This window comes from Xenopus tropicalis, chromosome 8, assembly GCF_000004195.4.
Source record: "Xenopus tropicalis strain Nigerian chromosome 8, UCB_Xtro_10.0, whole genome shotgun sequence".
In the NCBI taxonomy this organism is placed as follows: Eukaryota; Metazoa; Chordata; class Amphibia; order Anura; family Pipidae; genus Xenopus; species Xenopus tropicalis.
The window spans coordinates 134101579-134167159 of record NC_030684.2 but is presented as its reverse complement, the minus strand read 5'-3'; the positions used below and the strand labels follow the sequence as shown (position 1 = coordinate 134167159).

Here is a 65581-nt window from a genome sequence, read left to right as displayed (position 1 = left end):
AACAAAGCTTTTCATATATGGCAACAAATACTGAAGGCCTCAGTGAAACCTGCTGTTGAAATGTTGCAGATGATAAAAGTGTAACGTGTAGCTCGTCTGAGTACATAGTAGAGGGAGGGTGATTATGTGTTTGGTGGGCCCCTGGGGTGAGGTTCTCTGGTGGGCCCCAGGTACCCCAGTCTGACACTGCCTATGTTGTGCTGCATTAATGCCCAGCTCTGAACCTTGTGCTTATTGGGTCCCCCCAGTTTGTGTGTCTGAATGACGCCTGCTGAACGCTGGTAGCACTGTATTCATGGGCAAAGCACGTCTTTACTTTCATAAACACTTTTAGTGTGGGAAAGGGCACAAAGTGCAAAAAACATGGTGGTCTGTGCACATTATTTCTTACACTGTGCATCCTGCACTTGGTAAATAAGCCCTATATAATGAAATATGTTTTCATCAGATCTCTCTTTCTAAGAAATATACTTCCTGTTTCTTCTCATGGAACAATGACTGATGGGGGTTCTGTTTTCTCATTGGAGAGATCATTTTACCCTGCCTGATCAGTGGAACTCGCAGAACTGAAACTAACATTATATCATGTGATGTATAACGGGATCATGGCATGTATCTTCCCACTGGGGTTTCTGATCTTCAGCCTGGGAATAACAACAACAAAATGACACATAATCGTACACAAATACAAGCACATAAATATAAAGGCAGAGAGGTGCAAGGCTTATAAATAAGAAACGAAGAATACAAAATATCCCTATTCGCTGATGATCTTTTATTACACGTAACGAAACCTCTCACTTTACTACCTAACTTGATAAATATATAAAAGCAGACTTTGCGAAAGTCTCTGGACTGACAATTAACCCAGACAAATCTGAAATGCTTCCCCTGTAATGTACCTAAGCATATTGTGAAACTTCTAGAACTGAACTTTGGCTTCAAGATGCAAACTGAATCTCTGCAATATTTAGGAGTGAAACTCACTCCGTATATAGCTGCACTATGTGAGGCCAATTTCCCCCCTCTGATCATATGCTGGAATGGGACAAACATAATATTTCCTGGATCGGAAGAATGCACTGTGTTGAAATGGCATTATTACCAAAGAATCTCTATTTATTCAGAACTTTGCCAATAAAGGTAGCTACACAAGACCTACATAAGCTCCAGAATAAAGTTAACACCTTCATATGGAAAAATAAACACCCAAGAATTTTTTCCACACTGTGTACTATGTATCTACACAAAACAAATGGAGACTTATCAACCCCAAATCTGTACTACTGGGCAGCCAGAATCGCACAGATTGTGCCTACTCATACGGGTACCTATACACCATTATGGGTACAAATAGAGGATGACCTGATATACCCATACTCCCTATAACATATACTATGGCTAAAATAAATTCCCCACAACGGCCTGAATACCATTTTTCCAATCACAACAGAAATGCTACAATGTGGTTCTCAACCTTCCTAATGCCGTGACCCTTTAATACAGTTCCTCATGTTGTGGTGACCCCCAACCATAAAATTATTCCTAAGACCATCGGAAATATGTGTTTTCCAATGGTCTTAGGCGACTCCTGTGAAAGGATCGTTCGACCCCCAAAGAGGTCCCGACCCACAGGTTGAGAACCGCTGTTCTAAACCATCTCCACTAATGCCTCTGACAAACAACCAGGACTTCCCACCCGGACTATCCAAGTGAACATTTGCATGGTGGACCAGCAAAGAAGAAATCCATACTCTTTAACTAAATATAGCAAACCACTAACCTTTCTGCAAATAATGGATAAATTCCAACCCCCTCCAGAAGAAAAGTACAGCGCAACACAACTGGATCACTATATACAACACCAAGCTAAACAAGGTGAACACAACATCCTAAGCTCAACAAGTCTGGAAGCAATATGCCACCAATCTCCGTTGCAACCGGGAACCCTTAGCTTGGTATATTAACTACTTAACCAACCTTCTTCAAATAACAAAAAGCTTAACTATATGCTGAAATGGGAGAGAGACCTCAATACCTTGCTCTCAACACAACCATGGTCCCAATGCAGTATAATGAATAACAAAGGAAGCACCTGCGTAACAGAGAAAACTCTATCAAAATTCTCCACAGAACGTACCTGGTTCCATTCAGACTGAACAAATGTTACCCAACATGTAACCCACAATGTTACAGAGGCTGTGTAGAAATGGGAACCATGTTACATATATGGTGGGACCAGGGCCGCCATCAGAAATCACGGGGCCCCTCACAACAAAATTTTCTGGGCCCCCCTCCCACCAGTACAAAGGACTCACAGACATGAGACATTGGTAGCCAGCAGGGCCCCCCCCTAGTTCATTGGTAGCCAGCCGTGCCCCCCCTTTGTACACTGGTAGCCAGCAGGGTCCCCCTTGTACATTGGTAGCCAGCAGTGCCCCCCCTAGTTCATTGGTAGCCAGCAGTGCCCCCCCCTTGTACATTGGTAGCCAGCAGGGCCCCCCCTAGTTCATTGGTAGCCAGCAATGCCCCCCTAGTTCATTGGTAGCCAGTAGTGCCCCCCCCCTTGTAAATTGGTAGCCAGCAGGGCCCCCCCTAGTACATTGGTAGCCAGCAGTGCCCCCCCTAGTTCATTGGTAGCCAGCAATGCCCCCCTAGTTCATTGGTAGCCAGCAGTGCCCCCCCCTTGTACATTAGTAGCCAGCAGTGCCCCCCCTTGTACATTGGTAGCCAGCAATGCCCCCCTAGTTCATTGGTAGCCAGCAGGGCCCCCCCTTGTACATTGGTAGCCAGTAGGGCCCCCCTAGTACATTGGTAGCCAGCAGTGCCCCCCTAGTACATTGGTAGCCAGCAGTGCCCCCCTAGTACATTGGTAGCCAGCAGGCCCCCCCCTTGTACATTGGTAGCCAGTAGGGCCCCCCTTGTACATTGGTAGCCAGCAGTGCCCCCCTAGTACATTGGTAGCCAGCAGGCCCCCCCCTTGTACATTGGTAGCCAGTAGGGCCCCCCTAGTACATTGGTAGCCAGCAGGGCCCCCCCTTGTACATTGGTAGCCAGCACAGCACAGCATAGCATAGCCCAGCCCAGCCCAGCCCCCCTTGGCTTGTTCGGCTCCTCTGGCGGCGGCGGCGGCTTCAGCAGCAAGGTACCTCGTTGATGACTCCTCTGCACTTCTGAGTGCCGAAAGACGCCAGCCCTTTTATAAGGTTGCGCCCCGTGCGTACTGACGTGATGTACGCACGGGGCACGACCAATAGGATCACCCGCTGACCACCAATGACAGGGCCCGGAATTGATTTAAGGGGGCCCGAGCTACAAAGAAAACTGTAGCAGAGCCGGGCCCCCTTTTAAAGTTAAAATCGTCCGGGCCCGGGACAACTGTACCCCCTGTGCCCCCCTGATGGCGGCCCTGGGTGGGACTGAAAGGTTGTCTCAGAATTCTGGAATTCGTTTAAGGTGGCCATACATGGGCCAATTGTAGCTGCCGATATCGGTCCCTTAGACAGATTTGGCAGCTTATCGGCCTTATATGGGCACTACCGACGGGACTGCCCGACCGACATCTGGCCTGAAATCGCCCAGATCTCCATCGGGCAGGTTAAAGAATTCAGTCAGATCAGGGACTGAATTGGCTCGTTGATGTGGTCCCTGAACTGACTGCGCCTATTACAGTCGTTATAATTTGATCGTTTGGCCCCAGGGCCAAACAACCGAATTAGCCCGATATCACCCACCCGTTGGTGGCGACCTCACCAGGCGAGCGGATCTTTAAATGTATGGCCACCTTTACTCACCTCTTATCAAGGATCTTTTATACAAAATTTCCCAAAGACACTTTAAAGGTGGCCACACACGTGGGGATTTTGGATCTTTCGTGTGACCATTGGTCACACAAAAGATGGTACAATCGGCCACTAACCGTTCAGGGCTGAAACAGCAGATAAGGAGGTAGAAACAATAGGATTTATACCTCCTTCTGCTGATTCAGCCCTGACGGCAGATTTTGCTCAGACGCCTTCTATGGCACCCGATCAAAATCTTTAAACCCGCCCGATCGGCGAGTCGACTTGCCATACACGCACCGAATATCGTACAATATTATCAGTGCGTGTATGGCCAGCTTTACTCTACTATTAGGAAAGAAGCCCCCAAGTATACAAATTCGGCCCACAGGTTGAGCCAACGTATATTAATGGCTGCTGGATTAATCATCGCCAGCAATTGTAAAAAAAACAGGACTTCCATTAAACTCTCTAAAAGCAAAAATAATCAGCATAGCCTCTAATGCAAAACTCTCATATATATTGAAAAATGACACGGAGGCATATGATAAAATCTGGCTACCCTGGCTATCCCATGTAAATGATTCACAGTTATTCATGGCTATACGTGCTTGGCCTACTTAGCGTGCCTGTAATTACAAAAACCCACAGGATATACAAGGAGTACATACCCCCCCCACTCCACCAGAATTTAGGTCCCAGCTGCTAAAACTGTGTTTTCCGTTGTAACTTGTAACTGTTTTTTATTTTTATTTTTTTTACTTCCTTATTTCCTATCTATACATTTTCATTTATAATCTCACTAACAGCCGTTTTGTTGAAGCAGAAAAGATGCCATGTAAAATGATGAACAAAATCAATAAAAATTGTCAGTTTTAAAGGAGAAGGAAAGGTAAAAACTCAGTAAGCTTTATCAGAAAGGTCTGTGTAAATACAGCCATAAGCACTCACAGAAACGCTGCACTGAGTCCTCTGTCAAAAGATTAGTTGTGTCTGTAATTCCTGTGCCAGAGACACGCAGCTCTCTGCTCTCTCCTGCTCCCCCCTCCCTCAAGAATGCTAAGAACTCACTCCCCCCCTTAGGAATGTGGATCTGAGCCAATCAGCAGGAGGCTTCCTCATAGTCTTACTAACTGAGCATGTTCACTTGGTCTGGGTCTTGGTGCAGGAGTGAGGCATTATGGGAACTTTCTTTATACAGCTCAGCGTTTTTTTTCCCTATGAGGCTTCTGATCATCTGAACGGGAGAAATATGGGGAGACTTAAGGGCACTATTAAGACAACTGAAGGTATGCCTGCAGCTTGAGATTAACTCTTTATTAGCCTTTCCTTCTCCTTTAAAAAAAAGAAAAAAAATCTTTGCTGGAAGATTGCAGTCAGTATGTATGAAATGCACAGTCAGTAAAAATACAGGATTTGGCGCCGGATATGACGTTTTTGTTGGAATGCAGGATTTTATATCACTGATACCGTCAATTTGCAGATCTAGTTTCATCAATTCGCAAGTCAGAAGCAGGCGAAATAGACGAAAAGCTGAATGAAGAGAAGATTCCGCCCTTTAGATTACTGAATTTTCACTTATTCGCCTGGGTGAAAATTTGACGGGCGAAAAGATGCAAAAATCCTCTAGCGAAAAGTCGCCTTCGCCCTTTGGCAAATCAGCAAATGTAAAGTGAATCGTCATTTTTTTGCGAATTTTCGCTTGAAAAAGACGATACGCACTTTAGTAAATGTGCCCCAGTGACTTATAACATCCTTATATTTTCCAATAGGGGGTACATTATTCACTATATAATATACAAGAGCCACAAATTACCTTTATATGGCCATGGAACTCCTCTGTGACTTATAATATCCCTATATGTTACAATAGGGGGTACTTTATTACTATATAATATACAAGAGCCACAAATAACCTTTATATGGCCATGGAACTCCTCTGTGACTTATAATATCCCTATATTTTACAATAGGGGGTACATTATTCACTATATAATATACAAGAGCCACAAATAACCATTATATGGCCATGGAACTCCTCTGTGACTTATAATATCCCTATATGTTACAATAGGGGGTACTTTATTCACTATATAATATACAAGAGCCACAAATACCCTTTATATGGCCATGGAACTCCTCTGTGACTTATAACATCCCTATATGTTACAATAGGGGGTACTTTATTCACTATATAATATACAAGAGCCACAAATAACCTTTATATGGCCATGGAACCCCTCTGTGACTTATAATATCCCTATATGTTACAATAGGGGGTACTTTATTCACTATATAATATACAAGAGCCACAAATAACCTTTATATGGCCATGGAACTCCTCTGTGACTTATAATATCCTTATATTTTACAATAGGGGGTACTTTATTCACTATATAATATACAAGAGTCACAAATAACCATTATATGGCCATGGAACCCCTCTGTGACTTATAATATCCCTATATGGTGCAATAGGGGGTACTTTATTCACTATATAATATACAGGAGCCACAAATAACCTTTATATGGCCATGGAACCCCTCTGTGACTTATAATATCCCTATATGTTACAATAGGGGGTACTTTATTCACTATATAATATACAAGAGCCACAAATAACCTTTATATGGACACGGGACTCCTCAGTGACTTATAATATCCCTATATGTTACAATAGGGGGTACTTTATTACTATATAATATACAAGAGCCACAAATAACCTTTATATGGCCATGGAACCCCTCTGTGACTTATAATATCCCTATATGTTACAATAGGGGGTACTTTATTACTATATAATATACAAGAGCCACAAATAACCTTTATATGGCCATGGAACTCCTCTGTGACTTATAATATCCCTATATTTTACAATAGGGGGTACATTATTCACTATATAATATACAAGAGCCACAAATAACCTTTATATGGCCATGGAACTCCTCTGTGACTTATAATATCCCTATATGTTACAATAGGGGGTACTTTATTCACTATATAATATACAAGAGCCACAAATACCCTTTATATGGCCATGGAACTCCTCTGTGACTTATAACATCCCTATATGTTACAATAGGGGGTACTTTATTCACTATATAATATACAAGAGCCACAAATAACCTTTATATGGCCATGGAACCCCTCTGTGACTTATAATATCCCTATATGTTACAATAGGGGGTACTTTATTCACTATATAATATACAAGAGCCACAAATAACCTTTATATGGCCATGGAACTCCTCTGTGACTTATAATATCCTTATATTTTACAATAGGGGGTACTTTATTCACTATATAATATACAAGAGTCACAAATAACCATTATATGGCCATGGAACCCCTCTGTGACTTATAATATCCCTATATGGTGCAATAGGGGGTACTTTATTCACTATATAATATACAGGAGCCACAAATAACCTTTATATGGCCATGGAACCCCTCTGTGACTTATAATATCCCTATATGTTACAATAGGGGGTACTTTATTCACTATATAATATACAAGAGCCACAAATAACCTTTATATGGACACGGGACTCCTCAGTGACTTATAATATCCCTATATGTGCTGGATGAGAGCGGACTCAGTGGAGAGTGGGGAGTTGGGAAAGGGAGGACTCAGTGGGCAGCGGAAGGAGCTGGGAGAGGGAGGAATCAGCTGGCAGCGGGAGAAGCTGGGAGAGGGAGGACAGATGGAGCGGGAGTGGGGGTGCTGGAAGAAAGCGGACTCAGTGGAGAGTGGGGAACTGGGAGAGGGAGGACGGATGGAGCGGGGGAGTTGGAAGAGAGAGGGCACAGCAGGTAGTGGGAGGGGGGAACTGGAAGAGGGAGAATGCAGGAGTGGGCCATAGTTTCCCGGGGGGGGAAGGTCCGGCCCTCCAACAGGTTGAGGAACCATGAACTGGCCCCTTGCTTAAGAAGTTTGAGGACCCCTGTGTTAGATATTAGCCTGGAGCATATGTCATAGATAATGAGATGCTTAACTGGTGGCTGCATCTTCATAATAAAAAAAAAAATTGTAGATTAAAGAGACCTGCACAGCGAAAGATTTTCAACTTCCATATTTACTTGACAAAAAGGTCACATGTTTTTAAGAATTCAGATTTAGTATGGCCAGAAGCATGGATTTGGTGGGATCCCCCATCCCCTGTAGGCACACCCTATTCAGGAACTGGAACAAAAGTTGTAACTTTATTACCCTGCTGCTCTCATGAAAATGCACCAATAAACTTTACAACATTCTTTGCTTTAAAAGAACTTTTTTTTATAAGAAAAGGGGGGCCAGACTGTGCCTCAAAGTAGGGGTTTGAACTGAATCTGACATTTTAGTTGGGGTAAATGCATTGTTTGTATTTATTTATCTATTTTGCCTGTTGAATCCAATTCATTTGCCAACACAGAGTTTTCTGCAGATTGGATGAATTTTTCAGGAAAGCAAAATGGGGTAGTTTCATTAAGCATTAGGGGCTCATTTATCAAAGTATGATCGCTTCTGAATACGTTTTTGTACTGTGCATATTTTCAACAATTTTTTCACTAATTTTCACAACTTTTTCATACTGTCCATCAGAATTTAGGCAACAAAATCGTATCTGTCGCAGGAAAATTTTGGATTCATTCAAGCTTCAGTATGGTGACTTTCCTTGGGCCGGGTTGGAGTTGCAGAGTGCCATTGAGCCCTATGGGAGACTTTCCTTGGGCCAGGTTGGAGCTGCAGAGTGCCATTGAGCCCTATGAGAGACTTTCCTTGGGCCGGGTTGGAGCTGCAGAGTGCCATTGAGCCCTATGGGAGGCTTTCCTTGGGCCGGGTTGGAGCTGCAGAGTGCCATTGAGCCCTATGGGAGACTTTCCTTGGGCCGGGTTGGAGCTGCAGAGTGCCATTGAGCCCTATGGGAGACTTTCCTTGGGCCGGGTTGGAGCTGCAGAGTGCCATTGAGCCCTATGGGAGACTTTCCTTGGGCCGGGTTGGAGTTGCAGAGTGCCATTGAGCCCTATGGGAGACTTTCCTTGGGCCGGGTTGGAGCTGCAGAGTGCCATTGAGCCCTATGGGAGACTTTCCTTGGGCCGGGTTGGAGTTGCAGAGTGCCATTGAGCCCTATGGGAGACTTTCCTTGGGCCGGGTTGGAGTTGCAGAGTGCCATTGAGCCCTATGGGAGACTTTCCTTGGGCCAGGTTGGAGCTGCAGAGTGCCATTGAGCCCTATGGGAGACTTTCCTTGGGCCGGGTTGGAGCTGCAGAGTGCCATTGAGCCCTATGGGAGGCTTTCCTTGGGCCAGGTTGGAGCTGCAGAGTGCCATTGAGCCCTATGGGAGACTTTCCTTGGGCCGGGTTGGAGCTGCAGAGTGCCATTGAGCCCTATGGGAGACTTTCCTTGGGCCGGGTTGGAGCTGCAGAGTGCCATTGAGCCCTATGGGAGACTTTCCTTGGGCCAGGTTGGAGCTGCAGAGTGCCATTGAGCCCTATGGGAGGCTTTCCTTGGGCCGGGTTGGAGCTGCAGAGTGCCATTGAGCCCTATGGGAGGCTTTCCTTGGGCCGGGTTGGAGCTGCAGAGTGCCATTGAGCCCTATGGGAGGCTTCCAGAATCATACATTGAAGGTTCAAAGTCAGAAAGGTTTTCCCGCCGTTTACGATCCTTCGGATACAAAAATTTTGTGACTTTCGGATCGCCGATACGATATTATCATGACTAATACAATTTTTTCGTAAGCATTTTCAGGACATTTCCGATCATCAGAAATGATATCCAATCCGAATTTTACCCATTTTGGGATTCGAACTTGTACTTTAATGAGTCTGCCCCTTAGTGTTGGATTGGGGCAATGTAGAAGCAGCTGCAGTATTAATGCCACACTTATCAGATTCCCCGCTGGTGTTATTCCCTCAGTGCCCTTGACTGTACAACCTTGGTGCCCATTGGTGCCCCCTAGTTTGCACTTGGCCCTCATGAATACAGTGCTACCAAACACAAACAGTGCCACATTTATAGAGGAAATGCAGTGCTCAAAGCGCTCCACAACGTCAGCATCAACTAAAATGCAAGCACAAGTCTTGGCATATTACGTTCCCATTGGCACATATTGGGATCTTTTTACCAGGTGAAATATATATAAAGTATAATTCTTTTTTTTTTTTAAATTCAAGTCTTTTTATTGATTTTTGCATTAACAAGAGGTCCATCTATACACGTGGTTAGCACAAGTAAATAACTGATATTTCGGAAGCATGTCGAAATTGATGTTATAGATAGGATATCATAATCCTATAAGACGTAGTGTAGTGTAGTCCTCTACTTGATGTCTGATCATGGAGCGTCTGGTTGCCGTGTGGTAGTGGGCCTTCTTTCAAGTAAAATATTCAATAATAACAGGAAATAAGGACAGATAGAAGGAGGAAAGATAGGAGGGGTGAGGGAGGAAGTGTTTATGCATATAGAACTGAGTAGGGAGGGGGGGTATGTGGAAGGGGGGGAAAGGAGCCTGTCAGGGCGGTTATAGAGTTGAAGAAGAAGCGATGTTCACATTCTTATATTTAGGCATAGGAGTAAACCCTAGTCTGCTTCTGTAGTTTAGCGGAATGGGTTATTTAGAGTACAGAGAGCGGTAAAACTACGTACCTGGGGTCAGAGGTCCACCCGGGGCCCACGCCTAGTTCAGGAATGGATGTATTTTTGGGCTGTATGGCGTGATGGATTATTTGATAAGAATATAATTGCCTGTAGGAATCTGAATTTGTAAATTCCCTCCAATGGAACCATTTAATGGGCTGCAGAATTAAGTTTCAGCTCCTCAAATCTGTGAATCTCAGCCGCCTTATGCAGCCATTCTCTGACTGAGGGGCTAGCAGTAGTTCTCCACTTAGTTGGTATAGTGACTTTAGCCATATCTAGCAGTATCGGGACTAAAGAGTTTCAATGCTTTAATTGAGGTGGGAGTGTCGTGAAGGAGGATTGATAGAGGTGCATCCGTGACTTCAATGTCCGTGATTGCTTTGATGGTGTCTCGTATTGTGGACCAGTATGGAGTAAGAACTGGGCAGCTCCAAAATATGTGTATGAGAGTGCCTGGGTGGTTTCCGCATCTCCAACAGTTTGGGTTTATGGCACTATATATTTTGTTCAGTTTTGTGGGATATCTGTACCATTTGGTGAGTATTTTGTAATTAAGTTCTTGTATCTTTGTACATTGGGAGGATGTGTGGGCTGAACGTATGATTCTGAGCCATTGGGTTTCATCTATGTTGCTATTGAGGTCCTTTTCCCATTTTTCTTTGAAGTGTGTTGCTGCGTATGGTCTTAGGCCAAGGATCTGTTTGTATAAGAGAGAAGTTGCTCTTTTGGGGGCCTTGTCACTGGACCAAATTCGTTCTATTTCCGTTAGTTCTGGTTTTGGTTTATGCAGAGGGAAAATTGAGTGTATGAAGTGTCTAACCAGCGATATTTAAATCTATCTAAGTCAGAGGGAATGGAGTCACCTAATAGATCTTCTATGGTTTTTAATTGGGCTTGTTTATAGGAAAAACGTGTACCTCAGTGTAGTTCTAGCTTCCATCTCTTGTAATTATCTAGGTCTAGACCCAGAGTGAATGCGGGGTTTCCGAAGATGGGAAGGAGTAGTGTGGGTGTATTGCTCCATTTCCCTGTCTTAGTGCATTCCAGGTGTCTAAAGGGTATTTGAATTTAGTGTCTGTCTTATCTCTGTATATCCTGTGGGTGGGGGATATCCATAGGGCTGCCCATAGTGGGGTAACAGATGACTCCTGTTCTATTCGAGTCCATAGTTTAGAGGATCTGTGAAAGGACCAATCTAGGCACCTGTTTATGAAACTACAAATATTCTGCAATTTATCAAGAGACTTTATTTTTGCCAATGGAAATGTTGCCAGGTTGAAGCCGGAGAACTAACAGTGTAAGTTGGCAGGGACTTTTGCCTTTCATTCTTAACTACAGTTAAGGCAAAAATACACTGGTGAGAATTTGTATAGTCAATATACATTCCTTCCTGCACAGGGTAAACAAGTATGTAAATATATTTTTCCTTTACTGCCCAGGAACTGTGCCTGAGAAGGCTTCTGCTTTCCCATTGGAGAGATCACGTAACCCTGCCCAATCAGGGGAAATATTTGTCTCACAAAAGGGAAACTAACATTCCATTGTGTGAATATAACAGGAACATGGCTGGTATCCTCCCTCTGGTGTTTCTGATCTTTAGCCTGGGGACTTCTGTTGTGTATTCTGGTGAGTAATAATAATATTATCAAGGATAATACGGTAACTAAGAAAATAATGATAATAATTAAGAAGCTAATTAATATCATGTTAGTATATTGTTATATCTACAAGTAGAAACAGTCTGGAACAGCACCACTTATATTCTTATTTAAAATGCCTTTATTGCACACATCTTAGGGCATTACAGCAATGTTTCAGGCCATGTGTGGCCTCTTATCAAGCTGATAAAAGGCCACAAGATGTGTGCAATAAAGGAGAAAATGGTTTCATACTTACCGTAATTTTCCTTTCCTGGTCATCCCCATGGCAGCATGTAAATACATATGGGTAAATACGACAGCAATAAACAAGGGAGGGAGACAAGACCTTGATGTGTTACATTTATTTTTTGAGTGCGGACAAGACTGAACGCAAAACTGGGCTTCAGCCGAAAAAAATAAATCTAGCTTATAATGCTTAATAAATGTATGACCAGTGCCGGACTGGGACCCCAGGGGCCCCCCAAAAAACCTTAGACCATGGGCCCACTCTCCAACCATTTTTAATCCTTTCCTTACTCAACCACTTTATTCTCCTAGTCTCTTTTACATGATAGCATCTATCCACATGTATCCTCTTTCTTCCCATTCATAAATAGGGAATGACCATGTAGTAGGCCAAATGGTCAGGAGCAGGAGGGCCCACTGACACCTGGGCCCACCAGGAGTTTTCCTGGTATCCTGGTGGGCCAGTCCTACACTGATTATGACAGCGTGACTATTGGATACGATATTCTGACCACTACACTGTTGTGTGACTTATTTTGTTGTTTCACTAATTTGCACAATTTTTGTGGTTTTATTGCATTTTTATCCCTGTATTTTTATCCCTGTATTAGTGATCTGTTTCTAGCGTAGCTTTGCCATTTGGTACTTTGGTGTAGAACAGTGCTGTCCAACTGGTGGCCCCCGGCCCGCAACCCCCCTCTGTGTGGCCCCCCCCACCTGTCTGGCTGCTTTTATGGCTTACCTTGAGTAGTCTCTAAATGGTATCAGTACTGACATTAACTGGCCCCCTGCATAGTTCTCATGTATTCATGTATCATGTATCTCATGTATTGTTCTAATGTATTGTTTAAACATGTAATCCCCTGTGTTGTTCACACCTTTTAATTCCTGCATTGTTCCCCCTGCAGTGTTCACATCTCAGGCTCAGACTGTAATCACCCACATTGTTTAGCTGTTCACACCTCAGACATTGTATGTACTGCCTGACCTATGCTGCCTGTGTGTATGGCACACAGAGGCAGCATAGGGTAGGCAGAGTATGGCACATAGGCAGCATAGGGCAGGCAGAGTATGACACACACAGGCAGCATAGGGCAGGTAGAGTATGACACACACAGGCAGCATAGGGCAGGCAGGGTATGGCACACAGAGGCAGGATATGGCAGGCAGAGTATGGCACACACAGGCAGAGTATGGCACACACAGGCAGCAAAGGGTAGGCAGAGTATGGCACATAGTCAGCATAGGGCAGGGAGGGGAGGGTATGGCACACATAGGCAGGGTAGGGCAGGCAGAGCATGGCACACACAGGCAGCATAGGGCAGGCAGAGTATGACACACACAGGCAATATAAGGCAGGCAGAGTATGGCACACACAGGCAGCATAGGGCAGGCAGAGTATGACACACACAGGCAGCATAGGGCAGGTAGAGTATGGCACACACAGGCAGCATAGGGCAGGCAGGGTATGGCACACAGAGGCAGGATATGGCAGACAGAGTATGGCACACACAGGAAGAGTATGGCACACACAGGCAGCAAAGGGTAGGCAGAGTATGGCACATAGTCAGCATAGGGCAGGGAGGGGAGGGTATGGCACACATAAGCAGGGTAGGGCAGGCAGAGCATGGCACACACAGGCAGCATAGGGCAGGCAGAGTATGACACACACAGGCAATATAAGGCAGGCAGAGTTCTGCCTGTGTGTGCCATACTCTGCCTGCCCTATGCAGTTGGAAATAGCCATTAAATGGTCCCTAAAGTGTGTAATTATGTGTTGGGGGTTGATGTGCTATCCACGGAGGAGGTGGAGAAGGCATATGGATTTAAGGCATTTTTATTAATATGACATAATATAATTGTTTCACATATCAATGATGGTTGATATCACCACAGTGAGGACCAAGCATTTGGGTTTTTGCTGCACTACCACCATTGTGATAAAATGGATGTGGTTTGACGTGGGTGTGGTCAAAACTGGCTTCCATTAGCAGCCCTCCACCATGTATGCTAGAGAAAGTCCGGCCCTTGGCACCGCAGAATTTGGACAGCACTGGTGTAGAAAATATCTCACCTATTTTGAATTCATCAGAATGTGTACTTTACAAAAATATATGGTTTTCTGGGGGCCTCTGTATAGTTAGGGGGGTTACGGCACATAATACACTGACAGGGGGCTCTGTGGGCAAAAGCTGAGCTGGCAGGCGAGAAATCCTTATGCGCTATTTTCATTTTGGGGTCAGTACATACCGCAGACTTTGGTATATCTATGCATATTGGGCATCAATCTGTTCAGTAGGCCTCTGGTGTTCCTATTTGGGGTGATTTGCCTTTGTATGCAAGAAATTGTGTGGGATAAAAGCGGAAAATTGCAACATTTTTGGGCGATTTTCTGTCATAAAAACCATTAACTTTAGGAAAGCTCTGCAGATTGGTACTTTGGTGTAGAAAGGACTCTTTACCCTTGTTGGATTTGTCAGAATGTGTACTTTCCAAAAATATATGGTTTTATGTACTGTTAGGGAGTCTTACAGCACATAATACACAGTCATTGGGCTTTTTTGGCAGAAATAGAGTTGGCAGCTGAGAAAATTCCTATGCACTATTTTCATTTGAGTGCCTCTGTACTACACGTACTTTGGTAAATCTTTGCATATTGGGCATCAAACTGTTCAGTAGATGTCTGGCATTCATATTTAAGGTGATGTGTCATTATTTGTGTAGGGACCCATAACATGTCCCTATTGCTTTAAACCCTACAACTTCCTTAGTCTGTGCTGTTACTACACTAGCAGTTGGCTTGGTTACAGCCAAGAAGGGGTTACATATGTAAGAAATGTTGTAAGATAAATGTGGCAAATTGCAACAATTTTAGGCTTTTTTCATAAAAGTCATAAAAACCATTAAATGGGTACTTTGGTGTAGAAAGTCTTCTTTACCCATGTTGGATTTGTCAGAATGTGTACTTTCCAAAAATATATGTATGTATGTATATATGTATGTATGTATGTATGTATAACTTTATTTATAAAGCGCCACAAGGGTACGCAGCGCTGTACAATCTTACCATATACACAATTACACCCAGGGAGGACAAGTGATATAATAAATACAATAAATAAGTAAGTGCCATGAGGTATGAGACACAGTAGGAAGGAGGTCCCTGCCCCGTAGAGCTTACAATCTGAGTGGTTGGGTAACATACAGGCACAAACTGGAAGGTAAGAGGCACCAGGTATGGGCATTTGCCCTTAAGCGCAGGACTGGGTAAAATAATGTCTTAGTGCCCCAGAAGGTACAGTCTGAGTTTTATCTTAAAGAGAGTGGGTGAGTGTTCCCTATGGAGGGATTCAGGGATAGAGTTCCAGAGGGAAGGAGCAGCGAGATAGAAAGGGTTAAGCCGAGAGAGCGCAGTGGGTGTGGATGGGGTAAAGAGATGGAGGCTCTGAGAGGAACCAGGAACATGTAGGGAGACCAGTGAGGGAATGTAGTGAGGGGCAGGGAGACCAGTGAGGGAATGTAGTGAGGAGCAGGGAGACCAGTGAGGGAATGTAGTGAGGGGCAGGGAGACCAGTGAGGGAATGCAGTGAGGAGCAGGGAGACCAGTGAGGGAATGTAGTGAGGAGCAGGGAGACCAGTGAGGGAATGTAGTGAGGAGCAGGGAGACCAGTGAGGGAATGTAGTGAGGAGCAGGGAGACCAGTGAGGTAATGTAGTGAGGAGCAGGGAGACCAGTGAGGGAATGTAGTGAGGAGCAGGGAGACCAGTGAGGGAATGTAGTGAGGAGCAGGGAGACCAGTGAGGGAATGTAGTGAGGAGCAGAGGAGTGAGGGGATATGAATGTTAGCAGGAAGATTCTGTAAGCTCCTTTGCTTAACAGGCAGCCATGCCAGAGAGCTTAAGTGAGGCTGAACAGGTTCCCTCTTAGGAGAGAGCAGGAGGATCCTGGCAGCAGAGTTTAAGATTGATTGCAGGGGAGAGAGGTGGGAGTCTTGGAGGCCGGTTAGTAGGAGATTGCAGTAATCTAAGTGGGAAAGGATAAGGGCATAGATTAGTGTTTTAGCTGTTACTTGTGAAAGAAAGGGGCGTATCTTGGAAATATTGCGGAGGAAAAAGTGGCAGGTTTTGGCAGTGTTATTAATATGGTTAGAGAAGGAGAGGGACTGGTCAAAGATAACCCCAAGGCAGCGTGCAGAATTTACAGGGTTGATGGTCATGCCATCAATAGTAACGGTGAAAGGAGGAGGAGGGCCAGGTTTCGGTGGGAAGACTATGAGCTCAGGTTTAGCAAGGTTAAGTTTGAGCTGGCGTCGGTTCATCCAGGGGGAGATAGCCAGGAGGCAGTTACCAATCTGGGTTTGAACATCAGCAGTTAGTGCAGGGGGGTCTAAATATATCTGGGTGCATCTACATATAAGTGATATTTAAGACCAAAAGAAGAAATAAGGTCTCCTAGAGAGAGAGTGTACAGGGAGAACAGCAAAGGGCCAAGCACAGAGCCCTGAGGCACCCCCACACTAAGCGGAACCGGGGTAGAGGATTTGTTAGTAAGAGCGACAGAGGAGCGGCTAGAGAGATAGGAAGAGAACCAGGATGCAGCCTGATCCCGGATACCCAGAGAATGGAGAATTTGCATAAGGACAGAATGGTCGACAGTATCAAAAGCAGAGGAAAGGTCTAGGAGAATGAGGACCGAGTAGCGTCCTTTGGCCTTGGCAGTCTGGAGATCATTTGCCACTCTACATAAGGCCGTCTCAGTGGAGTGCGCAGGCTGAAAACCAGACTGCATAGGGTCCAGCAGATTAAGGGTGCAGAGGAAGTTAGTGACACGAGAAAAGACAAGACGTTCCAGGAGTTTATAGGCTAGGGGCAGGAGAGAGACGGGGGGGGGGCAGGAGAGAGATGGGGGGGGCAGGAGAGAGACGGGGGGGGGGGCAGGAGAGAGACGGGGGCAGGAGAGAGACGGGACGGTAGTTAGAAAGGCAGGATGGGTCCAGTGTAGCCTTTTTAAGAATGGGTTTGACACAGGCTTGTTTGAAGAGAGAGGGAAAAGTACCAGAAGCCAGAGAGGAATTGAATATGTGGGTAAGAGCTGGAGTAAGGGCAGGGGCACACTGTTAGTAGGGATGAGGGCATAGGGCCCAGTGAGCAGGGAGTAGGCGGAGAGGAATTGAATATGTGGGTTAGAGCTGGACTAAGGGTATGTGGAATATGTGGGCTTGAAGCTGGTAATCAGCTTGAAAAAGGAACTAGAATGTTCTGAAAGCTTGCTATGGTTATCTTAGTTAGCCAATAAAGGTATCACCTTTATACCACTTTTGTTTTTTATTTCAAAAGGGTTACCCTGCATATATATAGTGTAATACTGTTATTGCATCACAATGTGCACTCTCATGTGCTTTTTAACACCAATGATGACTTTTACTTATATCCCCCTTTTGTGCCCAGTTGTGATATCCCTTTCCGATCTACTTACAGACCCCCTTGGGTTTATATGGCTTCCAATTGGTTCGCTTGTAGCTCACGACTCTCTGCTTTCCCACCTCTTAGTTTCAGTAAGTGCACAGAAGGGGAAGGGAAACAGAAAGGTTGTGGAATTAACCTAAAGTTGCTAAAGTTGGAAATTTACCTATGGGAAGTGGTTTCTAACACTGCTTGAAACTAAGAGGTGGGAAAGCAGAGAGTCGTGAGCTACAAGCGAACCAATTGGATGCCATATAAACCCAAGGGGGTCTGTAAGTAGATTGGCAATCGGAAAGGGATATCACAACTGGGCACAAAAGGGTGATATAAGTAAAAGTCATCACTGGTATTAAAAAGCACATGAGAGTGCACATTGTGAAGCAATAACAGTATTACACTATATATTTTTTTTTCTTTCTTCTTTTCCTCATAAGACCTCATCGCTAAGTCTAAAGCAGAATAGGGAACTTTGGAGTAATTTATTGAACTGTATTTGGCCTGGGACACGAGGTATCTGAAGTGAGGAGCATACACTGAAAATTGCACTTATTTATATTTGTAAAAACTATCTGCAAGGAGTCTGTATGTGCTCCCCATGTCTGTGTGGGTTTCTTGCAGGTACTCTGGTTTTGAAAAACATATTGGTAGGGGACCCTAAGAGAATCTAAGGATAACAAACAAGCACTGTAAAGCCCTGTGTAAGATGTCTGTGCGATATAAAGGGGGAATAATAATGATATAAAACTAATTATATAAAACTGTACTGCACTATACTGGTACTGTACCTACACCATGACAGGCACATCAGGCACAAACACAGCCACCATCATGCCTAAGGAGTTTAGGAAGCTAGACTTTCTACACTTTATTTCAGAAATTAAACCTATACATATATATATACCCGTACATATGCCCCCCTGTGTTGGCGATGCGGCTGGTTGATACCCCTGGCCGACTCCAGTAGTGTCAGACCGCCGCTAGCGCTGATCGCGTGACACTGTGCCGGCTCGTAGGTAGCTGCGCCAGTAGCATAAGGGGTGTGCTCCGCATCGGCACAGGATGTGTGCCATAAAGGGTCCCTGCACAATGTTATAACCTACGGGGGTTAACATGCGCCGTTGCTAAGGAGCACCTTGCATTGGTTACGTGGGTGGCGCTTGAACTTGATGGACAGGTCGGCTCACATGAGGCACTCTTACACACAGGGCTCCCTGCCTACAGAGATCGGTAGCTCTACCAGTATGAATCCTGGCTTAGTAATGACACCACGCATAGGTTTGTAAATATATTCGCTTTATTGTTTATTCTTTCTTTACTTTACCTTTCTGGGGTCTGTTGTTTACTGTATGGTTGCCTAGCAATGCGCTCTTTGGTGCCAAATACTGTATTTAAAACCCTGCTCTTTGCACACACTTGTTTCCCTGATGAAGGTTCTAGTAAGGAACCGAAACGTTGGACCAATAAACCTCACCTTATTGCATCTGACTATGACTTGTTGTTTGTAAGTACTATTGTGCAAATCCTGTGAGTGCCGACACTTTCATGTATTTCCTTAACCCATAGAAAGAGAAACCATACAGCTCTCCTAAGAACTGCAAAAGTTCATCTTGATGTGGCACAATGTGACATTGCGGGGGTTTTTTTGGATATATATCTGCATTAATCCCTCCCCCCTTTTTCTTATTTCAGTACCATCCCCCTGTTTATTAACAGAATTAATAAAGATTGTAAAAAAACCCAGACACATACAAGGTTTTTCACTGGCTGCATGCCCAACCATTTAAAGTGCCCAACCAACTTTTCAGAACATGAATATTTTCCAAATTTCACTGCCCTAAAACCATTAATACAAGATGTAATCTTTTACCCTATTGCATATAATTAGTGTGTTTTTTTGGCAGGCATGGGTTGATGGATCCATTGGCGGATTATTTCACAAAATAAGCACAACTTTGTCGCAGAAAAATTCACTGCGCGGCAAAGTCGAGCAGCAAAGAAAATGACGCTCTTTAAAAAATGATGCTCCATGTCTTCTTCACCCTAAATCAGCGTTTTTCAACCACTGTTCCGCGGCACACTAGTGTGCCGCGAGATGTTGCCTGGTGTGCCGTAGGCAGGGCCGCAATTTTTACTTTCAAAGTTTCAAAGTACTTTAATAAAATCCGGGCCCTGTCATTGGTTGCGCCCCGTGTGTACGGGTGACGTCAGTACGCACGGGGTGCAACATTATAAAAGGGCCTGTGTGCGGTCGCGTGTAGGCAGAAGTGCAGAGGCGTCGCGCGTGAGGGGAAGATGCTGCTGAAGCCGCCGAAGAGCAGAAGTAAAATGCTGCTGGGCACCAATGTATTAGGGGGGCCACGGGGCACACTGACTTATGGGGGCACTGCTGCTGGGCACCAATGTACTAGGGGGGCTGGCTCTTGGCACCAATGTACTGGGGGGCACTGCTGCTTGGCACCAATGTACTAGGGGGGCACTGCTCTTGGCACCAATGTACTAGGGGGGCACTGCTGCTGGGCACCAATGTACTAGGGGGGCACTGCTGCTGGGCACCAATGTACTGGGGGGCACTGCTGCTGGGCATCAATGTACTAGGGGGGCACTGCTCTTGGCACCAATGTACTAGGGGGGCACTGCTGCTGGGCACAGAGTTACATTTTTTAACATTTTCTAATGGTGGTGTGCCTCGTGATTTTTTTCATGAAACAAGTGTGCCTTTGCCCAAAAAAGGTTGAAAAACACTGCCCTAAATCATTTCTTACTATTCATCCACAGTATTATAATTATATTGACTGTCTTATCTTTTTTTTGTTTTTTTCTTTACCAAAATGTACATAAATTGGGCTTATTATAGGGTATACTTGAGTAATACTAAGAATTAACCTTTTTCCATTGTTTTATACTATTTTCCCTGCAGGGAGCCACACGTTGAGGTTTTACATAACTAAGCTCACAGCTCCGTACCCCGGGCTCCCGGAGTATATGCACATGGCGTATGTGGACGATCTGCGCTTTGCCCGCTACAACAATGAGATCAATCGCTGTGAGTTCTGGATCCCAGCGCTGGGCACCCTGTATGAACGCATGACCATGCAGAAGAATTACATGCACAATTTTGAGATTTCCCATAATCAGAAAACTAAATTATTAACTGATCTTTATAACAAGACGTCTGGTGAGTGTGAGCTACAGTGTGTGCCAGCGACGTATCTTCTTTTCATTATTTTTTATCAATAATAACAGAAAGAATAGACATCAGACTGCATAAATATATTTCAAAGATAAGATATATAGGGGCATATTTATTACAGTGTGTAAGCCAGCATCACAGGTGATGTTGCCCATAGCAACCAATCAGATCTTTAGTTTTGTATTCTAACTAAAGATGGCCTTACGCAGTAAGATTTGCTCATTTGGTGAGGTTGCAAAATGATCGTATTGGAATAGGAATAGGAATGAGCTGGTGCGGTCCCCAATCCTGTCCAATCAACATCTGCCCGATTTTTGTAATAAAAAGAGTAAAGTTTGCTACTGGTCTTTTATGTTATAGCTTTCACTGGTCGACTGATTGAAAGAAAAGATTTGATTGGTGGCTATGATTTACTAGAGCTGTATAAACCATCTGCCTTTTATTACATTATCTGTTTTTGGAACACAATATTACAAGTTTGAGAAAAGACTGTGCAAAGTGCAAAGTTTGGGGACCCTGGTTTTAATAGTGTCTGAATGGCAGCAATTTAAATTTCCCCACTGAATCTGATTGGTGGCTCCACCCACTATTTCTAACCTGGAACTGCAGTTACCCAGTGACTTAAGGTGGCCATACACGCACCGATAATATTGTACGAAACCTCGTTTCGTACGATATTCGGTGCGTGTATGGTATGTCGGTGAGTCGACCGATATCGCAGGAAGCTGCTGATATCGGCCGACTCGCCAATCGGACAAGTTTGAAAATTTTGATCGGGCGCCATAGAAGGCGCCTGACCAAAATTTCCTTTCAGCGCTTAATCGGCAGAAGGAGGTAGAAATCCTATTGTTTCTACCTCCTTACCTGCCGATTCAGCCATAAATGGTGTGTGGCGGATCTGACGATGTTTCGTGCAACCGATGATCGCACGAAACATCGTCAGATCGCCATGTGTATGGCCAGCTTAACTCTGCAAAGTTTAGGGACCCTAGGATTAATATTTAAAGAACGGCAGCAGTTTAAATTTAAACCAATAAAAGTCAATAGGTAAATTGGTGGTTGGGGGCCCCACCCACTTTTTTTAGCCTTGAGTCAGAGACACCCAGTGACAAACATAAATAGTGTGGGAACGGCAGCATTTTATATTTCAACCAATAAAATTCAATGGATGAAATCTGATTGGCTGTTAGTGGCCCTACCTACTTTCCAATTTTTGAACTGCAGTCCCCCAGTGACCAACTTTGCAAAATTTGGGGACTCAGGCATAAAAATTGTGAGACTGACAGCATTTTACACTTCACCATTGAAAGTAAATAGGTGAAATGTGATTGGCTGTTGGTGTCTCCGCCCACTTTTTCTAACTTTGAACTGCAAATACCCAGTAACTAACTCTGGAAAGTTTAACAACCCTGGAATTAATACTTAAATAATAGCATCAGTTTAAATATAAACCAATGAAATGTAATGGGTGGAAATTAATTGGCTGTTGGCTCCACCCACTTTTTCTAACCCTGAATATGTAGTCAGCCAGTGATTGTGCAAAGTTTGGGGACCCTGACATAAATAGTGTGAGAAAGGCAGCATTTGAAATTTAAACCAAAAATGTAATAGGTGAAGTCTGATTGGCTGTTGTTGGCCCAATAGTCACCCAATGACAAACTGTGCAAAGTTTGGGGAGAATGTGAGAATGTGAGTATGTGAGAATGGCAGCAGTTAAAATTTCCCCACTGAAAACAATGAAAGAAATGTGATTGGCTTTTGGTGGCCCTGCCCACTTTTTCTAACCTTGAGTATGTTGTCACCTGGTGACTGACTGTGCAAAGTTAGGGAACCCTGGCATTAAACCAATAAAATTCAATATGTAAAATCTGATTGGCTGTTGGTGACTCTGTGCACTTTTTCATAACTACAGTCCCCTAGTGACCAACTGTGAAAAGTTTGGGGACCCTGGGGTTAATACTGTGAGAATGGCAGCAGGTTGGATTTCCCTATTGAAAGTCAATAGGTAAAATCTGATTGGCTTTTGTGGCTCCACCCACTTTTTCTAACCTTAAATCGCAGTTACCTGGTGCCTAACTCTGCAAAGTTTGGGGACCCCGGTGTTATTACTGTGAGAATGGCAGCTTGTTGGATTGACTGACTGATTGGCTGTTCACAGCTCCGCCCACTTTTGAGCATCCAACAATCATCATATTTTCATTCAGGCTGACCCCCAAGTTTGGGGGCTGTAGCTTTAAAGCTGTAAGTGTGGCAGCAGTTTGAAAATCCTCCCTGTCAAAGTCAATGGGAAAATTGGGGGGTTCGGAGCGGCGCCACAAAAAGACGGGGTGCAGGGTCACTTAGAAAAGCACAAGCAACCTGCTCCGCTATAGGGCAAAGAAGTGTGGGGAGTTTGGGTGTTGTACCCCTAAAACTGTAGGAGGAGTAGCGTTTAGAAAATGGGGGGCGCTAAGAAGAAGAAGAAGAAAAAGCGGAAAAATCAGCCAAAGTCAAAGAACAATCTGTGGGGTTTTTCAACCCAACACAATTATTACATTGAGTATTTATGAGTCAGTACATCTGTGTTGCAGGTAAGGATGCCATTCATGTTTACCAGACAAAGGCTGCCTGTGAGATGCATGAAGATGGAACCATTACTGCATATCAGGAGGTGGCATTTGATGGGAAGGAGCTGATAGCCTATGATTATCAGACGGAAACTTTTATCCCTACAACACCAGAGGCTCAAACTGTCGCCCAGATTTGGAATGAAAATTATGTTAAGTTAGAAAAGGTTTTCCTGGAAAACTACTGCACTCATCGTTTATCGACGTATCTCCCTGCAATAGCAAGCGATCTGGAGAAATTAGGTGAGATTACAGACTAATGTTAAGCTATTCAAGGGGAAAGGGCATAAGGGTATATTTGGGGGTCCATGACCACAGCTGCTCTGTGCAAAGTGCAAATTTAGTTGGAACTTGCCAGGTTTCTTTTATCCAGTAAGAAGCAATTTACCCCCATAATCCAAGTGTTATTGAGTGGGCAATGTGGCTGACTCTTTTCTGTGGGGGAATATCAAATAGATTCTGTATCCAATGATTTTGAAAATCACACTAAAAATCTATGGGGTGCTGTTTGTCCAAAGTACATTTTGTCTACAAACATACATTCTGTATACAAAGGGCAATCCCCAGTACAGAGAATGAATGTGTGGCCATATACACTGGTAACAAATATACAAAAGACATATTTCTGTGAAAATAATACATTTTATGCACAAAAGGATATAATTATATTACAAACTCAATTCTGTAAATTTTAACAAATAAATAACACCCATACAGAAGAACAAGTTTTTTTACAGAATGAATTATGTAAAACAAAACTTTGCAGAAAATATATAAAGGTGTAACTGACTAGCATATTCCAAGCTAGAAATTCATGACAAAATAGATGCTTGTGACGAAAAGGAAGATTCTATTGCACAAAATTTATCAACAAAATGAATACTCAGTTCCACAAAACTGATAAAATATCCATTCTGTGAAACAACACTGTCAGTCAAATTACTGAACGAATAAGAAGCAAGTATATTCATTATGTAATAACATACAAGTTTTAATTGAAGTCCATTTACTGGTCTTTCTTCCCACTGTTTGAATTGTTTCTATAAAGTGTTGACCCTGCCCCCCCCCCCACACACACACACAAAGGAGGATTTGTTTGTAGGATTTATTTAACAAGGTAAAAAAACTGCCAGCTCTGCCCCACATGGCTGCGCCATCCCCAGTGCAAAGATGAATAGAATAGAATATTGCATTCTGTCACACGCATCTATTTTGTCATGAAAATCTAGCTGGAATAAGCTAGTCAGTTACACCATTATATATTTTGTCAAAGTTTTGTTTTACATTATTCCTTCTGTAGGTAACTTTACACATAACTGTTTTTTTTGTATGGATGTTATACATTTGTGAGATAGAAAGCTTGTTAAAATTTACAGAATGGAGTTTGTAATATAATAATATACTTTTGTGCATAAAATTGATTTTATTCTCATTCTTCACTAGAAATATATCTTTTGTATATTTTTTTACCAGTGTTTATATCCACACTTTAATTCTGTCTACTGGGGATTGCTTTTTGTATACAGAATGTATTTTTATAGACAAAATCAGTTTTAAACAAGAAAGAAATAATAAGTTATCCAGCCACTTTTCTAACTCTGAATTTGAATTTTTAGAGGGAGAAGATAATCCTTAACTACCTATTCAGGTACTAAAGCCACACCCATCTCTAGTCTGAAAAATAAAGCCTAGATGTAAGGAGGTCACTTGTTTAGGGGAGACACAGGTCTGGGGGAACCCCAGGCACCCACAGAGAAACTTGGGGGGTACAATCACACCTATTATTAGAGGAAGAAATAATCTTGAATGATAAAAGAATAAAAATGAAGGCCCCTGGCATTGCTATTTGAGATGTTTTATTGTAATAGCTCAAGACATGTGAGATGTTATGAATTGTGAATGATAAGCAGAACATTTTTGTATTTAGAATTTTAAATCGTGGCACCTATCTTCACTTTCATTGATGTTTTTAGTGACTTTTTTAAATTTATTTACATTTCACAACTTTTTTTTTTCTTGCTTTTTATCCCAGTTCCCCCCAAAGTGAAGGTTTCCAGCTCAGAGTCAGAGAGCGGCACCAAACTGCACTGCCGGGTGTATGGGTTCTACCCCCGAGATGTGGAAGTGAAGTGGATAAAGAATGGGAGAGATGAGATTCACTCAGAGGAGGCAGCACAGATCCTGCCAAACCCTGATGGCACCTATCAGATCAGAGTCAGTGTGGGGGTAACACCAGAGGGGGGCGCCACTTACTCCTGCCATATAGATCACAGCAGCTTGGAGAAGACACTGGTTGTTCCCTTTGGTGAGTGTCTTTATGGCCATTTGACATACTAGGAATCTAGCAGAGTAAGCGTGCTTGATATAATATAGCTATGGTGGTGCCTAAAACTGGCTATTAGAGGGGTACATTACACTAAACTATTAGTATATGGTGTGCCTAGTGGGCATGGTCCATAAATATAGGTTACGGATTCATAATAAGCCTATCCATGTTGCGGTCATGTTGCTCCTATTGAATATCCTTGTCACTGCCAAATACATCCATTCCATCTCTTTGGTATTGTGAAGGTTCCTAAAGGGCGATTGCCAACAAGATATATAGATTTTTAATAAAGGGTAAATAAATACACCCACAAACCAATCACATAATGGAGACCCTAGGGTGTTAAAACACTGGTGTGAGCAAGGAGATCAGATGGGGCTTATCTGAACATTCATACACAACTAAGGGATTGATTGATTGGGTTTATTCAATTTTTAAATGATTTTTTAGTAGCCTTAAGGTGTGGAGATCCAAATTACAGAAAGACCGACTTTTTCGTACGGCGCACGACTTTTTCGGACGTTTGCACGAAAAAATCGGAAAGGTTTTACCGCTGTTTACAATTGTTCGGTACGAAAATTTCGTGACTTTCGGATCGCCAATACGATATTATCGTGACTAATACGATTTTTTCGTAAGCATTTTCGTGATATTTGCGACCTTCCGAAATTTTCGTTTCCAATGCGATTTTTTTCCCATTCGTGGATTCGGATTCGTGGATTAGTAAATGTGCCCCTAGGTCTACTAAGAAATCAATACTACATTAATTAAACCCAATAGGATTATTTTACATCCAGTAAGGATTAATTATATCTTAGTTGGGATCAAGTACAGGTACTGTTTTATTATTACAGAGAAAAGGGAATCATTTAACCATGAAATAAACCCAATAGGGCTGTTCTGCCCCCAATAAGGGGTAATTATATCTTAGTTGGGATCAAGTACAGGTACTGTTTTATTATTACAGAGAAAAGGGAATCATTTAACCATTAAATAAACCCAATAGGGCTGTTCTGCCCCAATAAGGGGTAATTATATCTTAGTTGGGATCAAGTACAGGTACTGTTTTATTATTACAGAGAAAAGGGAATCATTTAACCATGAAATAAACCCAATAGGGCTGTTCTGCCCCAATAAGGGGTAATTATATCTTAGTTGGGATCAAGTACAGGTACTGTTTTATTATTACAGAGAAAAGGGAATCATTTAACCATTAAATAAACCCAATAGGGCTGTTCTGCCCCAATAAGGGGTAATTATATCTTAGTTGGGATCAAGTACAGGTACTGTTTTATTATTACAGAGAAAAGGGAATTATTTAACCATTAAATAAACCCAATAGGACTGTTCTGCCCCCAATAAGGGGTAATTATATCTTAGTTGGGATCAAGTACAGGTACTGTTTTATTATTACAGAGAAAAGGAAATCATTGAAGCTTTCTGGATAACAGTTTTATGGATAAGAGATCCCATGACTATATTCCTAATATCAGCAATATTCCCATAGCAATGAATAGAAAGTGGGAGAGTTTTTTTGTGGGGAACTCTAATCTCATATTTTCATTCCCAATACACAGAATACAACAATAGGAGCATTTTGTACATCATCATCCCCATATGTGGGGCACTGCTCCTCCTTATGATTGGCCTGGGGCTATTTCTATTCAGAAAGAGAAAAAAAGGTATGTTTTTTATCTGAAAATATTTATATATTGAATATTAAACACACTTTTGGCCAGAAATTCAGTCTAATGGTGCAGCATATAGTTACACTTGGCTTGGTCAGAGACAGGTCAAAGGCAGAGACAGGTCAAAGGCAGAGACAGATCAGAGGCATAGGCAGGTCAGAGGTACAGTATAGGCAGGTCAGAGGCACAGTATAGGCAGTTCAGTGGCATAGTCAGGTCAGAGACATAGGCAGGTCAGAGGCATAGGCAGGTCAGAGGCATAGGCAGGTCAGAGACATAGGCAGGTCAGAGGTACAGTATAGGCAGGTCAGAGGCATAGGCAGGTCAGAGGCACAGTATAGGCAGGTCAGAGGCATAGGCAGGTCAGAGGTACAGTATAGGCAGGTCAGAGGCATAGGCAGGTCAGAGGTATAGGCAGGTCAGAGGCATAGGCAGGTCAGAGACATAGGCAGGTCAGAGGCATAGGCAGGTCAGAGGCATAGGCAGGTCAGAGGCATAGGCAGGTCAGAGACATAGGCAGGTCAGAGACATAGGCAGGTCAGAGACAGGTCAGAGGCATAGGCAGGTCAGAGGCATAGGCAGGTCAGAGGCATAGGCAGGTCAGAGGCATAGGCAGGTCAGAGACAGGTCAGAGGCATAGGCAGGTCAGAGGCATAGGCAGGTCAGAGGCATAGGCAGGTCAGAGGCATAGGCAGGTCAGAGACAGGTCAGAGGCATAGGCAGGTCAGAGGCATAGGCAGGTCAGATTTCTATCCTGGGCGCCCCGAGGCCACCCCTGTGTGTCCCCCCCGTGCGCATGCACGAACGCGCCCCCCCAGAGCGCATGCGCAACGCGCCATCTCCCCATTACGCATGCGCGAACACTCCTTTTAACTCCCATATGGAGCAGTGGGGAGAGGTCCCGACTGCTCCGTATGGGAGCCAAATTTAAAAATGTTCTTGCGGCCCTAGGCCCGGGCCTTTGTGTCCTCTCCACAAATCCGGGCCTGGGCATAGGCAGGTGTTGGGTGTTCAAATGGTGTTGTTGTTCAAATGATCATTGCTCATGGGGAATAAATAGACGTTCTTTCTATTTCAGACCCCAATGGCAGCTATCAGAGTGGGAGCACGGAGACAGACATTGAAAATTGAACTAAAAAGAGACAGTTTGTATTTGCTGATGTCACTATGGGTTGTTTGTAACCAATATCTGTGTGAGCTTTTCTTCTTAAATTATTACACACAGACAGCATTGGTTACAACAATTGATGTTGATTTATGCTGATTTATGAGGGGAGATTGAAGTTTCAGTTTTGTTATCCCACATGGGCACATAATAATGGGCTAATTAACCAGTTCTTAACCAAACAAGCCAATGTCTACCCACATGCAGATGGACTGTATTTTGACCAGAACACATTTTTCAGTAAGGGAGATGTTTAATGAGCTATGTCTTATTGTACAGTGCTGTGGAAAATGTTGGGGCTATTTTGTCTACTTTAGCATCGTCTATTTTAGTAGCCATGACAAGTAGCTGCTACTAGTAGCTCTGTGTGTCTTCACCCTAAGGTGGGAACTGCACCTTTTTACACTCTTACTCTGCACACATGCATACATGTAATTATACAATTATGTAATTATACATACATAATGCAAAGAGTCTGAACTCACAGTTTAGTCTGCAATTTCAATTATAAATCCAAAATGACAACTTAAGGATAGAAAACCTGCCATTGCACAACATGATAGTTGAGAAGGAGGGTCTTTGTGTAGTTTACATGATGTGTATTGGACGGGTGTTATGGGATATGGAACAATTAGATAATCTAAGAGCTTTCCAGAAATCACCCCATCATCAACCATCGCAATGCAACTCATTTATGAGCCCAAGTTCAGTCTGCAGAGCATAGGTCCCAACTATCAAAATGTCCTGTGGTGCCTTTAAGAGTCCCGCTCGTCTGCAGGTCTTCGCGGGTTTTCTCGGCTCATTCCGTCACGCCATCTTCGGATCTTCACGACTTCTTCCGCGCGTTTGTCTTCGGCTCTTTCCGGCTCCTTCAGGTGCTTCGGCATCTCTGCCCTTTTTGTAGTTGTCTGCAAGTCTCGCGAGAGTGAGTATGGCACAGCAAGCCATTTCACTTCAAATTCAGAACAAACAGGGTGGGTGCTGGTGCTGGTGCTGCTCAGGCTGTGGGTCACAAAAGTTCCGCTGGTGCTGCTGTGCCTTTATCTACTACTGTACAAGCTCTACTTACTACTCCTTTTTTAAAAAAAAATAAGCTTGGTGAGTCCCTGACTGTAACAAAGGTGTTAATAATAATTAATATTAATTATTTATTAAGAATTAATAAACACTTTTGTTACAGTCAGGGACTCACCAAGCTTATTATTTTTTAAAAAGGAGCAGTAAGTAGAGCTTGTACAGTAGTAGATAAAGGCACAGCAGCACCAGCGGAACTTTTGTGACCCATGGCCTGAGCAGCACCAGCACCCACAACAACAAAAAAAATGTGCAGGAAGAAGCTGTGAAGATCCAAAAACAGCAGGGACAGAAGGAGCCAAGGAAACCCGAAGGAAGCCAAAAAGACCTGAAGACGAGCAGAACACTTAAAGACACAGCAGGACATTTCAGTAAGTATCTGGGACAGCGGGACGGTGTGCAAAAATGGGACATCTGGGGGTGTGGCCATATAGTGGTCAAGAAAAATTTAGCCGCTCTTCTCGCGGCAAAATATTTTGTCCCTCTTTTTCATTTTCAAATGTTGGTAGGTATGTGCAGAGTGCTATTTCAGATGCAAGTTACCATATTTCCTACCCGCAACGTAGTGTTTTACCCAATAATTCCATGCAGTTGTGTCGACTGTTTTTGAAGACACTATTGAGTAATTTTTTTTTTGGAACTCAGCATCACAAGCACACCTGCATTCTTTAGGCACAAGCGTGCTGTGCATATATTGATGCATCCAGAACACTAGAATAAGACCCACTTGATGGTGCCGGTAGCTCCAGGGTCGCACCAATAGGCGCACCTGCATGGAACCCAGAACAGGAGGAGGGATGGACATACTGTGTATTGATGCCTGTTTCGCTTTGCCAAAAAAGTTGCGAAACGGCAATAAATTCCAGAAACGGCTAAAAAGGCGCGTCAAAAAAAATTGTCGCACGCATTATTTTTGTTTGTGCCGCACAAAATTTTTTAACACATGCAACAATTTGCAACAATTTTTTTGACACGTCATTTTAGCCGTTTCGTGAATTTATCCCCATTTGGCGAAACAAATTTTCGGGCCTGTTCCACAGAAAAATCCGCCAGTGACAAAATGCGGAAATTTGCCACTAATACTGTGTGTCCTCGTGCAACTATAGGGAAGTGCAAGGAACATCTTTGGACCCAAGTACCTTTCATGTATGGCAAAATTGCATTCAACAACGTGCAATTTTGTGAGACTGTAAATTTGCCCTTCTGTCTGTGAGTAATCCTTGGCAATGGTTCATTCAGAAATGGCTTGTGGATTTTTCTATGGGAATTTAATTTTTGAGATATACTGTAATACTATAATGCACTGGTGCCTCCCCCATCAGAGAGCTTTATTGCTATGTCAGTACATTCAGTCCCTTCCCTGTGTTATTCCCTACTGACCCAACCCTTTCTGTTGGTTGGTGTATAGGCGCTTTTTCCGTCAATACCTTTCTTAGTTGTAGAATGTGATTTCACATCCTATCAGGGTCGGACTGGGCCGCCGGGACACCAAGAAAAATCCCGGTGGGCCCCGGTGGCCCAGTCCGACCTTTGCTGGCGCTCCCCCTACTGACTGTTTCTCCCCTGACGCGTTCAATTTATACACGCTGGGGGAGGACGTTGGGTGAGGACCCTGTGGGGGGGTTAGGGGGGCCCCTGGGGGGGGGAGGGGACACAGCTGGCTGGGGCACCTGCAGGGCCCCTGGGGCGGGAGCCCCGGTGGGCCCTGCACCCCCCAGTCCAACCCTGCATCCTATTTCTGCATATAAAATGTATTTTATTGGCAGCTCTGTCATTCCTAGTTTATTGCTAGCGGTTGGATAAAGGAGACTAAGCATGTGTAAAGGTTCCTGTACTTTTGGATGATATAATTTTCAATACAGTATTTTCTACTGAAATTTGTGTTTCCTCTTTGTACTATATTGGATATAAGGGATGTCAGACAGCCTCCTTTAAAGCTTGGTGCTATCAGCTGAGCGAGTGTATTATTATCTATAAAATAATAATGAGCAACATTTCTCGCCAGGCATGGATCACAGCGAAATTCTGCATTTTGCCATTGGTGGATTTTTTTTTCCCCGAAACGCCTGCAAAAATTACCAGTGAAAAAAATTCAGCGAGTGAGGAAAAAGTCACGGTCACATCAGAAAAGTTGCAGTTGCGTCAAAAAAAGTTGCACTCATCAAATACATTGCAGTTGCATCATCGTGTTTCGAAAATTTTTCGCAGTTTCCTGAATGTTTTGCCAAAGCAAACAGATTTGTTCAACACTTATACTGTCTATAGCCTATTGATAATACTGTGTGGCCAGATTGCCCTTAATTTTCTAGCTTAGTGAACACTGTGATTGGTTAAAACAGCAGCTCTGCAATCACCAATGATCTTTGCCACTCCCTGAAAAATGTACTGACACTTTATTATTATTATTATTATTATTATTATTATTAATAATAATAACATGTATTTATATAGCTGTACGTGCTCTTCCTCTGTTCCATACCATTTATATAGGCCCCAAGCCATTGTTCCTTCACCTTCTAGATATGTCCTAGAAAAAAGGCCTACCTTAGGGGTTGAAGTGATGGGGCTTTAGAGTGTAAGCTCCACTGGGGCAGGAATATGTGGGAATGATGTATCATCTCTGTAACGTGCTGTGTAGTGTGTTGGCTTAGTATAAGTAAAGGATAAGAAAATTAATTAATATTAATCACATGCTTAATATGGAAAGAATAAAACAGAAATATTTTTACTATGATTTGTTTCTCTCGCATTATGTGTAACCGGCCATAGGAACCCACAATTTCTTAACGCATTTTTTTTTTATTAGGGACATCCTCTGGAACTTACAAAGGTCTGAAGCAGGAGAATTTCGTTTTACACAGCATAATATCATAGGCCCCATTAAGTGAAGCCCCACTGTATTTGCCTTAGTGGGGCACAATAGCTTTATTTTAGGTAGAATATAGTGTTCCCAGAATGCACTGTGAGACAGAGGAAATATGGACAATAAAAGGCTGAGTTCACTGAGGTTGGAATATTGTGTATAGGTGTTGGGATTGGTAAGTCGCTACCTGGGGAAAAGTGGAGGGGCTATGAGTGAGCTTTCTATCCTGGAAGTGGCAGGGCCGGGGTGAAATCCTGCATTTATATAAGCGCAAATAGGTTTAAGTTAAGGCTCTGTCTAAAGCAGGTTTTCAGGCTGCCAGGGGACCGGGGTTCTGGTGTCAAAAGAACAACCTGTACTTTTTTTTTATTTTCCTTCGTTGTGTGAACTGAAAATTGCCCTATTTCTGTAAAAACCCTGCTTTTACACCGTAAAAAAATCTTATTAAACAATATTTCCCCTGCAGTTCTGCACTCATTAAATGGCCGCCCAGACATATTATTGGCTGATCAGTAAAAAGGTACAGGCACTCAAAAGGTCGATTCACCGAACTAGTCATGTGATTTATTGGTCAAACAACTACACAACATTGTGTGGGGGGGGGTGCCCCTTGGTCAGGTGATAATCTCTACCCGTTTCCCTGATAAATATACATTTATTGGAACAGGAGACAATGTACCTGCTGAGAAGGGAAGGAAGGCCTCATTCTTTAGAAAGTTTCCATCGGAGTCAAGGAATTTGGTTTTGGTCAGCAATGGGATCAACTGGGTGCCCTAGAAGATATATAATAATAAAATAAATTACATTAAAGGAAGAGTTTTTTAGGGGAACAGATCACAAAAAAATACTCTTTTCCTATCAGGAACATCTCAAGGCTTAGCCACGTTGGTAAAGACCAACAAATTCTCCTACACACAATTCAATGGTATATACTGTACCTAAATAACCTATAATACATTATTGCGGCGGCTCCCAGGCAGAACACCATTACATTGCCAACCTTTTTATTAGCTGGGCCCTCACAAGGCAACTAGGGGGAAAGGCATTAGGGAGCTGAACTGTAACTCTACTTTAGTATGTTTTAAAATCACTGGATAGCAGTTGCTCCTAACTACATAAAAGATTTATCAAATGGTGCAGAAGTACTTCCTGAGTAAAGCAATGCATATGAGTGGTGTAGCAAAGGTCAAGTAGTATACAGTGGCCCAGACACCCATATACCGCATGTCGCCCAGACAGAACTTGTGAAGGATTAGTCTCACCGCTCACAAAGATCTCTGTGTAACAATCCCCTCCAGGGACAACACTAGCCTGAGTTCCTTCCCAGTTGGTAGTTCCTTTAGAGAACTAATTCCACACTACTCTCCTTGGTGGAGCCCAATGCTGCCTTTTTCTAAGCTGGCCTGTCTAACTCACAACTCTTATTATTTAAACTGCTATTTATGCTTTACTTCAGTTATGGGTTTCCTGTTCTTTGACTTCTGTAAGGATGAAGATTTCCTTAGGGTCCCAAGTATAATACTGGGGCCTTATGCTCCAAGTTCCCTGTACATCCACCCCTGGTACTAGGTGGGGACTAAAGAAGAAGAGCCGTGTGTTCTCATACATTATATAAACTGTGGACAGGAATTAATCACATTAATAACATTTCTGGGCCAATTGGGAAACCTCCCTTCCACAGGGCATAGGTAACAGAACCAGAACTTACTGACCAGTAGTGGAAGTTAACCCCCCGGGTCCCCTACAGCTGTATAGAATATTTTATGCATATAATATTTTTTCAAAACTGTTGTAAATAATTGTATTTTTTTTTTTAATAAGGAAGCCGATTGTATGAGCTAAAGAGGGGCGGTTTAAATAGCAGGAAAAAGAGTGCAAAATATGGGGTCTCAAAATGAGTGCAGGGATTTTGGAAGAACAATTAAAACAGAACCACATAGCAATATTTAGAAATTGTAGAGGGAGCTTCCATGGTGGTTACTCTGCCAAGGTAAAGAACCCTTCAGATCTCAGTTCTGCATCTTTATTTTATCAAATAAACCCAATAGGGCTGTTCTGCCCCCAATAAGGAGTAATTATATCTTAGTTGGGATCAAGTACAGGTCCTGTTTTATTATTACAGAGAAAAGGGAATCATTTAACCATTAAATAAACCCAATAGGGCTGTTCTGCCCCCAATAAGGGGTAATTATATCTTAGTTGGGATCAAGTACAGGTACTGTTTTATTATTACAGAGAAAAGGGAATCATTTAACCATTAAATAAACCCAATAGGGCTGTTCTGACCCCAATAAGGGGTAATTATATCTTAGTTGGGATCAAGTACAGGTACTGTTTTATTATTACAGAGAAAAGGGAATCATTTAACCATGAAATAAACCCAATAGGGCTGTTCTGCCCCCAATAAGGGGTAATTATATCTTAGTTGGGATCAAGTACAGGTACTGTTTTATTATTACAGAGAAAAGGGAATCATTTAACCATTAAATAAACCCAATAGGGCTGTTCTGCCCCAATAAGGGGTAATTATATCTTAGTTGGGATCAAGTACAGGTACTGTTTTATTATTACAGAGAAAAGGGAATCATTTAACCATGAAATAAACCCAGTAGGGCTGTTCTGCCCCCAATAAGGGGTAATTATATCTTAGTTGGGATCAAGTACAGGTACTGTTTTATTATTACAGAGAAAAGGGAATCATTTAACCATTAAATAAACCCAATAGGGCTGTTCTGTCCCCAATAAGGGGTAATTATATCTTAGTTGGGATCAAGTACAGGTACTGTTTTATTATTACAGAGAAAAGGGAATCATTTAACAATGAAATAAACCCAATAGGGCTGTTCTGCCCCCAATAAGGGGTAATTATATCTTAGTTGGGATCAATTACAGGTACTGTTTTATTATTACAGAGAAAAGGGAATCATTTAACAATGAAATAAACCCAATAGGACTGTTCTGCCCCAATAAGGGGTAATTATATCTTAGTTGGGATCAAGTACAGGTACTGTTTTATTATTACAGAGAAAAGGGAATCATTTAACCATTAAATAAACCCAATAGGGCTGTTCTGCCCCCAATAAGGGGTAATTATATCTTAGTTGGGATCAAGTACAGGTACTGTTTTATTATTACAGAGAAAAGGGAATCATTTAACCATTAAATAAACCCAATAGGGCTGTTCTGCCCCCAATAAGGGGTAATTACAGTGGTGTGAAAAACTATTTGCCCCCTTCCTGATTTCTTATTCTTTTGCATGTTTGTCACACAAAATGTTTCTGCTCATCAAACACATTTAACTATTAGTCAAAGATAACACAAGTAAACACAAAATGCAGTTTTTAAATGAGGGTTTTTATTATTTAGGGAGAAAAAAAATCCAAACCTACATGGCCCTGTGTGAAAAAGTAATTGCCCCCTGAACCTAATAACTGGTTGGGCCACCCTTAGCAGCAATAACTGCAATCAAGCGTTTGCGATAACTTGCAACGAGTCTTTTACAGCGCTCTGGAGGAATTTTGGCCCACTCATCTTTGCAGAATTGTTGTAATTCAGCTTTATTTGAGGGTTTTCTAGCATGAACCGCCTTTTTAAGGTCATGCCACAACATCTCAATAGGATTCAGGTCAGGACTTTGACTAGGCCACTCCAAAGTCTTCATTTTGTTTTTCTTCAGCCATTCAGAGGTGGATTTGCTGGTGTGTTTTGGGTCATTGTCCTGCTGCAGCACCCAAGATCGCTTCAGCTTGAGTTGACGAACAGATGGCCGGACATTCTCCTTCAGGATTTTTTGGTAGACAGTAGAATTCATGGTTCCATCTATCACAGCAAGCCTTCCAGGTCCTGAAGCAGCAAAACAACCCCAGACCATCACACTACCACCACCATATTTTACTGTTGGTATGATGTTCTTTTTCTGAAATGCTGTGTTACTTTTACGCCAGATGTAACGGGACACGCACCTTCCAAAAAGTTCAACTTTTGTCTCGTCGGTCCACAAGGTATTTTCCCAAAAGTCTTGGCAATCATTGAGATGTTTTTTAGCAAAATTGAGACGAGCCTTAATGTTCTTTTTGCTTAAAAGTGGTTTGCGCCTTGGAAATCTGCCATGCAGGCCGTTTTTGCCCAGTCTCTTTCTTATGATGGAGTCGTGAACACTGACCTTAATTGAGGCAAGTGAGGCCTGCAGTTCTTTAGATGTTGTCCTGGGGTCTTTTGTGGCCTCTCGGATGAGTTGTCTCTGCGCTCTTGGGGTAATTTTGGTCGGCCGGCCACTCCTGGGAAGGTTCACCACTGTTCCATGTTTTTGCCATTTGTGGATAATGGCTCTCACTGTGGTTCGCTGGAGTCCCAAAGCTTTAGAAATGGCTTTATAACCTTTACCAGACTGATAGATCTCAATTACTTTTTTTCTCATTTGTTCCTGAATTTCTTTGGATCTTGGCATGATGTCTAGCTTTTGAGGTGCTTTTGGTCTACTTCTCTGTGTCAGGTAGCTCCTATTTAAGTGATTTCTTGATTGAAACAGGTGTGGCAGTAATCAGGCCTGGGGGTGACTACAGAAATTGATATTGAAATTGAAAATTGAAATTGATAAACCACAGTTAAGTTATTTTTTAACAAGGGGGGCAATCACTTTTTCACACAGGGCCATGTAGATTTGGAGTTTTTTTTCTCCCTTAATAACGTAAACCTTCATTTAAAAACTGCATTTTGCGTTCAATTATGTTATCTTTGACTAATAGTTAACGGTTTTTGATGAGCAGAAACATTTAAGTGTGACAAACATGCAAAAGAATAAGAAATCAGGAAGGGGGCAAATAGTTTTTCACACCACTGTATATCTTAGTTGGGATCAAGTACAGGTACTGTTTTATTATTACAGAGAAAAGGGAATCATTTAATCATTAAATAAACCCAATAGGACTGTTCTGCCCCCAATAAGGGGTAATTATAACTTAGTTGGGATCAAGTACAGGTACTGTTTTATTATTACAGAGAAAAGGGAATCATTTAATCATTAAATAAACCCAATAGGACTGTTCTGCCCCCAATAAGGGGTAATTATAACTTAGTTGGGAGAAATTATGCCAGTGTGAAACCACAAATATTCTGCAATTTATCAAGAGACTTTACTTTTGCCAAGGGACATGTTGCCAGGTTGAAGCCAGAGAACTAACAGTGTAAGTTGCAGGGACTTTTGCCTTTCATTCTTAACTACAGTTAAGGCAAAAATACACTGGTGATTTTTTGCAGAGAATTTACAGCAGCTAAATGTCAGCACATTGAGCTTGCAAGAGTGTAGTTACAATTTTAAGTAAATAAACCAGTAGAATATGTGCACTTTAGTCAATATGACCCTAAGTGCAAGACTGAGCACACAGTATCAAAATCTTGTAGTTTGCACAATTTTTTTTTACAATATACATCCCTTCCTGCACAGGGGAAACAAGCCAAATATGTTTTCTCTTCTGTTATTTCATTAGGGCCCCTGTTAATGTAAATATACTTTCCCTTTTCTGCCCAGCAACTATGCCTGAGAAGGCTTCTGCTTTCCCATTGGAGAGATCACGTAACCCTGCCCAATCAGTGGAAAAATTTGACTCACAAAAGTGAAACTAACATTCCATTGTGTGAATATAACGGGAACATGGCTGGTATCCTCCCTCTGGTGTTTCTGATCTTTAGCCTGGGGACTTCTGTTGTGTATTCTGGTGAGTAATAATAATATTATCATGGATAATAACTAAGAAGATAATGATAATAATTAAGAAGCTAATTAATATCATGTTAGTATATTGTTATATCTACAAGTAGAAACAATAACAAAAGAATATCCATGACTTGCTTGCTAGTAGCTGGAATAATTATTTACTTTTATGCATTGATTTTATACAACCGGACACAAATATACACACAACTACATGCAAAGACAAACACCCCCCAACCCCCGGTGAGAATATTCTGGCAAGAAGTCCCACCCTTTTTAGTTTTTTTAAGGTTACAGATACTTGGTCAGACAGTGGCCCTTATCTACAGTATTTATTCACTGAGGTCCTGAGTTTGAATCTGACCTAGGCACTATCTGCAATAAGTCTGTATGTGCTCCCCATGTCTGCGTGGGTTTCTTGTAGGTACTCTGCATATTAGTAGGTAACGTAGTAACTTAGTAAGTTAGGTTGAAAAAAGATGTACACCCATCACGTTCAACCATAATGCCTATATATAACCTGCCTAACTGCTAGTTGATCCAGAGGAAGGCAAAAACCCCATCTGAAGCCTCTAATTTGCCGCAGAGGGGAAAAACTCCTTCCTGACTCCACGATGGCAATCGGACCAGTCCCTGGATCTCTTAGGTGGCCCTAAGAGAATCTAAGGATAATAAACAAGCACTGTAAAGCCCTGTGTAAGATGTCTGTGTGATATAAATTGGGAATAATAATTATATAAAACTAATGATACAGTATAAAACTATACTGGTACTGTACCTACACCATGACAGGCTTTGGACACACACATCCACCATCATGCCTAAGGAGTTTAGGCACCTAAACTTTCTACACTTTATTTTAGAAATTAAACCTATACATATATATATATAGTAGGTCCTTAACTCGCTCTCATGTTAACTTTTCCTTAACCCATAGAAAGACAAATCATACAGCTCTCCTAAGAACTCCAAAAGTTTATCTTGATGTGGCACAATGTGAAATTGCGTTTTTTTTGGATATATATCTGCATTAATCCCCCCTTTTTTCTTATTTCAGTTGACCCCCCCTCCTGTTTAATAATGACATTAATAAAGATTAAAAAAGAAAAAAAAAATGGAGTTTAGGAACCCAAGGTTTTTCACTGGCTGCACAGGACCAACCATTTAAAGTGCCCGACCAACTTTTCAGAACATGAATATTTTCCAAATTTCACTGCCCTATCTTTTACCCTATTGCAAATAATTCAGCTTCCCGACGAATTTCCGCATTTCACCATTGGCAGATTGTTTCGCAAAAAGGGCACAAAACTTTGCCACAGGAAAATTCACTGCGCGGCAAACAAAGTCGAGCGGCAAAAAAAAATTTGTTGCAAGTGGGATGGCATACGTGGCGCCGAAATCGCCAACGTTTCCTCTCAAGGCAACTTCAGCGACGCGCCGCGTATGCCATCCCACCGGCGATTTACATTCTAGCTGGTGGGATGGCATTTTGGGGAGATTAGTCGCCCGCGACAAGGGAGATTTGTCGCACTGTGACTAATCTCCCCGTCTGCCATGGCCCTTAGGGTGAAGACACACAGAGTTACTAGTAGCAGCTACTTGTCGTGGCTATTAAAAAAGACAAGGATGATCATTTACTGATAACTGAAAAAAAAGTCTTAGTAGCGGCGACTAATCTTCCCGTCTGTCACGGCCCTAAATCATTTCTTACTATTCATCCATAGTATTATAATTATATTGACTTTATTATCTGTTTTTTATTTTTTTTCTTTACCAAGATGTACATAAATTGGGAGGATTACAGGGTATACTTGAGTAATATTGAGAATTAACCTTTTATATTGTTTTATACTGTTTTCCCTGCAGGGAGCCACACGCTGAAGCTTTACATAACTAAGCTCACAGCTCCGTACCCCGGTCTCCCGGACTACCTGCACATGGCGTATGTGGACGATCTGCGCTACGCCCGCTACAACAAAGAGATCAATCGCTGTGAGTACTGGATCCCAGCGCTGGGCGCCAAGTGGGAACCCATGACCATGCAGAAGAATTACATGCACAATTTTGAGATTTCCCATCATCAGAAAACCAAATTATTAACTGATCTTTATAACAAGACATCCGGTGAGTCCATATTTGCCCACCTGTACAGGTGACTGTTCAATTTCAATTGCTGATTGGTTGCTATAGGCAACATCACCAGTGATGGCTTACACACTATAATAAATAAGCAACTAAATGTGGTGTTAGCAGTAGAGCTGAACTACAGTTGTGATTCTGTTATTCTATGAATTATTCTATAACAATTGTATTGTGCTACTTAAACCAATTTATAGTTGTGACTTTAACGGTCTACATGTACCAGTATAGGATAAGTTATCTGGAACCCATTATTCAAAAAGCTCCGAAATACAGAATGACTGTCCCATAGATTTTATTTTAATCAAATAAATTAAGTTTTCAGAAAAATAGTTCTTTATAATAATAATAATACAGTACCTTTATAAGTAAATTATTTTTTGATAGACTTGGGGTCGAACTGGGGGTGCAGGGCCCACTGGGGCTTCTGCCTTAGGGGCCCCTGTACCCCCCACCGCCTTCACCCCCCCCTCCTGCAGAGGCCCCCAACACCCTCCCCCCCTCCCTGAGCACTCCTAAAAGAAACTTACCTGCGGTATATCGGGGGAGGGAGACGGCAGATCGCGGGAGTGCCCTGGGGGATTGGATCTGGGCCTCCAGGGCCAACCGAGTTTTTTTCTGGTACCCCAGCGGCCCAGTTTGATGCTGGATAGACTTAAGCTATGGAAATCCAATTTACGGAAAGATCCCTTATCTGGAAAACCCCAGGTCCCACGCATACTGGATAACAGGTCCCATACCTGTAATAAAAATAGCAAAGTTTGCTACTGGTCTTTTATCTTATAACAACCAATTTATAAGGCAGCTTTAACTGGTCGACTGATTGAAAGAAAAGATCTGATTGGTTGCTATGATTTACTAGAGCTGTACAAACCATCTGCCTTTATTACATTATCTGTTTCTGGAACACAATGGAATTATTACACTGAGTATTTATGAGTCAGTACATCTGTGTTGCAGGTAAGGATGCCATTCATGTTTACCAGACAAAATCTGCCTGTGAGATGCATGAAGACGGTACCATTACTGCATATCAGGAGGTGGCATTTGATGGGAAGGAGCTGATAGCCTATGATTATCAGACGGGAACTTTTATCCCTACAACACCAGAGGCTCAAATTGTCGCCCAGATTTGGAATAAAAATTATGCCAAGATAGAAAAGATTTTCCTGGAAAAATTCTGCACTAATCGTTTATCGAAGTATCTCAATGCATTAGCAAGCGATCTGGAGAAATTAGGTGAGATTACAGACTAATGTTAAGCTATTCAAGGGGAAATGGCATAAGGGTGTATTTGCCGGAGACATACAGTATTAGGGGGTCCACGACCACAGCTGCTGTGTGCAAATTTGGTTGGACATTGCCATGTTTCTTTTACCCAGAAAGAAGCATTTTCCCCACATCATTCCAGTGTTACTGAGTGGACAATGTGGCCGACTCAATCTCTTTTCTGTGCGGGAATATCAAACAGATACTCTGCCTGCCCTACCCTGCCTGTGTGTGCCATACTCTGCCTGCCCTATGCTGCCTGTGTGTGCCATACTCTGCCTGCCCTATGCTGTGTGTGTGCCATACTGTGCCTGCCCTATGCTGCCTGTGTGTGCCATACTGTGCCTGCCCTACCCTGCCTGTGTGTGCCATACTCTGCCTGCCCTATGCTGCCTGTGTGTGCCATACTCTGCCTTCCCTATGCTGCCTGTGTGTGCCATATTCTGTCTGCCCTATGCTGCCTGTGTGTGCCATACTCTGCCTTTCCTATGCTGCCTGTGTGTGCCATACTCTGTCTGCCCTATGCTGCCTGTGTGTGCCATACTCTGCCTTTCCTATGCTGCCTGTGTGTGCCATACTCTGCCTGCCCTATGCTGCCTGTGTGTGCCATACTCTGCCTTCCCTATGCTGCCTGTGTGTGCCATACTCTGTCTGCCCTATGCTGCCTGTGTGTGCCATACTCTGCCTTTCCTACCCTGCCTGTGTGTGCCATATTCTGCCTGCCCTATGCTGCCTGTGTGTGCCATACTCTGTCTGCTCTATGCTGCCTGTGTGTGCCATACTCTGTCTGCCCTATGCTGCCTGTGTGTGCCATACTCTGCCTGCCCTGTGCTGCCTGTGTGTGCCTTACTCAGCCTGCCCTATGCTGCCTGTGTGTGCCATACTCTGCCTGCCCTATGCTGCCTGTGTGTTTCATACTCTGCTTGCCCTATGCTGCCTGTGTGTTTCATACTCTGCTTGCCCTATGCTGCCTGTGCCATAGGATTATGGCCTGAGATTACATTTTTAAACAATACAGAGGGATTACGGGCTGAATCTGAGGTGATAACCATGCAGGGGGCCAGTTAATTTCAGTACTGATACCATTTAAAGATTACACAAAGCTTTAAATCATTGGGCAGCTCTGATTTAGAAAATCACACTAAAAATCTTAGAAGCTTTTAGAGTCAGCTAAAAGAAAAGAAAAAAATATAGAACTGAGAAACTTGGTTGTACAATCGCAGCTATTAGAGGAGGAAAGACCCTTGAATGATAAAATACAAATAATCAATTTATCCTCTTTTAATTTAGACCAGAGATATATCCCATTATTGGAAAAGGGACTGGGTTTTGTTCCCAAAATAAATGTTGACATTATTGAGTGGGTCAAGTTTGAGAGCAAATTAACTTTACAAAAACACTTTAAAGCTAAAAAATCTAAAGCAACAGTTGGGATTAAATGTCATTTTTTCCACTATTGAGATTTTAGAAGATCTACTAACGAAGTAAGCTTTATCAGAAAGGTCTATGTAAATACAGCTATAAGCACTCACAGAAACGCTGCACTGAGTCCTCTGTCAAAAGAAACAGGATTTGTTGTCTCTTTGTTTTCCTGTGCCAGAGACACACAGCTCTCTCCTCTCTCCTGCTCCCCCCCCCCCCTCCAGAAATGTGTGATCTAAGCCAATCAGCAGGAAGCTTCCTCATAGTCTTACGAACTGAGCATGTACACGGGTCTTGGTCTTGGTGCAGGAGTGAGGCATTATGGGAAATTTCTTTACACATTTCAGCGTTTTCTTTTCTTATGAGGCTTCTGATCATCTGAACAGGTGAAATATGGGGAGACTTAAGGGCACTATTGAGACAACTGAAGGTACTGTATGCCTGCAGCTTGAGATTAACTCTTTATTAGCCTTTCCTTCTCCTTTAATATTCAAGTCATTTTTCAGTTTTTGAGGTTAATTCGAAATGTGTCATACTGGTTGAAAACAAAAGGTAGAATGAGATTTTATTACATTTTGGTTTTTGAGTTTTTTCATTAGAAAAAATCCCGCAAAAACGAGAATTTGAACAAATCTGCCTGTTAATGTAACTAATCAAAGACCATTACTAGAAAGATTGTGCTAGAACTGTGCAATAGTGAATCTATGGAAATAAAGCAAGATGGTGGAGGTAATTTTATCCTAATGAATAAAGAGAATTATAAACTGATTCAATTGGCTCTGGTAAACCATGGCAAGCATCTTCATTTTTATTGTTTTTGTTATTTTTATTTACATTTTACAACAATTTTTTTCTTGCTTTTTATTCCAGTTCCCCCCAAAGTGAAGGTTTCCAGCTCAGAGTCAGAGAGTGGCACCAAACTGCACTGCCGGGTGTATGGGTTCTACCCCCGAGATGTGGAAGTGAAGTGGATAAAGAATGGGAGAGATGAGATTCACTCAGAGGAGGCAGCACAGATCCTGCCAAACCCTGATGGCACCTATCAGATCAGAGTCAGTGTGGGGGTAACACCAGAGGGGGGCGCCACTTACTCCTGCCATATAGATCACAGCAGCTTGGAGAAGACACTGGTTGTTCCCTTTGGTGAGTGACTTTATGGCCTATTGACATAATAGGGATCTAGCAGAGTAAGTGTCACTTGTGCTTGATATAATATAGCGAGTTTTAGGCTATGGTGGTGCCTAAAACTGGCTATTAGAGGGCTACATTACACTAAACTGTTAGTATATGGTGTGCCTAGTGGGCATGGTCCATAAATATAGGTTACAGATTGAGAATAAGCCTAGTTGCTATCCATGTTGCGGTCATGTTGCTCCTATTGAATATCCTTGTCACTGCCAAATACATCCATTCCATCTCTTTGGTATTGTATAGGTTCCTAAAGGGCCATTGCCAACTAGGTATATAGATTTTTAATAAAAGGTAAATAACTACACCCACACACCAAACACTTAATGTTAAAACACTGGTGTGAGCAAGAAGATCAGATGGAGCTTACCTGAACACAGGGATTGATTGATTGATTGATTGATTGGGTTTATTAAATTTTTAAATTATTTTTTAGTTGACTTAAGGTGTGGAGATACAAATTACAGAAAGACCCCTTATCCGGAAAACCCACAGGTCCCAAGCATTCTGCATAATGGGTCCCATACCTGTTCTGTTTTATTATTACAGAGAAAAGGGAATCATTTAACCATGAAATAAACCCAATAGGGCTGTTCTGCCCCAATAAGGGGTAATTATATCTTAGTTGGGATCAAGTACAGGCACTGTTTTATTATTACAGAGAAAAGGGAATCATTTAACCATGAAATAAACCCAATAGGGCTGTTCTGCCCCCAATAAGGGGTAATTATATCTTAGTTGGGATCAAGTACAGGTACTGTTTTATTATTACAGAGAAAAGGGAATCATTTAACCATTAAATAAACCCAATAGGGCTGTTCTGCCCCAATAAGGGGTAATTATATCTTAGTTGGGATCAAGTACAGGTACTGTTTTATTATTACAGAGAAAAGGGAATCATTTAACCATTAAATAAACCCAATAGGGCTGTTCTGCCCCAATAAGGGGTAATTATATCTTAGTTGGGATCAAGTACAGGTACTGTTTTATTATTACAGAGAAAAGGGAATCATTGAAGCTTTTTGGATAACAGGTTTCCGGATAAGTGATCCCATGCCTATATTGCTAATATCAGCACCTTCTGCCCTATTAATTAGAAAAAAATGAACTAAGGGGCAGATTCAGTAAAGGTCATCCTATTTTTAACTGTTAAAAATCGTGGATTCTAATGGGATTTTTAAAACTAATTTATCAAACTGATAAATACACTTCTAAAAATCCCATAGGAATGAATAGAAAGTGGGAGAGTGTTCCTGTGGGAGCTCTAATCTCACAGTTTGATAAACCTGCCCTTAAGTATAGGATAAAGACATTATCTTTGTTTAAAACTTTTTTTTTACACCGTTCCCTTTTTTTCATTCCCAATACACAGAATACAACAATAGGAGCATTTTGTACATCATCATCCCCATCTGTGCGGCACTGCTCCTCCTTATGATTGGCCTGGGGCTATTTCTATTCAAAAAGGGAAAAAAAGGTATGTTTTTTTATCATAAAATATTTATATGTTGAATATAAAACTCACTTTTCACCAGAAAGTCACTCTAATGGTGCAGCATATAGTTACACTTGGGTAGGTCAGAGACAGGTCAGTGACAGGTCAGAGACATAGGCAGGTCAGAGACATAGGCAGGTCAGAGACATAGGCAGGTCAGAGACATAGGCAGGTCAGAGACATAGGCAGGTCAGAGGCATAGGCAGGTCAGAGACATAGGCAGGTCAGAGGCATAGGCAGGTCAGAGACATAGGCAGGTCAGAGACATAGGCAGGTCAGAGACATAGGCAGGTCAGAGACATAGGCAGGTCAGAGACATAGGCAGGTCAGAGGCATAGGCATGTCAGAGACATAGGCAGGTCAGAGACATAGGCAGGTCAGAGGCATAGGCAGGTCAGAGACATAGGCAGGTCACAGACATAGGCAGGTCAGAGACATAGGCAGGTCAGAGACATAGGCAGGTCAGAGGCATAGGCATGTCAGAGACATAGGCAGGTCAGAGACATAGGCAGGTCAGAGACATAGGCAGGTCAGAGACATAGGCAGGTCAGAGACATAGGCAGGTCAGAGACATAGGCAGGTCAGAGGCATAGGCAGGTCAGAGACATAGGCAGGTCAGAGGCATAGGCAGGTCAGAGGCATAGGCAGGTCAGAGGCATAGGCAGGTCAGAGACATAGGCAGGTCAGAGGCATAGGCAGGTCAGAGGCATAGGCAGGTCAGAGACATAGGCAGGTCAGAGACATAGGCAGGTCAGAGACATAGGCAGGTCAGAGGCATAGGCAGGTCAGAGGCATAGGCAGGTCAGAGACATAGGCAGGTCAGAGACATAGGCAGGTCAGAGGCATAGGCAGGTCAGAGACATAGGCAGGTCAGAGACATAGGCAGGTCAGAGACATAGGCAGGTCAGAGACATAGGCAGGTCAGAGACATAGGCAGGTCAGAGGCATAGGCAGGTCAGAGACATAGGCAGGTCAGAGACATAGGCAGGTCAGAGACATAGGCAGGTCAGAGGCATAGGCAGGTCAGAGACATAGGCAGGTCAGAGGCATAGGCAGGTCAGAGACATAGGCAGGTCAGAGACATAGGCAGGTCAGAGGCATAGGCAGGTCAGAGACATAGGCAGGTCAGAGGCATAGGCAGGTCAGAGGCATAGGCAGGTCAGAGACATAGGCAGGTCAGAGGCATAGGCAGGTCAGAGGCATAGGCAGGTCAGAGACATAGGCAGGTCAGAGACATAGGCAGGTCACACAGTCTCATAAGCAACTTGGGCACAAGGGGAACTTCCCTTAAATAACGCAGCCGTAAAATCCATCCTCACCTTTTCTTACTAAGCCAGCATAAGGCTAATACATGATAAAGGAGTCGCCAGATGAAAGGCCTACGCAACAGTTTAGCTTTCCGCGGGCGACTAACTCGCTCCATGTAACATTAGCCTAACTATAATTAAATGGCTGTGGCTTTATGGGAAGCCATGATTATTGGACAATTATGGAACTGCCAAATCCTGCAAAGAGTAGTTTGCACTTACTGTTGGGTGTTTCTTGTTCAAATGATCATTGCTCATGGGGAATAAATAACATTCTTTCTATTTCAGACCCCAATGGCAGCTATCAGAGTGGGAGCACGGAGACGGACATTGAAAATTGAACTATAAAGAGACAGTTTGCATATACTGATATCACTATGGGGTTGTTTGTAACCAATATCTGTGTGAGCTTTTCTTCTTAAATTATTACACACAGACAGCATTGGTTACACCAGAGTCAAGATTGTTTGAAGTTGTTATTCCACATTGGCACATAATAATGGGCTGATTAACCAGTTCTTGACCAAACAAGCCAACGTCTCCCCACATGCAGATGGTCTGTATTTTTATTGCACAGCGCTGTGGAATATCTTGGGGCTATATAAATACATGTTATTAATAATAATAAAGTGTATATTTTTCAAGGAGTGGCAAAGATCATTGGTGATTGCAGAGCTGCTGTTTTAACCAATCACAGTGTTCACTAAGCTAAAAATTAAGGGCAATCTGGCCACACAGTATTATCAATAGGCTATAGACAGTATAAGTGTTGAGCAAATCTGTTTGCTTTGGCAAAAAATTCGGGAAACTGTGGAGAATTTTCGAAACACGGCTACCGCATGATGGAACCGCAATGTATTTGACGCAAGTGCAACTTTTTTGATGCAACTGCAACTTTTTTGATGCGACCGTGACTTTTTTTCTCACTCACCAAATTTTTTTCACTGGGAATTTTTGCGGGCGTTTCGGGCAAAAAATATCCACCAATGTTATTTTTGTACACCAAAGTTACACATGGCAAAGCTATGCTAAAAACAGATCAGGAACACTGATACAGGGATAAAATGCGATAAAACCACAAAAATTGTGCAAATATAAGTCACATGACAGTGTACTCAGTGGTCAGAATATCTGATCCAATAGTCACATTGTTAAAATAAACAGTTTTTAAGGAAAAGAAACTAAAAACAAAGTGGTAAAATGAAAAAAAAAAAAAAGTGTTTGTGTATACATGTGTGTGAACATATGTTAAAGTTGTGTGACAGTGTGTATATGAGTGTATATAAATGTGTGTGTGTAAAATGAAAAAAAAAAAAAACTGCTAAAGTGTGTGCTGTAAGTGTGTGTAAATGTATGTAAGTGTGTGTGTGTAAGTGTGTGTGTGCAAAAATAAAAATACTTTACCTGTCCTGAAGTACCGATCGCAGTCCTGGTCCTCCTGCTGCATCCTGGAGTCAGGGGCCGGTGCTTGGGGGGAAGCAGGAAGTGGGGCAAAGCAGCAGACGTGATGCAATCGTGTCTGGTGCTGTTTGTAGGAGGGTCCTGTGACAATCGCGTTGCACAGCCGACATGACAGCTCGTTGCCCAGGGGGCCGTCATCGCTAGAAACTCTCTGCAGTGGCGGTGAGTAGCCTTTATCTGCCAACGACGTATCTCATACATCGTTAGCAGAAAAAAGGTTAAGTAGTAGGAAAAAGAGGGCAAAATATGGGGTCTCAAATTGAGTGCAGGGATTTTGGAAGAACAATTAAAACAGAACCACATAGCAATATTTAGTAATTGTAGAGGGAGCTTCCATGGTGATTACTCTGTCAAGGTAAAGAACCCTTCAGATCTCAGTTCTGCATCTTTATTTTAAAAAATGAACCCAATAGGATTGTTTTGCCTCCCATAAGGATTCATTATATCTTAGTTGGGATCAAGTACAGGTACTGTTTTATTATTACAGAGAAAAGGGAATCATTTAACCATGAAATAAACCCAATAGGGCTGTTCTGCCCCCAATAAGGGGTAATTATATCTTAGTTGGGATCAAGTACAGGTACTGTTTTATTATTACAGAGAAAAGGGAATCATTTAACCATGAAATAAACCCAATAGGGCTGTTCTGCCCCCAATAAGGGGTAATTATATCTTAGTTGGGATCAAGTACAGGTACTGTTTTATTATTACAGAGAAAAGGGAATCATTTAACCATGAAATAAACCCAATAGGGCTGTTCTGCCCCCAATAAGGGGTAATTATATCTTAGTTGGGATCAAGTACAGGTACTGTTTTATTATTACAGAGAAAAGGGAATCATTTAACCATTAAATAAACCCAATAGGGCTGTTCTGCCCCCCAATAAGGGGTAATTATATCTTAGTTGGGATCAAGTACAGGTACTGTTTTATTATTACAGAGAAAAGGGAATCATTTAACCATTAAATAAACCCAATAGGGCTGTTCTGCCCCCAATAAGGGGTAATTATATCTTAGTTGGGATCAAGTACAGGTACTGTTTTATTATTACAGAGAAAAGGGAATCATTTAACCATTAAATAAACCCAATAGGGCTGTTCTGCCCCCAATAAGGGGTAATTATATCTTAGTTGGGATCAAGTACAGGTACTGTTTTATTATTACAGAGAAAAGGGAATCTTTAACCATGAAATAAACCCAATAGGGCTGTTCTGCCCCCAATAAGGGGTAATTATATCTTAGTTGGGATCAAGTACAGGTACTGTTTTATTATTACAGAGAAAAGGGAATCATTTAACCATTAAATAAACCCAATAGGGCTGTTCTGCCCCCAATAAGGGGTAATTATATCTTAGTTGGGATCAAGTACAGGTACTGTTTTATTATTACAGAGAAAAGGGAATCTTTAACCATTAAATAAACCCAATAGGGCTGTTCTGCCCCCAATAAGGGGTAATTATATCTTAGTTGGGAGAAATTATGCCAGTGTGAAACTACAAGTATTCTGCAATTTATCAAGTGACTTTATTTTTGCCAAGGGAAATGTTGCCAGGTTGAAGCCGGAGAACTAACAGTGTAAGTTGCAGGGACTGTAACTTACTGGTGTTTTTTTGCAGAGAATTTACAGTGGCTAAATGTCAGCACATTGAGCTTGCAACTGTGTAGTTACAATTTTAAGTAAATAAACCAGTAGAAAACTTGCACTTTAGTCAATATGACCCTTATTGCAAGACTGAGTACACAGTATGAAAATCTTGTAGTTTGCACAATTTTTTTTTTCACAATATTCATCCCTTCCTGAACAGGGGAAACAAGCCAAATATGTTTTGTCTTCTGTTATTTCATTAGGGTCCCTCTTTCTCTTTTCTGCCCAGCAACTATGCCTGAGAAGGCTCCTGCTTTCCCATTGGAGAGATCACGTAACCCTGCCCAATCAGTGGAAACGTTTGACTCATAAAAATGAAACTAACATTCCATTGTGTGAATATAACGGGAACATGGCTGGTATCCTCCCTTTGGTGTGTCTGATCTTTAGCCTGGGGACTTCTGTTGTGTATTCTGGTGAGTAATAATAATATTATCAAGGATAATAACTAAGAAGCTAATGATAATAACAAAGAAGCTAATTAATATCATGTTAGTACATTGTTATACCTACAAGTAGAAACAATAACAAAAGAATATCCATGACTTGCTTGCTAGTAGCTGGAATAATTATTTACTTTTATGCTTTTTTTACACAATCAGACACAAATATACACATAACTACATGCAAAAACAAACTAACTAATTATATAAAACTGTACTTAGTACAACAGGGTTCTAGCACTATACTGGTACTGTACCTACACCATGACAGGCACATCAGGCACAAACACAGCTACCATCATGCCTAAGGAGTTTAGGAACCTAGACTTTCTACACTTTATTTCAGAAATTAAACCTATACATATATATATATATATATATATATATATATATATATATATATTTCCTTAACCCATAGAAAGAGAAACCATACACCTCTCCTAAGGACTGCAAAAGTTTATCTTGATGTGGCGCAATGTGAAATTGCGTTATTTTTTTCAGTACCACCCCCTCCTGTTTATTAACGGCATTAATAAAGATGAAAAAAAAGGAGTTTAGGAGCCCAGACACGTACAAGGTTTTGCACTGGCTGCACAGGCCCAACCCCTGCCATAGACAATACTGAGAATTGCCTCTGCTAAACACACATGTAGAGAGAGTTATCAGTAAATGATCAGCATTGTCTGTTTTAGTAGCCACGACAAGTAGCTGCTACTAGTAGCTCCGTGTCTTTACCCTTAGGGCCAAGACACGCACAGCTACTAGTAGCAGCTACTTTTTCACAGCTACTAAACTCCAGAAAATCCCCTGCCATAGACAATACTGAGAATTGCCTCTGCTAAACACACGTAGAGACAATTATCAGTAAATGATCAGCATTGTCTGTTTTAGTAGCCATGACAAGTAGCTGCTACTACTAGTAGCTCTGTGTGTCTTCACCCTAAATCATTTCTCACTATTCATCCACAGTATTATAATTATATTGACTTTCTTATCTGTTTTTTTTTTTTTCTTTACCTTAATGTACATAAATTGGGGTTATTATAGGGTATACTTAAGTAATACTAAGAATTAACCTTTTTCTATTCTTTTTTACTGTTTTCCCTGCAGGGAGCCACACACTGAGGTTTCACGTAACTAAGCTCACAGCTCCGTACCCCGGGTTCCCAGACTACATGCTCTTGGCGTATGTGGACGATCTGCGTTTTGCCCGCTACAACAATGAGCTCAATCGCTGTGAGTTCTGGATCCCAGCGCTGGGTGCCCTGAATGAACGCATTACCAAGCAGAAGAATTACACTCACAATTTTAAGATTTCCCATCATCAGAAAACCAAATTATTAACTGATCTTTATAACAAGACATCTGGTGAGTGTGAGCTACAGTGTGTGCCAGCGACGTATCATCTTGTTCCCTTTTCATTATTTTCTTATCAATAATAATAGAAACAAAAGACACCAGACTGCATAAATATATTTTCAAGATAAGATATATGGGGGTATATTTATTACAGTGAGTAAGCCAACATCACCGGTGATGTTGCCCATAGCAACCAATCAGATGTTTAGTTTTGTTTTCTAACTAAAGATGGCCATACACAGTAAGATTTGCACGTTTGGCGAGGTTGAAAAAGGATCGCATTACAATGAAGGGGTAGGAATAAAGGTGGCCATACACCTTAAGATCCGCTCGCTTGGCGATATCCCCACCTACGGGGGGACAATATCGGGGGAATTTAGGCTAATTCGATCGTTTGGCCCTGGGGCCAAACGATCGAATTATAATGACGAGCATAGGCAAAGTCGGTCCGGGGACCGCATCAACAAGCCGATGCGGTCCCCAATCTGACTAGATTTTCTAACCTGCCAGATTGAGATTTGGGCCTGTCGGTAGTCAACATACATGGGCCGATTAGCTGCCGAATCTGTCTAAGGGACAGATATCGGCTGCTAGGATCGGCCCGTGTATGGGGACCTTAAGCCGGTGCCGTCCCCAGTCCGATGAAAAATCAAACCTGTCCAATCAACATCTGGACAATTTTAGTAATAAAAAGAGCAAAGTTTGCTACTGGTCTTTTATCTTATAACATACTGTATATTTTGCAAAAATAAGGGTTTGCACACAAAGAAAATTCACTAGCACAGTGGTAGTAAAAATATACTTGTCTTTTATATAAGTTTTGCAAAAAGAGATAACATCAATTCATTTTAGTACAATACCACCAATTTTACATAGTTAAGAAGGGCAAACAAGGTTTTGAGCTGTATTAAAAGGGGTATAGATTCATGGGAGGAGGGGGTTATTCTTCCCCTTTACAGAGCGCTGGTAAGGCCCCTGTTAGGCGCTCTGCCGGACCGGCGCGTTCCCCTACCTTAGGTCGCGCCGGCCGGCAGACGCGCTCTATTAAGGGCCCGCACTTCCCTGAAGCATTAGGCGCCATCTTTGTGTAGGTTTTTTAGGTTTCCGGTTCCTTTGATTTTTGGCGCCAAATTCGGCTATTTAAACCCCTGCCTTCATTGTTTTCATTGCCCAAGCTGGCTTCTGTTATCTACAGTACCTGCTCTTGCATTTTGTTTGCTGTTTCCGGATTTGACCTTTGCCTGACCCTGACCACGATACTTGCTACCTGCCTTGACCGTTTGCCTGTACCCCGACTACGAATATTGCTGCCAGCCCCGACTTGTGCCTGTACCCCGACTACGTTCTGCCTTTGCCTTGCCTGTACCTCGCATCTCGTCTGAACTCTGAAAGTTTGCAGGACCCCAGCTTGGACCGCAGCAGAAAGTCCGGGGCCCCAAAAGGGCGTCGGTGAACACCGGGAAGAGCTGGGAGTTCCTGTTATACTGTAGGAGTCAGATTTTGTATACAGCGGTCGCACACTGGTTCCATTCTAACTTGAACGTTACAGTTAGCTTGGGCCATACATGGAGTCATCTCAGGCCGCTGCGTCTGCTTCCTCTCTGGAATCCATTTTGGAAGCCTTTATGAAACGTCTGGAGCAGCAGGAGACTCAGCAGGTGCACCTCGCGCAGACTTTACAACACATCACCACCCGCCTAGATGCATTACAGGTACCACAACAACTGCCTCAAGTGTTTCCTGATTTGCCGCCCTCTCCACCTCCGGCCCCTTCGGCATCTGTTCTTCTCTCTGAACCCAAGATTCCTTCCCCCTTGCGCTATGGGGGTGATCCTGAGACCTGTCGGGGATTTCTGAACCAATGTAAGATTCATTTTGAACTGTTTCCTCATCGTTACCCAAATGAAAAATCCAAGGTTGCCTTTATTATTGCTCTACTTTTTGGTAAGGCCCTTGCTTGGGCTTCTCCTCTTTGGGAACGGGACGACCCTCTCGTCAACAATGCTGCTACTTTCCTTTCCACTTTTCAACAAATTTTTGATGCCCCTGGTCGAAAGGTAAATGCCTCAGCTCGCCTTTTGAGAATCACCCAAGGTTCTCGTGCTGCCTCTGACTATGCCATAGACTTCCGTACACTGGCCGCTGAGACTTCCTGGAATAATGAGGCTTTGATAGCAGCTTTTTGGCACGGGCTCAATGATTCTCTTAAAGACGAACTAGCCGCTCGTGACTTACCATCCCTCTTCGAAGACTTGGTGTCTCTCGTCATCAATATTGATACCCGCTTGAGGGAGAGACAGCTTCAAAGGAACCGCCCGCGGAGATTTACTCCAGAATTCTCCACTTTAGCGCCCGCTACAGCCTCCGTACCAGCTTCTGTACCAGCCTCCGTGGACGAACCAATGCAACTTGGAGCTACCAGGCTTTCCGTTGAGGAACGTAGTCGTAGAAGGTCTGCTGGTCTTTGTATGTATTGTGGGAGCACCGGTCATTTTGTCAAGATGTGTCCCAACAAGCCTAAGCAGTTTCTTCAACAGGGAAACTCCAGCGCCTAGGTCTGTTGGGGAAAACTTCCCTAGGCGAAGCTAATTTTTCCCCCCGTAATTTTCGCACCCGAGTGTTAGTACCTGCCTCCATTTCATCCAATTCCAAGTATTTTTCCTGCCAGGCCTTCCTCGACTCAGGAGCTGCCGGAAACTTTATTGACCTGTCTTTTGCCAAGTCTTTTCGAATTCCTTTGATGCCTCTCAAGGTTCCGCTCTCTGCTCAAGCTGTCGATGGTAGACCTATAACTCCTGGCCTCGTGACCTGTTCCACTCCTCCTCTCCGCTTAAGAGTGGGATCACTACACTCTGAGGTAATCACCTTTTGGCCATTCAGTGTCCTGCCACACCTATTATCCTGGGTCTCCCGTGGTTACAGAAACACAATCCCATCATTGACTGGTCTAGGGGAGATATCACGGTTTGGAGTTCATTTTGTCGTACAAATTGCCTCGATAACTTTGCTGTGTCCCTCTCTACTGTCTCGGTTTCTGTAAAACATCTACCTTCATGTTATTCAGACTTTGCCGATGTTTTTGAAAAGAAAAATGCAGAGAGCCTTCCCCCCCACCGTCCTTATGATTGCCCTGTGGACCTGATTCCTGGTTCCGTTCCCCCCAGAGGAAGGACCTACCCTCTCTCGATCCCTGAGACTCAAGCAATGAAAGACTATATTCAAGAGAATTTGTCTAAGGGGTTCATTAGAAAATCCAATTCACCCGCTGGGGCTGGATTTTTTTTTGTCCAGAAGAAGGATGGAGGGTTAAGACCATGCATTGATTACCGGGGTCTGAATAAGATTACCATTAAAAACAGATATCCCCTTCCTTTGATACCAGAGCTTTTTGATCGCCTCAACGGGGCTAAGGTTTTCACTAAATTAGACCTGCGGGGGGCCTACAACCTTATCCGTATTCGTCACTGAGACGAGTGGAAGACGGCTTTCAACACTCGTGACGGTCATTATGAATATCTAGTTATGCCTTTTGGCTTATGCAACGCACCTGCTGTCTTTCAAAACTTTATTAATGACATTTTTCGAGATATTCTTTTTTCCTATGTGGTGGTATATTTAGACGACATACTGGTTTTTTCGTCATCTTTACCTGAACACATTGATCATGTCAAACAAGTACTGCATCGCTTGAGAATAAACCACCTTTATGCTAAGATTGAAAAATGTGACTTTCACAAGTCTGAAGTTTCCTTCCTTGGTTATGTCATTTCCTCCTCAGGCTTTAGGATGGATCCTGTCAAACTTTCTGCTGTCCTTGAGTGGCCTCCTCCTGCTGGTTTAAAAGCCATCCAACGATTTTTGGGTTTTGCAAATTTTTATAGACGATTCATCAAAGGTTTTTCTCAAATTGTCGCATCCATTACTGCCCTCACCAAAAAGGGGGTCAAAGATGTCTGGTCTTCTGAAGCCCAAGCTGCCTTTGAAAAACTTAAAGCCGCGTTTTGTTCTGCTCCAGTCCTCATTCACCCGGTTCCTACTCGTCCTTTCATTCTAGAAGTAGATGCTTCTGATGTCGGTGTTGGAGCAATTTTATCCCAGCGGCCTTCTTTCCAAGATTCCTTGCATCCCTGTGCCTATTTCTCCCGTAAGTTCTCCGCTGCTGAAAGAAATTATGATGTTGGCAACCGAGAATTATTAGCGATCAAACTCGCTCTTCAGGAATGGAGACATCTTCTGGAGGGATCTTCCGAGCCCGTTACAATTTTGACTGATCACAAGAATCTTGAGTACATTTCTGATGCAAAGAGACTCAACCCTCGTCAGGCACGATGGGCTCTTTTTTTTTCAAGGTTTAATTTTTTAATTTCTTTTCGTCCAGGGTCTAAAAACATTAAGGCTGATGCATTGTCTCGGTCATTTCTAGCAACTGAAAGCCCTGATAATCCTCCTACCCCCATAATCGCTCCAGAACGTATTATTGCTCCTGTGATGCTTTCTGATGACTCTGCCTCTGCCTGCCCTTTGGATAAGAACTTTGTCTCTCCATCAATGGTTCCCCAAGTACTGCAGTGGGCCCATTCCTCATTGTTGGCTGGACACCCTGGTACTAAGAAGACTCTGGATCTTGTCCGTAGATATTTTTGGTGGCCTTCATTAGTGCATGATGTCTCGCAGTTTGTGTCTTCTTGTACAGTTTGCGCACAGCAGAAGACTCCTCGCTCATTACCTTGTGGCTTACTGACACCTTTACCTGTGCCTAATCAACCCTGGACTGATATTGCAATGGACTTTATTGTCGAGTTACCCAAGTCGTCCGAAATGTCTACTATTCTGGTGGTGGTAGACCGTTTTTCTAAAATGGCTCATTTCATCCCTTTAAAGAAGTTGCCATCTGCCTCTGCTCTAGCCAAGATTTATGTCAAAGAAGTTTTTCGTCTCCATGGTTTTCCATCCAGTATTGTCTCTGATCGTGGGGTACAATTTGTTTCCAGATTTTGGCGAGCCTTTTGTAAGTTGTTAAAGGTCAAATTAAATTTTTCCTCAGCTTACCATCCGCAAAGTAATGGACAGACTGAAAGGACTAATCAATCCCTTGAACAATTTCTTCGTTGTTTTATTTCATCTAACCAGGATGATTGGTCTGAATTACTCCCATGGGCTGAATTTGCTCACAATAACCTCAGACATGAGTCCTTAGGATTCTCTCCTTTTTTCTGTGTTTATGGTTTCCAACCAAGGGCCCTTCCATCTGAGCTAATTAAATCCGATGTTCCCGCTGCGGAGGTATTGGTCCGGGACTTTAACAATGTATGGCTACTTGCCCATCAAGCGCTGCAAAAGTCTTCCTCCCTTCAGAAGACCGCTGCTGATAAGCGACGCCGTCCTGGTCCCTCCTTCCATGTTGGGGATTCCGTCTGGCTTTCTACAAGGAATATCAAACTGCATCAACCTTCTCACAAGTTGGGTCCACGTTTTATTGGTCCTTTCACTATCAAGGACATTATCAATCCAGTTTCTGTCAGATTAGATCTTCCCCCCAGTATGACTATTTCGAATTCTTTCCATGTCTCCCTACTCAAGCCTGTGGTTTACAATGAATTTTTTGCTGCTCATTCTTCTCCTTCACCAGTGCTTCTAGATGATCAACAGGAATTTGAGGTACAAGAGATCATTGATTCACGAAAATCTAGAGGTAAGGTTCAATATCTTCTACATTGGAAGGGTTTTGGTCCCGAAGAAAGGTCTTGGGTCAATGCTAAGGATGTTCATGCTCCCCAATTGATTACATCTTTTCATAGAAAATTTCCTGAGAAATCTTGGGAGCCCCCGGTGGGTGCTCCTGAAAGGGGGGGTACTGTTAGGCGCTCTGCCGGACCGGCGCGTTCCCCTACCTTAGGTCGCGCCGGCCGGCAGACGCGCTCTATTAAGGGCCTGCACTTCCGGGTTCGGCAGGGACGGCGCGGCGTTACTGCGCATGCGCGATGACGCGCGGACATGCGCAGTCGCGCGCCCTGAAGCATTAGGCGCCATCTTTGTGTAGGTTTTTTAGGTTTCCGGTTCCTTTGATTTTTGGCGCCAAATTCGGCTATTTAAACCCCTTCCTTCATTGTTTTCATTGCCCAAGCTGGCTTCTGTTATCTACAGTACCTGCTCTTGCATTTTGTTTGCTGTTTCCGGATTTGACCTTTGCCTGACCCTGACCACGATACTTGCTACCTGCCTTGACCGTTTGCCTGTACCCCGACTACGAATATTGCTGCCAGCCCCGACTTGTGCCTGTACCCCGACTACGTTCTGCCTTTGCCTTGCCTGTACCTCGCATCTCGTCTGAACTCTGAAAGTTTGCAGGACCCCAGCTTGGACCGCAGCAGAAAGTCCGGGGCCCCAAAAGGGCGTCGGTGAACACCGGGAAGAGCTGGGAGTTCCTGTTATACTGTAGGAGTCAGATTTTGTATACAGCGGTCGCACACTGGTTCCATTCTAACTTGAACGTTACAGCCCCATCTAGAATATGCTGTTCAGTTTTGGTCTCCAGTTCTCAAACGGACATTATTGAGTTAGAGAGGGTCCAGAGAAGGGCAACTAAGCTGGTAAAGGGTATGGAAAGTCTCAGTTATGGGGAAAGACTGGCCAAGTTGGGTCTGTTTACACTGGAGAAGAGGCGCTTAAGAGGTGACATGATAACTATGTATAAATATATAAGAGGATCATATAATAACCTTTCTAATGTTTTATTTACCAGTAGGGCCTTCCAACGGGCACGAGGGCACCCACTCCGTTTAGAAGAAGGGAGGTTCAGTTTAAATATTGGGAAAGGATTTTTTACAGTGAGAGCTGTGAGGTTGTGGGATTCCCTCCCCGAATCAGTTGTGCTGGCTGATACATTATATAGCTTTAAGAAGGGGCTGGATGGCTTCTTAGCAAGTGAGGGAATACAGGGTTATGGGAGATAGCTCTCAGTACAAGTGAGGGAATACAGGGGTATGGGAGATAGCTCTCAGTACAAGTGAGGGAATACAGGGGTAGGGGGGATAGCTCTCAGTACAAGTGAGGGAATACAGGGTTATGGGAGATAGCTCTCAGTACAAGTGAGGGAATACAGGGGTAGGGGAGATAGCTCTCAGTACAAGTGAGGGAATACAGGGGTAGGGGGGATAGCTCTCAGTACAAGTGAGGGAATACAGGGGTAGGGGGGATAGCTCTCAGTACAAGTGAGGGAATACAGGGGTAGGGGGGATAGCTCTCAGTACAAGTGAGGGAATACAGGGGTAGGGGGGATAGCTCTCAGTACAAGTGAGGGAATACAGGGGTAGGGGGGATAGCTCTCAGTACAAGTGAGGGAATACAGGGGTATGGGAGATAGCTCTCAGTACAAGTGAGGGAATACAGGGGTAGGGGAGATAGCTCTCAGTACAAGTGAGGGAATACAGGGGTAGGGGGGATAGCTCTCAGTACAAGTGAGGGAATACAGGGGTAGGGGAGATAGCTCTCAGTACAAGTGAGGGAATACAGGGGTAGGGGAGATAGCTCTCAGTACAAGTGAGGGAATACAGGGGTAGGGGAGATAGCTCTCAGTACAAGTGAGGGAATACAGGGGTAGGGGGGATAGCTCTCAGTACAAGTGAGGGAATACAGGGGTATGGGAGATAGCTCTCAGTACAAGTGAGGGAATACAGGGGTAGGGGGGATAGCTCTCAGTACAAGTGAGGGAATACAGGGGTAGGGGGGATAGCTCTCAGTACAAGTGAGGGAATACAGGGGTATGGGAGATAGCTCTCAGTACAAGTGAGGGAATACAGGGGTAGGGGGGATAGCTCTCAGTACAAGTGAGGGAATACAGGGGTAGGGGGGATAGCTCTCAGTACAAGTGAGGGAATACAGGGGTAGGGGAGATAGCTCTCAGTACAAGTGAGGGAATACAGGGGTAGGGGGGATAGCTCTCAGTACAAGTGAGGGAATACAGGGTTATGGCAGATAGCTCTTAGTACTAGTTGATCCAGGGACTGGTCCGATTGCCATCTTGGAGTCAAGAAGGAATTTTTTCCCCTCTGCGGCAAATTAGAGAGGCTTCAGATGGGGTTTTTTTTGCCTTCCTCTGGATCAACTAGCAGTTAGGCAGGGTATATATAGGCATTATGGTTGAACTTGATGGACGTATGTCTTTTTTCAACCCAACTTACTATGTTACTATGTTACTAAGAAGCAAATACATACCACTTAAAAGTGCAAGCAGAAAAAAAAAGAACACACAAGTTTGCGGATTCACTTGCCAAAAGATGAGTTACCCCAATGTTTCGGCAATTAAAGCCTTTCTCGTGGGGAATCCTGATGACATAATGAAGGAAAACATAAATACCTTCATCAATCAGAACGCCAAACCTCCCCCATTGTGCGTGTCCGGCTCACTTCCTGGTACACGACGTCAAATATTTTACATAATCAATAAGACTCCATACAGCTTATCCATATTATGTACATTGATTATTTCATTTTAGGACAAAAATTTGTCATGTACGGAAATAATCAAAATATCCATCAAAGATACTTAAAGTTATGGTACACTGATTTTTACTGTCGGTGCACTGCATTTTAGTCCAAAAAAGGTAAAAACATAAATTAATAGTGCAACAAATTCATTCCAATGATATAGTATGCCATAATCCAACTTAAACAATCCCCAATTAAAGTGTGCCATCTGTAAAGGGTTAACTAAAAATATTAAAACATCAGAATTACATAAAATTCTCAGAAACACAAAGCTGAGGTAATGGAGATCATTAAAATAATTAGAAAAATAAAGATAGTTCCCTATCCTCATTCAAACCATTGGGTGAAAGGGCATGGATGTATGGATGGTGGAAAAGTGGAAAAATGACATTTAATGCCAACTGTCGCTTTTGTTTTTTTAGTTTTAAAGGGCTTGTGTAAAGCTAATTTTCTCTCAAACTTGGCCCCCTCAATAATGTCAACATCTTTATTAGGAACAAAGCCTAGTACCTTCGCAGCCCCCTCATATGCATAAGCGGGCTACGAACTCAAGGGACCAATTGGTCCGTGCTTTGAGCGAACCAGCGAAAAAGCAAGGAAGTGAGCCGGACACGCACAATGGGGGAGGTCTGGCATATGAGGGTATTTATGTCTTCTACATTATGTCACACATCAGGATTCCCCTTAAGAAATATCTGATTGGTGGCTATGATTTACTACAGTTGTACAAACCATCTGCCTTTTATTACATTATCTGTTTCTGGACCCCAATCTTACAATGGAATTATTACACTATTTATGAGTCAGTACATCTGTGTTGCAGGTAAGGATGCCATTCATGTTTACCAGACAAAATCTGCCTGTGTGATGCATGAAGATGGAACCATTAGTGCATATCAGGAGGTGGCATTTAATGGGAAGGAGCTGATAGCCTATGATTATCAGATGGGAACTTTTATCCCTACAACACCAGAGGCTCAAGTGGCTGCGCAGGTTTGGAATGAAGATTATGCCAAGATAGAAAAGGTTTTCCTGGAAAACTTCTGCACTCATCGTTTATCGTGGTATCTCCCTGCATTAGCAAGCCACCTGGAAAAATTAGGTGAGAGTACAGACTAATGTTCAGGGGAAATGGCATAAGGGTGTATTTGCCGGAGACATATTGGGGGTCCACGACCACAGCTGCTGTGGGCAAAGTGCAAATTTGGTTGGAAGTTGCCATGTTTCTATTACCCCCCCATCATTCCAGTGTTAGTGGACAATGTGGCTGACTCAATCTCTTTTCTGTACGGGAATATCAAACAGATCAAAATCACACTAAAAATCAGCTGAAAGAAAAGAAAAAATACAAAAAGAAAATCAGTTTTAAACAAGAAAGAAAGAAAAGTGGCTGGATAACTTATTATAACTTTGAATTTTCGGATGAAGAAGATAATCCTTAACTGGTACTAAAGCCACTCACATCTCTAGTCTCAAAAATAAAGCCTAGATGTAAGGAGGTCTCTTGTTTGGGGGAGACACAGGTCTGGGGGAACCCCAGGCACCCACAGAGAAACTTGGGGGGTACAATCACACCTATTATTAGAGGAAGAAATAATCTTGAATGATAAAAGAATAAAAATGAAGGCCCCTGGCATTGCTATTTGGGATGTTTTATTGTAATAGCTGAAGACATGTGAGATGTTATGAATTGTGAATGATAAGCAGAACATTTTTATATTTAGAATTTTAAATTGTGGCACCTATCTTCACTTTCATTGATGTTTTTAGTGACTTTTTTAAATTTATTTACATTTCACAACTTTTTTCTCTTGCTTTTTATCCCAGTTCCCCCCAAAGTGAAGGTTTCCATCTCAGAATCAGACAGCGGAGCTGAACTGCACTGCCGGGTGTATGGGTTCTACCCCCGAGATGTGGAAGTGAAGTGGATAAAGAATGGGAGAGATGAGATTCACTCAGAGGAGGCAGCACAGATCCTGCCAAACCCTGATGGCACCTATCAGATCAGAGTCAGTGTGGGGGTAACACCAGAGGGGGGCGCCACTTACTCCTGCCATGTGGAGCACAGCAGCTTGGAGAAGACACTGGTTGTTCCCTTTGGTGAGTAACTTTATGGCCTATTGACATAATAGGAATCTAGCAGAGTAAGTGTGCTTGTGCTTGATATAATATAGCTATGGTGGTGCCTAAAACTGGCTATTAGAGGGCTACATTACACTAAACTGTTAGTATATGGTGTGCCTAGTGGGCATGGTCCATAAATATAGGTTACAGATTGAGAATAAGCCTAGTTGCTATCCATGTTGCGGTCATGTTGCTCCTATTGAATATCCTTGTCACTGCCAAATACATCCATTCCATCTCTTTGGTATTGTGTAGGTTCCTAAAGGGCCATTGCCAACTAGGTATATAGATTTTTAATAAAGGGTAAATAAATACACACACACACCAATCATTTAATGGAGGTACCATGTGAGACCCTAGGTGAGCAAGGAGATCAGATGGGGCTTATCTGAACATTCATACACAACTAAGGGATTGATTGATTGGTTTTATTCAATTTTTAAATGATTTTTTAGTAGCCTTAAGGTGTGGAGATCCAAATTACAGAAAGATCCCTTATCCAAAAAAACCCCAGGTCCCGAGAATTCTGTATAATATGTCCCATACCTGTACTGTTTTATTATTACAGAGAAAAGGGAATCATTTAACCATTAAATAAACCCAATAGGGCTGTTCTGCCCCCAATAAGGGGTAATTATATCTTAGTTGGGATCAAGTACAGGTACTGTTTTATTATTACAGAGAAAAGGGAATCGTTTAACCATGAAATAAACCCAATAGGGCTGTTCTGCCCCCAATAAGGGGTAATTATATCTTAGTTGGGATCAAGTACAGGTACTGTTTTATTATTACAGAGAAAAGGGAATCATTTAACCATGAAATAAACCCAATATGGCTGTTCTGCCCCCAATAAGGGGTAATTATATCTTAGTTGGGATCAAGTACAGGTACTGTTTTATTATTACAGAGAAAAAGGAATCATTTAACCATTAATTAAACCCAATAGGGCTGTTCTGCCCCCAATAAGGGGTAATTATATCTTAGTTGGGATCAAGTACAGGTACTGTTTTATTATTACAGAGAAAAGGGAATCATTTAACCATGAAATAAACCCAATAGGGCTGTTCTGCCCCAATAAGGGGTAATTATATCTTAGTTGGGATCAAGTACAGGTACTGTTTTATTATTACAGAGAAAAAGGAATCATTTAACCATTAATTAAACCCAATACGGCTGTTCTGCCCCCAATAAGGGGTAATTATATCTTAGTTGGGATCAAGTACAGGTACTGTTTTATTATTACAGAGAAAAAGGAATCATTTAACCATTAATTAAACCCAATAGGGCTGTTCTGCCCCCAATAAGGGGTAATTATATCTTAGTTGGGATCAAGTACAGGTACTGTTTTATTATTACAGAGAAAAAGGAATCATTTAACCATTAATTAAACCCAATAGGGCTGTTCTGCCCCCAATAAGGGGTAATTATATATATATATATCTAATGGGATTTTTAAAACTAATTTATCAAATGGTGAAGTCTAACTTTCACCCACTGATAAATACACTTGTAAAAATCCCATAGGAATGAATAGAAAGTGGGAGAGTTTTCCTGTGGGAGCTCTAATCTCACATTTTGATAAATCTGCCCTTAAGTACAGGATAAAGAGATTATCTTTGTATAAAACTTTTTTTTACACCATTCCCTTTTTTTTCATTCCCAATACACAGAATACAACAATAGGAGCATTTTGTACATCATCATCCCCATCTGTGGGGCACTGCTCCTCCTTATGATTGGCCTGGGGCTATTTCTATTCAAAAAGGGAAAGAAAGGTATGTTTTTTATCTTAAAATATTTATATGTTGAATATAAAACTCACTAGTTAGACTTGGCTTGGTCAGAGACATAGGCAGGTCAGTGACAGGTTAGAGACATAGGCAGGTCACACAAGCAACTTGGGCACGAGGGGAACTTCCCTTAAATAACACAGCCGTAAAATCCATCCTCACCTTTTCGAACTAAGGCTAAGGCTAATACATGATAATGGAGTTGCCAGTTGAAAGGCCTGCTTTCCGCAGGTGACTAACTCGCTCCATGTAACATTAGCCTAACTATAATTAAATGGCTGCTGCTTTATGGGAAGCCATGATTATTAGAGATAGTGATGACACAATTATGGAACTGCTAAAACCTGCAAAGAGTAGTTTGCACTTACTGTTGGGTGTTTCTTGTTCCAATGATCATTGATCATGGGGAATAAATAACATTCTTTCTATTTCAGACCCCAATGGCAGCTATCAGAGTGGGAGCACGGAGACGGACATCGAAAACTGAACTATAAAGCGACAGTTTGTATTAACTGATGTCACTATGGGGTTGTTTGTAACCAATATCTGTGTGAGCTTTTCTTCTTAAATTATTACACACAGACAGCATTGGTTACACCAGAGTTGAGATTGTTTGACGTTGTTATCCCACATGGGCACATAATAATGGGCTGATTAACCAGTTCTTGACCAAACAAGCCAACGTCTTCCCACATGCAGATGGTCTGTATTTTTATTGTACAACGCTGTGGAATATGTTGGGGCTATATAAATACATGTTATTAATAATAATAAAGTGTATATTTTTCAAGGAGTGGCAAAGATCATTGGTGATTGCAATGCTGCTGTTTTAACCAATCACAGTATTCACTAAGCTAAAAATTAAGGGCAATCTGGCCACACAGTATTATCAATAGGCTATAGACAGTATAAGTGTTGAACAAATCTGTTTGCTTTGGCAAAAAATTCGGGAAACTGGAAAATTTTTGAAACACGGCTACCACATGATGCAACCGCAATGTATTTTACAACTTTTTTGATGCAACCGTAACTTTTTTGATGCGACTGTGACTTTTTCCTCACTCACCAAATTTTTTTCACT

The 65581-nt window shown here is 42.6% G+C and overlaps 3 protein-coding genes across 4 annotated transcripts; all 3 read left to right on the top strand.

Annotated features, from left to right (window-relative positions):
• The first annotated feature begins 11921 nt into the window (after positions 1–11921).
• On the top strand, positions 11922–29725 carry LOC100497446 (zinc-alpha-2-glycoprotein). Its single transcript, XM_004918939.4, has 6 exons — positions 11922–12027; positions 20667–20924; positions 23510–23788; positions 25578–25850; positions 27449–27553; positions 28638–29725. Exons 1-6 carry the CDS (start codon positions 11964–11966, stop codon positions 28688–28690), a joined length of 1032 nt encoding a protein of 343 aa, XP_004918996.1. The 5' UTR covers positions 11922–11963; the 3' UTR covers positions 28691–29725.
• An 8545-nt stretch (positions 29726–38270) lies between these two features.
• LOC100494930 (zinc-alpha-2-glycoprotein) lies at positions 38271–47835 on the top strand. Its single transcript, XM_004918940.4, has 6 exons — positions 38271–38375; positions 40238–40495; positions 41471–41749; positions 44072–44344; positions 45762–45866; positions 47480–47835. The coding sequence occupies exons 1-6, from the start codon at positions 38312–38314 to the stop codon at positions 47530–47532; spliced, it is 1032 nt and encodes a 343-aa protein (XP_004918997.1). The 5' UTR covers positions 38271–38311; the 3' UTR covers positions 47533–47835.
• A 2807-nt stretch (positions 47836–50642) lies between these two features.
• mhc1b2 (major histocompatibility complex nonclassical class Ib-2) lies at positions 50643–65293 on the top strand. 2 transcript variants are annotated; one of them, NM_001247995.1, is made up of 6 exons: positions 50643–50713; positions 51851–52108; positions 61410–61688; positions 62414–62686; positions 64381–64485; positions 64935–65290. In NM_001247995.1, exons 1-6 carry the CDS (start codon positions 50650–50652, stop codon positions 64985–64987), a joined length of 1032 nt encoding a protein of 343 aa, NP_001234924.1. In that variant the 5' UTR covers positions 50643–50649; the 3' UTR covers positions 64988–65290. The 2 variants fall into 2 exon arrangements, with proteins under 2 accessions (NP_001234924.1, NP_001032350.2); NM_001037273.1 differs by lacking the exon at positions 64381–64485 and having other exon boundaries at positions 50644–50713; positions 64935–65293.
• The last annotated feature ends 288 nt before the right edge of the window (positions 65294–65581 follow it).

What these genes read in the sequence shown, in the direction of transcription:
- LOC100494930 (XM_004918940.4), top strand. Translation starts at nt 38,312, where the DNA reads ATGGCTGGTATCCTCCCTCTGGTGTTTCTGATCTTTAGCCTGGGGACT. An exon ending in GACTTCTGTTGTGTATTCTG is followed by an intron (nt 38,376 to 40,237) that starts GTGAGTAATAAT and finishes TTTTCCCTGCAG; the next exon opens with GGAGCCACACGCTGAAGCTT. An exon ending in AAGCGATCTGGAGAAATTAG is followed by an intron (nt 41,750 to 44,071) that starts GTGAGATTACAG and finishes TTTTTATTCCAG; the next exon opens with TTCCCCCCAAAGTGAAGGTT.
- LOC100497446 (XM_004918939.4), top strand. Translation starts at nt 11,964, where the DNA reads ATGGCTGGTATCCTCCCTCTGGTGTTTCTGATCTTTAGCCTGGGGACT. An exon ending in AAGCGATCTGGAGAAATTAG is followed by an intron (nt 23,789 to 25,577) that starts GTGAGATTACAG and finishes TTTTTATCCCAG; the next exon opens with TTCCCCCCAAAGTGAAGGTT. An exon ending in GACACTGGTTGTTCCCTTTG is followed by an intron (nt 25,851 to 27,448) that starts GTGAGTGTCTTT and finishes CCCAATACACAG; the next exon opens with AATACAACAATAGGAGCATT.
- mhc1b2 (NM_001247995.1), top strand. Translation starts at nt 50,650, where the DNA reads ATGGCTGGTATCCTCCCTTTGGTGTGTCTGATCTTTAGCCTGGGGACT. An exon ending in GACACTGGTTGTTCCCTTTG is followed by an intron (nt 62,687 to 64,380) that starts GTGAGTAACTTT and finishes CCCAATACACAG; the next exon opens with AATACAACAATAGGAGCATT. An exon ending in ATTCAAAAAGGGAAAGAAAG is followed by an intron (nt 64,486 to 64,934) that starts GTATGTTTTTTA and finishes TTTCTATTTCAG; the next exon opens with ACCCCAATGGCAGCTATCAG.